Source organism: Pan paniscus, chromosome 9 (genome assembly GCF_029289425.2).
Source record: "Pan paniscus chromosome 9, NHGRI_mPanPan1-v2.0_pri, whole genome shotgun sequence".
Lineage (NCBI taxonomy): Eukaryota > Metazoa > Chordata > Mammalia > Primates > Hominidae > Pan > Pan paniscus.
Window position 1 is genome coordinate 59,427,223 of NC_073258.2, and position 51,053 is coordinate 59,478,275.

At 38.1% G+C, this 51,053-nt stretch overlaps 1 protein-coding gene across 1 annotated transcript; it reads right to left on the reverse strand.

The window, feature by feature from the left end:
• Positions 1-14,398: 14,398 nt before the first annotated feature.
• Positions 14,399-33,937, reverse strand: LOC100968198 (olfactory receptor 10Q1). The gene is given in 3 exon segments (XM_055095147.1): positions 14,399-14,940; positions 14,943-15,396; positions 33,932-33,937. Coding segments are annotated over 3 exon segments (1,002 nt in total).
• Between the last annotated feature and the right edge of the window lie 17,116 nt (positions 33,938-51,053).

Genomic DNA, 51,053 nt, shown 5'->3' on the forward strand with positions numbered 1-51,053 from the left:
GTGTGCAAGTGTCTTTATAGTAGAATGATTTATAATCCTTTGGGTATATACCCAGTAATGAGATTGCTGAGTCAAATGGTATTTCTGGTTATAGATCCTTGAGGAATCGCCACACTGTATTCCATAATGGTTGAACTAATTTACACTCCCTCCAACAGTATAAAAGTGTTCCTATTTCTCCACATCCTCTCCAGCATCTGTTGTTTCCCAACTTTTTAATGATCACCATTCTAACTGGCATGAGATAGTATCTCATTGTGGTTTTGATTTGCATTTCTCTAACGACCAGTGATGATGAGCTTTTTTCATATGTTTGTTGGCCACATAAATGTCTTCTTTTCAGAAGTATCTATTCATATCCTTTGCCCACATTTTGATGGGGTCATTTGTTTTTTTCTTGTAAACTTGTTTAAGTTCCTTGTATATTCTGGGTATTAGCCCTTTGTCAGATGGATAGATTGCAAAAATCTCCAATTCTGTAGGTTGCCTTTTCACTCTGATGATAGTTTCTTTTGCCATGTAGAAGCTCTTTAGTTTAATTAGATCCCATTTGTCAATTTTGGCTTTTGTTGCCATTGCTTTTGGTGTTTTAGTAATAAAGTCTCTGCCCATGCCTATGTCCTAAATGGTATTGCCTAGGTTTTCTTCTAGGTTTTTTTATGGTTTTAGTTTAAGTCTTTAATCCATCTTGAGTTAATTTTTGTATAAGGTTTAAGGAAGGGGTTCAGTTTCAGTTTTCTGCGTATGGCTAGCCAGTTTTCCCAACATCATTTATTAAACAGAGAATCCTTTCCCCATTGCTTTTGTCAGGTTTGTCAAAGATCAGATGGTTGTAGATGTGTGGTGTTATTTCTGAGGTCTCTGTTCTGTTCCATTGGTCTATATATCTGTGTAGGTATCAGTACCATGCTGTTTTGGTTACTGTAGCCTTGTAGTGTAGTTTGAAGTCAGGTAGCATGATGTCTCTAGCTTTGTTCTTTTGCTTAGGATTGTCTTGGCTATACAGGCTCTTATTTGAAATTTCCATATGAAATTTAAAGTAGTTTATTTCTAATTCTGTGAAGAAAGTCAATGGCAGATTAATGGGAATAGTATTGAATCTGTAAATTACTTTGGGCAGTATGGCCATTTTTTTGATATTGATTATTCCTATCCATGAGCATGGAATGTTTTCCATTTGTTTGCGTCCTTAGTTCCTTGAGCAGTGGTTTCTAGTTCTCCTTGAAGAGGTCCTTCACATCCCTTGTTAGTTGCATTCCCAGGTATTTTATTCTCTTTGTGAATGGGAGTTCACTCATGATTTGGTACTCTGTTAGTCCATTATTGGTGTATATAAATGCATGTGATTTTTGCACATTGATTTTGTATCCTGAGACTTTGCTGAAGTTGCTTATCAGCTTAAGGAGTTTTTGGGCTTAGACAATGGGGTTTTCTAAATATACAATTGTGTCATCTGCAAACAGTGACAATTTGACTTCCTCTCTTTTTATTTGAATACCCTTTATTGCTTTCTCTTGCCTGAATGCCCTGGTCAGAACTTCCAATACTATGTTGAATAGGAGTGGTGAGAGAGGGCATCCTTGTCTTGTGCTGGTTTTCAAAGGGAATGCTTCCAGCTTTTGCCCATTTAGTATGATATTGGCTGTGAGTTTGTCATAAATAGCTCTTATTATTTTGAGATATGTTCCAGCAATACCTAGATTATTGAGTGTTTTTAGCATGAAGGTGTGTTAAATTTTATCAAAGGCCTTTTTTGCATTTATTGAGATAATCATGTGGTTTTTGTCATTGGTTATGTTTATGCAATGGACTATGTTTATTGATTTGTGTATGTCGAACCAGACTTGCATCCCAGAGATGAAGCTGGCTTGATCATGGTGGATAAGGCTTTTGATGTGCTGCTGGATTTGTTTTGCCAGTATTTTATTGAGGGTTTTCACATAGATGTTCATCAGGGATATTGGCCTGAAATTTGTTTTCAAATTTCAACAACAAGATTGAAATCTTGTTGTGTCTCTGATAGGTTTTGGTATCACAATGATGCTGTCCTCATAAAATAAGTTAGGGAGGAGTCCCTGTTTTTCTATTGCTTGGAATAGTTTAAGAAGGAATGGTACCAGCTCCTCTTTGTACCTCTGGTAGAATTTGGCTGTGAATCTGTTTGGTCTTGGGCTTTTTTTGTTTGGTAGGCTGTTAATTAATGCCTCAATTTCAAAACTTGTTACTGGTCTATTCAGAGATCCAACTTCTTCCTGGTTTAGTCTTGGGAGGGTATATGTGTCCAGGAATTTATCCATTTCTTCTAGATTTTCTAGTTTACTTGCAAATATGTGTTTATAGTATTCTCTGATAGTAGTTTGTATTTCTGTGGGATCAGTGGTAATATCCCCTTTATCATTTTTTTTGTGTCTATTTGATTCTTCTCTCTTTTCTTCTTTATTAGCCTGGCTATTGGTCTATTTTGTTGATCTTTTCAAAAAACCAGCTCCTGGATTTATTGATTTTTTTTGAAGGGTCTTTTGTGTGTCTCTATTTCCTTCTGTTTTGCTCTGATCTTAGTTATTTCTTGCCTTCTGCTAGCTTTTGAATGTGTTTGCTCTTGCTTCTCTAGTTCTTTTAATTGTGATGTTAGGGTGTCAATTTTAGATCTTTCTCACTGTCTCATGTAAGCATTTAGTGCTATAAATTTCCCTGTAACCATTGCTTTAGCTGTGTCCCAGCGATTCTAGTACCATGTGTCTTTGTTCTCATTGGTTTCAAAGAACTTATTTATTTCTGCCTTAACTTCGTTATTTACCCAGTAGTCATTCAGGAGCAAGTTCAGTTTCCATGAAGTTGTGCGGTTTTGAGTGAGTGTCTTAATCCTGAGTTCCAATTTGATTGCACTGTGGTCTGAGAGACTGTTTGTTATGATTTCTGTTCTTTTACATTTGCTGAGGAGTGTTTTACTTCCAATTATGAGGGAGGTCAATTTTAGAATAAGTGCTATGTGGTGCTAAGAAGAATGTATATTGTGTTGATTTAGGGTAGAGTGTTCTGTAGATGTCTATTAGGTCCACTTGGTCCAGGCTGAGTTCAAGCCTGAATATCCTTGTTAATTTTCTGTCTTGTTAATCTGTCTAATATTGACAGTGGGGTGTTAAAGTGGGAGCAATAATAGTGGGAGCACTATTATTGTGTGGGAGTCTAAGTCTCTTTGTATGTCTCTAAGAACTTGCTTTATGAATCTGGGTGCTCCTGTATTGGGTGCATATATGGGTGCATATATATTTAGGATAGTTAGCTCTTCTTGTTGCATTGATCCCTTTACCATTATGTAATGCCCTTCTTTGTCTTTTTTGATCTCGGTTGGTTTAAAGTCTGTTTTACCAGAGACTAGGATTGCAACCCCTGCTTTTTTTTGCTTTCCATTTGCTTGGTAAATGTTCCTCCATCCCTTTATTTTGAGCCTATGTGTGTCTCTGCATGTGAGATAGGTCTCCTGAATACAACAAACCAATGGGTCTTGACTCTTTATCCAATTTGCCAGTCTGTGCCTTTTAATTGGGGCATTTAGCTCCTTTTCATTTAAGGTTAGTATTGTTATGTGTGAATTTGATCCTGTCATCATGATGCTAACTGGTTATTTTGCACATAAGTTGATGTAGTTCCTTCACATATGTTTTTGCAGTGGCTGGTATCAGTTTTTCCTTTCCATATTTAGTGCTTCCTTCAGAAGCTCTTGTAAGGCAGGCCTGGTGGTGACAAAATCCCTCAGCATTTGCTTGTCTGTAAAGGATTTTATTTTTCCTTCACTTATGAAGCTTAGTTTGGCTGGATATGAAATTCTGGGTTGAATTTTTTTTTTCTTTAAGAATGTTGAATATTGGCCCCCTACTCTCTTCTTTGTAAGGTTTCTGCAGAAAGACCCACTGTTAGTTTGATGGGCTTCCCTTTGTGGGTAACCTGACCTTTCTCTCTGGCTGCCCTTAACATTTTTTCCTTCATTTCAACCTTGGTGATTATGTGTCTTGGGGTTGCTCTTCTCTTGGATTACCTTAGTGGTATTCTCTGTATTTCCTGAATTTGAATGTTTGCCTGTCTTGCTAGGTTGGGGAAGTTCTCCTGGATAATATCCTGAAATATGTTTCCCAACTTGGTTCCATTCTCCCCGTCACTTTCAGTCACACCTATCAATCATAGGTTTTGTCTTTTCGCATAGTCCCATATTTCTTGGTGGCTTTGTTCATTCCTTTTTATTCTTTTATCTCTAATCTTGTCTTCATGCTTTATTTCATTAAGTTGATCTTCAATCTCTGATATTCTTCTTTCTGCTTGATTGATTTGGCTATTTTTACTAGTGTATGCTTCATGAAGTTCTCTTGCTGTGTTTTTCAGCTCCATCAGGTCATTTATGTTCTTCTCTAAACTGATTATTCTATTTAGCAGTTCCTGTAACCTTTTATCAAGGTTCTTAGCTTCCTTGCATTGGGTTAGAACATGCTCCTTCAGCTTGGAGTAGTTTGTTATTACTCACCTTCTGAAGCCTACTTCTGTGAGTTCATCAAACTCATTCTATGTCCAGTTTTGTTTCCTTGCTGGTGAGGAATTGTGATCCTTTGAAGGAGAAGAGGCATTCTGGTTTTCGGAATTTTCAGCATTTATGCACTGGTTTTTCCTCATCTTCCTTGATTTATCTACCTTTGACCTTTGATGCTAATGACTTTTGGATGGGGTTTTTGCATGAGCATCCTTTTAGTTGATGTTGATATTATTAGTTTTTGTTTGTTAGTTTTTTTCTCACTGTCAGGCCCCTTTACTGCAGGTCTGCTGGAGTTTCCTGGAGGTCCACTCCAAACCTGTTTGCCTGGGTATCACAAGTAGAGGCTGCAAAACAGCAAAAATAGCTGCCTGCTCTTTCCTCTGGAAGCTTCATCCCAGAGGGGCACCTGCCAGATGCCAGCTGAAGCTCTCCTGTATGAGGTGTCTGTCAACCTCTGCTGGAAAGTGTCTCTCAGTCAGGAGGTATGGGGGTCAGGGACCCACCTGAGGAGGCAGTCTGTCCCTTGGCAGAGTTTGAGCACTGTGCTGGGAGATCCACTGCTCTCTTCAGAGCTGGCAGGCAAGAATGTTTAAGTCTGCTGATGCTGCACCCACAGCTGCCCCTTTCCCCAAGTGCTCTGTCCCAGGGAGATGGAAGTTTTATCTATAAGCCCCTCACTGGGTCTGCTGCCTTTCTTTCAGAGATGCCCTTCCCAGAGAGGAGGAATCTAGAGAGGTAGTCTGGCAACAGACACTTTGCTGTGCTGTGATGGGCTTTGCCCAGTTTGAACTTCCTGGTGGCTTTTTTTGCACTGTGCAGGGAAAACTGCCTACTCAAGACTCAGTAAGCTCGAGCATTCCAGGTTGACTTTAGACTGCAGTGCTGGCAGTGGGAATTTCCAGCCAGTGGATCTGAGCTTGCTGGGCTTTGTGGGGGTGGGACCCACTGAGCAAGACCACTTGGCTACCTGGCTTCAGTTGCCTTTCCAGGGGAGTGAACGGTTCTGTATCTCTAGTGTTCCAGGCACCACTGGGGTATGCAAACGAAACAAAACAAAAAACTCTTTCAGCTAGCTCAGTGTCTGCTCAAATGGCTGCCCAGTTTTGTGCTTGAAACCCCAGGCCCTAAGGTGCCTGAAGGAATCTCCTGGTCTGTGGCTTGCAAAAACCATGGAAAAAGTGTAGTATCTGGGCCAGATAGTACCATCCCTTATGGCAAAGTCCATCATAGCTTCCCTTGGCTAGGGGAGGGAGTTCCCTGGTCCTTTGCAATTCCTGGGTGGGGTGACACTGAACCCTGCTTCACCCTTCGTGGGATGCACCCACTATCTAACCAATCCCAACGAGATGAACTGGGTACCTCCATTGGAAATGCAGAAATCATCCACCTTCTGTGTTGGTCTCATTGGAAGCTGCAGACTGTAGCTGTTCCTATTTGGCCATCTTGCCAGATCATCAAAGAGATTCTTTATGAAATAATTTCACTGGGAAAAACAGTCTAACCAGAAGATACTGGATTCACACTTTAGTGAGGGCTCTACATAATTTGCTGAAGAGCTATCTTATGCCTAATTAAAAATGGAAAAAATAATCCTAAAATTTCTATGGTACCACAAAACACCCAGAATAGCCAAAACCATCTGAGCAAAAAGAACAGAACTAGAATCATCACATTACCTGACTTCAAATTATACTACAGAGTTGCAGTAACAAAAACAGCATGGTACTGGCATAAAAACACATAGAACAATGGAACAGAATAGAGAACCTAGAACTCAATACATACATCTACAGTGAACTCATTTGCAATGAAGGTGCCAAGAATATACACTGGGGAAAGGACAAGTTTCTTCAACAAATGATGCTGGGAAAACTGAATTTGCAGAAGAGTGAAAGTAAACCCCTATCTCTCACATATACAAACAATAAATCAAAATGGATTAAAGGCTTAAATATAAGACCTCAAACTATAAAACTGCTATAAGAAAATATTGAAAAAACTCTCCAGGACATTGGTCTGGGCAAAGATTTCTTAAGTAATACTCTCAATCACATACAACCAAAGCAAAAATGGGCAAATGGGACAACATGAAGTTAAAAAGCTTCTGCGCAGCAAAGGAAACAGTCCACAAAGTGAAGAGAGAACCCACAGAATGGGAGAAAATATTTGCCAACTACCCCTCTGACAAAGGATTAATCACCAGAATATATAATGAATTCAAACAACACAATAGCAAAAAATCCAATAGTCTGAGTGAAAAAAGGCAAACTATAATTTGGAGATCATGGCAGATGGGAGGCAAGACTAGATTTCAGCTCCCACTCAGACAGACAGGACAGCGTGTGGAGTCTCGCATTGTGAACTTTTTCTCCAGAACGTCTGCAGGAATACACTAGGAAAGCCAAGAGAACCCACAGATCCTCTGAAGGAAGTGGATTGCTCCTGCAGGACCTGGGAGACACCCCAAATACTGTGAGTGCCCAAACTGTGGAAGTGGGAAAGGGAGATCATCTGCCCCTGAACACACACACCCCACTGGGGAATCTGAGGTCTAGATTATGTGAGAAGATTCTGACCTTACCGGGAACTGAGTCAATTTAGAGAGCCAAGCAAAATACAGGGGTAGAGGAAGCAGCAGGAAAATCCCTGTGAGCTTGCGGGTCCCCTAGCAAGCCATTTCTGCCTCACCTCTCAGGGGTCTTTGAGGAGGGCTGCCAGAGGCACTGGGAAGTGTCCTAGGGAGGAAGAAACCTCCAGCTGAACTTTGTAACAATTTGAACCCATAGAGAAGTCTCCTGGCCAGAACTTTGGGGAGGGCGTGAATCCAGCATGCAGACTCCATAGGCCAGAAAAGAAGGAAAGCCATATTTGCTTTCACAGCTGGGAGGTGGGTGGTCTGGGGCAAGTTATCAGCCCTGCTCACCCACTGCCTGGAAACAGACTCAGTGCTGTTGGCAGGGGCACGGTGGGAGTGACACAGGCCATTTGGGGTGCATGGGAGCTGGGTGAAGCCTGTGACTGCTGGCTTTCCCCCACTTCCCTGACAACCTGCAGGACACAGTAGAGGCAGCCATAATCCTCCTAGGAACACAACTCCATTGACCTGGGAAGCTTTCCCCTATCTCCCACAGCAGCCACAGCAAGACCCATCCAACTAGAGTCTGAGCTCAGACATGACTAACCCTGCCCCCACCTAATGGTCCTTCTCTACCCACCCTGGTAACTGAAGAAAAAGGTTATATAATCTAGGGAGTTCTAGGGCCCTGTCCACCGCCTGTTCCTCCCCATACTACTACAGCTGATGCTCTCTTGAAAGTGCCACCTCCTGGCAGGAAGCCAACCAGCACAAAATGTGCACTCATCAACCAAAGCTTAGAACCCTCACAGAGTCCACTTCACACCCTTGCTACCTCCACTGGAGCAAGTGTTGAAAGACCCGCAGGTGGTTCACATCACAGGACTCTAAAGACAACCCACAGTACCAGCCCAGAGCCTGGTAGACTTGCTGGGTGGCTAGATCCACAAGAGAGATAACAATCACTACAGCTCAGCTCTCAGGAAGTCACATACCTAGGAGAAGGAGGAGAGTACTACATCAAGGAAACGCCCCTTGGGACAAAAGAATCTGAACAACAGCGTTGAGCACTAGACCTTCCCTCTGACAGAACCTACCCAAATGAGAAGGAACCAGAAAGCCAACTCTGGAAATATGACAAAACAAGCTTCTTTAACACCCTCAAAACACCACACTAGCTCACTAGCAATGGATCTGAACAAAGAAGACATCCCTGATTTACCTGAAAAAGAATTTAGGTTAGTTATTAAGCTAATGAGGGAGGCAACAGAGAAAGGCAAAGCACAATGAAAGGGAATAAAAAAAAATGATATAAGAAGTGAAGGAAAAAACATTCAGCGAAATAGCATAAATAAAAAATCAAAACTTCAGAAAACAATGGGCACACTTACAGAAATGCAAAATGCTCTGGAAAATCTGAGCAAGATTTCAGGTCCAGGAAGACTGGTGAGCAGGTGCCAGAGAGACTTGGTGGGTTGTCATCAAGTAGGACTACCCTTGAACCTGTGCAAAAGAGACACTAACTTGGTGAGCTCCTTCTCAAAGGAACATATAGGGCCACAGCTGGCTCTTACTCATAAGCACCATCTACTGGTCTTTAGGCCAGACTGCACAGCCCAATATAAAACCTGCCTAGGAAAGTGCATAGCCTAAGACCCTATCCAGCATACTCTACAGTCACACACCCTAGGAAGGGGAGGAAATGTCAAGAAAAAAATATATAAAGAAACAAACAAAAAATCCTATCTGCATGAAAATAATTACGAATATTAGAAGTGTCAGTCTTTCCAGATGAGAGGGAAGAAGTGTAAGAATTCTGAGCTGTGAAAAATCCGAATGTGACGACACTACCAAAGGATCACACTAGCTCTCCAGCAATGGTCCCTACCCAAAATGGAAAGTCAGTAATGACAGATAAAGAATGCAAACAATGAGATATCATCTTACACCAGGCAGAATGGCTATTATTAAAAAGTCAATTTTGGTGAGGATGCAGAGAAAAAGAATGCTTATACACTGTTGGTGGGAATGTAAATTAGTACAACCTCTATGGAAAACAGTATGGAGATTTCTCAAAGAATTAAAAATAGAACTACTATTAGATCCAACAACCCCACTACTGGATATCTAGCCAAAAGAAAAGAAATCATCACATGAAAAAGATACCTGCACTCATATATTTATCACAGCACTATTATCAATAGCAAAGATTTGGAATCAACCTAAGTGTCCATCCACGGGTCAATGGATAAAGAAAATGTGGTATATATACACAATGGAATAATATTCAGCCATAAGAAAGGATGAAGTCATGTCTTTTGCAGAACATAGATGGAACTGGAGGCTATTACCTTAAGTGAAACAAATTAGACCCAGAAAGACAAATACCACATGTTCTCACTTATAAGTGGGAGAGAAATAATGTGTACAGTGGGCATACAGTGTTCAATAGCAGACACTGGAGACTTGGAAGGATGGGAGGCTGGAAAGGGGGTGAGGGATAGGAAACTACGTAATGGATAAAATATTATTTGGATGATGGTTACACTGACTGCTCAGACTTCACCACTGCACAACCTACCCATGTAACAAAACTACACTTCTACCTGTCGTATTTATACAAATAAAAAAGGAGAAAAAGATTATTTCTTAGTCAAATTACTTGTTTAGGGGCCTTTAAGGAAAACAACTTTGCATCCAACAGTTGGGCTGCACTGTGAAAAAAAAAATTATTCTTCAAGGACACAGTTTACAGAAGGCTACAACAAAAGACATTTAAAGGCTATTCTGCTATCTATATTATGATGGAGGTCTTTGCAATCTGTGTCATAATGATTAACTTCAAGAATTTTACTGTAGTCAGTGATATGGTTTGGATCTGTGTCTCATCGAAACTCATGTCAACTTGTAATTCCCAGTGTTGGAAATGGGGCCTGGTGGGAGGTGGTTTGATGATGGAGGGTGGATTTTTCATGAACGTTTAGCAACATCCCCTTGGTGCTGTTCTTGTGAAAGTGAGTGAGTTCCCATGAGACCTGGTTGTTTAAAACAGTGCAGCATCTCCAGTCAATGGAATATTGGAGTATACATGTCAAAATAAAGACCAGTATTACCCTTTAGGAATATTCTTGGTGCTCAAAATAATTTTCCAACAAATACAAAGTTCCCTAAACACCGTCCTCTGAGCCTCCTGTTTCAAGTTTATTCCCATTATATCTGTCATAGCAAGGTTCAGCCCAAGTCCCAAATTCTTACTGCCCTGGAAAACTGAGACTATATTTATATTTTATATGCAAAAAAGGAGGCTCTGATACCTTGGCTTGGATAAAGGAACAATGGAAGACATTTAATTTTCTTTTGTTACTTTCCTCTGTTACTTTAAAAATAACTCCCTTATTATGGTTTTCCAGAATTTGAAGAAAGCATACATATTCACTCAACATACCATAAAAATTTCATAGGTTTTGAGCATGTACCTTCACAGATATTATCTTGCCATATTAAAGTCTGCTAATTTAAAAAATGTTTGTTCTTATTATATTTATCTTTTTCTCATTTTCCTTGGTATAGTAGATCTTTACAATGGAACATATGTTTGATATGTACTCTTTGAGATGTGACTATGACTCTAGGTGATAATTACACAATCTTAAGGTTCACCTATTTAGAGTTTGGTTCACCGTTGACTGATGATTAAACATATTTATATGTAATATGATGTGTCCATCACTGTTCTAAGTTTTGGGGATACAAAGATGAATAAAACAGGCAAGATTCACATTATATCTAGTGAAACAGATGATCAACAGGTTAAATAAGTACATGAGATATTATCAGACAGTGATAAACTCCGTGGAGAAAATACAACAAGTTAATGGGATAGAGAATGATTAGAAGAAGAGGCCATGAAAAGCATCTTCTTTGAAGAGGTGACATTTGTGATGAAATCTGTAAATTAAGAAAAAAAATAGCTATGAAATTATGGAGAAAAGCAGTTCAAACAAAGGGGAAAGGGAATAGAACTTGTGAAGGACTTGAAGCTGGAAGAAAGCATGTCTGAAACAACAAGCTACTAAAATTTGATTATGCATATTTGATTATGAGGATTTTGGAAATCCTATTGTCAGATATCTTTATGAAGAAACTGAGATCCAGAGAAATTACTTGATTTGTGTGAAGTGCCCAAAAAGTCTGACAAAAATAGAACCAACTCTGTTCTTTATTCTGATTTTACTGCTGGATACTGACTATCCAGCAGTAAAATGCAGTGACTCTTTAGGACCTTAAAGAAAATGAGTGGAGAATTAGAAGATACTTAGGAGGACAAGTATCTATTCATTTAAACAATGTCACACTGCTTTCAATAACTTATTAGACTAAGGGTTTAACATTTTTCTAAAGATTAAAACTAACGAGAATGATCCCATTTCTTAGTATATATAAAAAGGAAATAAAATCAGCATGTTGAAGAGATGTCTGCAGGCCCTTGTTCATTGCAGCACTGTCCACAATAGCCAAGATATGGAATCAATATAAAAAAGGCAGTTACCAGAGTCTGGAAGCTGGGGAGGGATGGAGAAAAGGGAGATTTTGATCGAAGGGTATAAAGTTTCAGTTAGACTGGAAGAATAAGATTTAATGATCTATTGTACTATATGGTGACCACAATGAACGATAATGTACCATGTATTTCAAAATTGCTAAACGAATAGATTTTAAACATCCTCACCACAAAAAAAAATAAGTTGGTGAGATGATGGATATGTTAACTAGCTTGATTTAATCTTTCTACTGTATACAATAGTCTTCCCTTTTTCATGTTTTGCTATCTGAGGTTTTGGTTACCCATAGGCAACTGAGGTCTGAAAATATTAAATAGAAAATTCCAGAAATAACTCAAAAGTTTCAAATTGCATGTTGTTCTGAGTAGCATGATGAAATTCCCCAAACCAGGATGTCAATCATCCCTTTGTCCAGCATATCCACACCGTACGTGCTACCTTCTTGTTAGTCACTTGTTAGTTGTCTCATGTATAAGATCAACTGTTGCTGTAGCCCAGTGCTTGTGTTCAAGTGACCCTTATTTTACTTAACAATGGCCTCCAAAGTGCGAGAGTTGCAAAGCTAGCATATTGTCGTAATTGTTCTGTTTTGCTATTAGTTATTGTTGTTAACCTTTTTTGTGCCTAATTTAAAATTAAACTTCATTATAGGTATATATGTATGAAAGAAACATAGCATAGCATATATAGGGTTCTGTCTATCCATGGTTTTGTGCATTCGCTGGGGGTCTTGAAATGTATCCCCTTTAGATAAGGGGGGATTACCGTACACATATCTCAAAAGACCATGATGTATCCCATAAATATATGCAACTATTTATCAATAAAAAATTAAAACACAGTAAGAATGAGAATTTCTTGAAACTAAATATATATTGTATTTAAGACTCAGTTGATGGCTTTATGTTTCAAAGCAATATTTCACATGAGGAGTTTCTATTTCCCTTTTTTTTTTTTTTTTGAGATGCAGTCTTGCTCAGTTGCCTAGGCTGGAGTGCAATGGCACAATCTCAGCTCACTGCAACCTCCACCTCCTGGGTTCAAGCGATTCTCCTGCCTCTGCCTCCCAAGTAGCTGGGACCGCAGGCGCACGCCACTGTGACCGGCTAATTTTTGTATATTTAGTAGAGACGGGGTTTCACCATGTTGGCCAGGCTGGTCTTGAACTCCTGACCTCACGTGATACCCCTATCATGACCTCCCAAAATGCTGGGATTACAGGCATGAGCCACCGTGCCCAGCTGATGAGTTTCTATTTCTATAGTTAACTATTGTTACAAGCCTTTCCTTAGAGTTTTGTATAGAAGAAACATAATACCATTGAGATTTAAACTTATATCAGATTCTTTGTCATCTTCTGGGCTGTGATGGTTAGTTATATGTGTTATCTTTGCTAGTCTAGACATTCCTGTGAGATTATCTTTCAGATGAGATTAATATTTAAATCAGTAGATTTGGGTAAGCAAATTACCTTCCATAATGCTAAAGGTCCATGGTGTGATGTGGCAATAGGGATATGCAAAATATCACTATTGGATACATCCAATCAAATATTTATAAGAGGCAAAGTTCTGGGTGAACGTGCATATAATACTTTCACATACTATTGTCAAACTAATGAGTATAATGAAATTGACTGGCTGCTTCTATTACATAATTTCACTAGACCAAGTGGAAAAGAAAGGATGAGTTCAGGAGCTCAAATTCTAAGCTCAAGCACTGCATAAATGATGTGAAAACTTGTATGTCTGTCCTCAAAGTGACCCATATCTCCTGTAGTGGTAGAACTGAGGTTTCTGAAAACCAAATGCAGAATCTCATGCTGTGAACTGGTGATTTACAACGCATATCGAATTCCCATCCTTGCAAGATGTGTACTGTTAAAGTGGGGGCATGAACTGAGAAGAAATGGGCTCTAGAAAATTGAAATGGGGACATATGAGAGGATTCTGATGAAGCTGGGAATATAGAACCCCTGAATTCTGGTGAGTGTTTTGCCAGTAAAGCAGCCACTTCACCCTTGACTGAGATTAACTCTACTTTTTCTCTAATGGCATCCCCTGAGGTAACTGCCTTATAGGACAATAGGACCGACTCCCACAATTCCTCTTTGCTTTTATTTATTTACTTTAGAGAAGGTCTCACTCTGTTGCCCAGGCTGGAGTGCAGTAGTGTGATCCCAGCTCACTGCAGCCTCGACCTCCTAGGCTCAAGTGATCCTCCCACCTTAGCTTCCCAAGTAGCTGGGAATACAGGCATGTGCCACCATGCCCAGCTACTTTTTATATATTTTTTTGTAGAGATGGGGTTTCACCATGTTGCTCAGGCTGGTCTCAAACTCCTGGGCTCAAGTGATCCACCCACCTTGGCCTCCCAAAGTGCTGGGATTACATGTGTGAGCCACAACACCTGGCCTCTCTTTGCTTTCACCCCCACAGTCACATGAGCCAATTTCTTAAAATAAAATTTTCCCTTTATATTGCTTTAGAGGAAAGGTAAAATTATAAATTTGGAGTTAAATGAATGATAGCAGTCTACACTTTTTGGAGTTTTAAGGTTTTGGGAGACCTTTTTTAAAAATGAGAATGATCTGTAGCAACTAAGTACATCAGGCACAGAGAATTAATGAAAGTCCAAATTCCGATACAATAAAGGCAAATCTAGCATTTGGATGGAAGAGTTTTACCATTGTCCCATGCCCAGGTGCCCCTTTCAGTCTCTCGGAGCCTTCAGAAGGACTCAGGTGTCCCTTTGGTACTGAGCACTTTTTTCAAGGGCACCTTTGACATCCTTGTTCCTAAGGGTGTAAATCAAAGGGTTGAGTAATGGTGTGATAAAGGTGTAAACAAGGGTAAACTGGCGGTCCTCATCTGCAGAGGAGCTGGACTGGGGACGCAAGTATGCCAAGGCACAGCAGCCATACTGCAGCAGGACCACGGTGAGGTGGGAGGAGCAGGTGGAGAAGGCCTGGCGGCGGCCCTCAGCAGAATGGATGCTCAGGATGGCACAGGTGATGAACACGTAGGAGACGCAGATGAGTAAGAAGGGGACGGTCAGCACGAGGATGCTCACGACATAGAGGACAGCCTGGTGAACACGGATGGCAGCGCAGGCCAGGCGCTGGATGGGAGGTACATTGCAGAGGAAGTGGTTAATTTCCTGGCGGTGGCCGCAGAAGGGCAAGGTGAAGATTAAGGCGGTGAGCTGCAGGGAGAGGAAGAGGGCCAGGCCCACGGCGCCGCCCAGCATCTGCACGCACAGATTGCAGGTCATGATGAGGGGTAGTGCAAAGGGTGGCAGATGGCCACATAGCGGTCATAGGCCATGATCGCCAAGAGGAAACAGTCAGCACCACCAAGTGTGAGAAAGAAGAACATTTGGGCCCCACATCCAGCCAATGGAATGGGCTTCTGGGCCCCAAAAATGTTGGAAAGCATCAAGGGCACCACAACGGTGGTGTAGCAGATCTCTACAAAGGACAGGTTGGACAAGAAGAAATACACTGGGGTTCAGAGAACGCTGTGTGTGCACACAACCCAGATGATGGCTGTGTTGCCACAGAGGATCATCAAGTAGAAGAGGAGGAAGAGAAGGAAGAGAAGAACCTGAAATTCAGGGACTGTGGTGAACACACGGAACACAAACTCAGTGGGGCCAGACTGGTTGAAGACAGGTTACCACGCAAGCATGCCTTGTGCAAAAGCACTGAGCCGTCCTTGGCTGAGTTGCTTTATTGCCTGAGTAAAATAAAGAGGGAGGACTTTGTTTCTGAGGTGGGAATTACCTAATTGTCATTGAGATTCCCTTTTTTTTTTTTTTTTTTTTGAGACAGGGTTTCACATTGTTACCCAGGCTGGAGTGCAGTGGCGTGATCACAGTTCACTGCAGCCTCTACTTCCCAAGCTCAGGTGATTCCCCCACCTCAGCCTCCTGAGTAGCTAGAACTACAGGCCCACTCCACTATTCCAGTTAATGTTTATATTTTTTGTAGAGATGGAGTCTTTCTTTCTTGCTCAGGTTGGTCTCAAACCCCTGGGCTCAAGCTATCCTCCAGCCTCAGCCTCCTGGAGTGCAGGGATTACAGGTATGAGTCACTGCACCCAACCTGATACTCTAATTGTAATTAAACATAGGTAATTATTTTCCTCCAAAATCTTCATGTGTATTTTCTTGAAGAGAAGGAAACAGATTTCTAAAGTGTTTCTACATTACACTTTAAAATATAAGTTTACTTTAAAATATAAGTTTAAGATAGTAGAACAGTGGTTACTAGGGGAGAGAGGGAGAGGAGATAGGATAGGTAAGTCCAAAGGTATAAACTTGCAGCTGTGTAGGATGAATAAGTGCAGGATCTAATGCATATATAGCATGAGGATTATAGTTAATACTGTAGTATGCACTGAAAATTTGTGAAGAGAGTAGATTTTAGTTGCTCCTACCATAAAAAAGTGCCAACTATGTGAGGTGATAGATATGCTAATTTGCTTGAATATACTACATAATTCACTATGTATATGTATATCAAAATATCATGTTGTACACCTTAAATATACACAATAAAATATAAATGTAATAAACATAGATTTATGAGTTAGGTCTCTGTTTCTGCTACAGTTTCATAATTGTATAACGGTAAACGTCTATAGATAAAATATTAGATGATTCAATCATTCTTATTAATCCCAGTGTTTTGGTCTTATAGAGGACTGGGAATACAACTTTATTGCAATTTTATTCTGACGTATGTTATTTATGTTTATTTATTGAAGTATTTTCTGTAAGACTTCAACTGTGTTCGGAAATCAAATAGATTGACACGTAAAGGCATTTAGTTGCTTGATAGGCAGTCACGAGAGTGAAGCTAGCTGAAATAAGGAAAGATGATGAGGAAACTAAAAATTCCATAGCAGAAAAAAAAACTCTGCTTTCTAAAAAATTACTTTCAGGCAAATTTTTATCTAAAATATCTATTTTGTGGCATAAAAACCCAGGATGTGATGTTTTAAGAAAAACGCATTCTGATCAATGAATCCTATGCTCAATAAAATTGTCGGAATTTTTTAGATTTGCCAATGCTCTGGAATTCTGTCCTTCATATCTATGCTGAAAACAACTAAAAATTTTAGTTAGTTAAAAACATCAAAACTAAAAGTCAATATTGGGTATTTGTAATAGAAAAGTGGAGAGAATTAAAGCATAGTAAAACACAGTTATATCTAAGTAATTATTTCAAATATTGTTTTATAAAGAGCAAAAATTTCAAGTATAGTTCTTGAAAAATGCATTATGGGAAACAGTTTTTAAACCCCATCTCTACTAAAAATACAAAAATTAGCTGGATGTGGTGGCATGCGCCTGTAGTTCCAGCTACTTGGGAGGCTGAGGCAGAAGAATCACTTGACCTCGGGAGGCAGAGGTTCCAGTGAGTTGAGATCACGCCACTGCACTCCAGCCTGGCGACAGAGCCAGACTCCATCTCAAAAAAAAAAAAAAAAGTAATCTGGATCTAATATCTCAACTGATTTTGAAAAGTATGAAAAGCGGATAGGGGAGAAGATAGGTAATATTGTGCTAATTTCCTCAAACTGTTTAAGAAATGATTCAGTATAAACTATAATATCACTTAGATGTGAATAATTGTAGAAAAGTTTATTCTACTTATATTCTTTACCTTTTAATATTAATTACTCTAATAGTAAGTACAAATAGAATGTACTTTTTCAAATATGCATTGTGTCTATCATCTATCTTTTCCCTCAAAATAAGAAAAAAATGAAAGAATGAAACTATTGTTCAAAAGAAAAAAAGCAAACAAAAATAGGTAAGAAATTATATAGAACAAAAATATTTTTTAAAAAGTTTTTGGAAGCAGAATAAAACATATCAATTATTACAATAAATGTTGATAGGCATATATCTCCTATAAAAAGATGTTTAGATTGATTCAAGAAGCAAAAGAATGTTTTTAAGAAGCAAAAAATAGCACCATGGAAAACCTATTATTCTTTTATTCAACGTTTTTTCAGAAAGTTCTACAAAGTGAAATAAGCCATGTCCTCCAACCAATAAAGATGATAGATATCTGACTGTCCCTATGAAAACCTCAAGACAACTAAGAAATTGTTAGAACTAATATGGAAATTCCTTAAGATGACCAATAATTAACTAATTTCCATTTAGTCACTTTGTTCTCTTTCCCTCTATGGAGGGTATCCATAGGACACCCAGTTCTAAGCAAGATTTCACTCCAGTACATCTGAACACTTCTACTCCCACCATTTGAGGTTTTTGCTTGTGAAGTCAACTGTGTTTGTTTCCAACTGTCAATAAACCAAGTACACTTAATATTGCAAAAGTTAATAGTGCATGAAACGTTGTATACACTATTGAACCATGAATGTGAAAGAGGATTCTTTCAATGGATATCAATGTAAATATTTTGAAATTATTTGATAAAAATGAATTGCAAACAAACAATAACTTACTGATGAATTAGCTAAGATGGGCAGAGCTACTATATATGTTTGAGGGAAAAGATCATAAAAATCTTGGATAATGTAGCATGCATTTTGTTTCACAAGAATCCTTAAAGACACTGATATTGCAAATTGTAGACAATGATTTGGGAATGTGATTCACATAAGAAAACTTCAGTTTGCAATAATCATCCCACACAAAACACATACACAAAAAGGCTTGATCATACATCAGAGGGTTAGGGGTAAAAATGTTCATTTATATGTTTTAAGTTAAATTTTTATAATGTATACATTTAAAAAATTAATTTCCTTGCAACTGACTTTTCAATTAATTGATCAAACACTGGCTACTTTGGATAAAAGGGCTTTTACTATATGTAAAACACAATAGTTTTCCCCATATCGACAATAACTAGTTAGAAAATTATAATACCAAAAGTCATACAAATATAAAATATCAATAAATGTAACATGTAATAACTGATACAAATTTAAGGCAATTGTTAAAGCTTTTTGATGGTAAAACTTAATATTTTAAGAATATTATGTGTCTTCAAAATAACACACAATTTTGCTGAAAATCTGATAAGAATTTCAAGAGAATTTGTGTATGTGCATGCACATGTACTTTATAATGTGATTTTAAAGTTTATTTGGAAGAATAATCAATTGAGAATAAGTAGATGTTAAGAATATTTAGATATATTCTCATTTACATGCTATATGAGAATAAGATGTTAAAGTAGATGTTAAAAACCATTAAAATGCTAAGAAAGATGTTTAAAAGAGAACAAAAGTGAAACTTGTACTAAAAATTAAAATATTGCATAAATTATAATATTTCATAAATACATAATGTATTATAATTGCATCAGAAATGAAAAATAAGTGTAGGAATAGAGAGACAGTTCCATAAAACAAAAATACCCATGAATATATGAGTCTTAAATACACAGTAAAGTCAAGATAGCAAAACAGAGTGGTTCAGAGCTCTTTGCCATCAGACTACTTGTGTTCTAAGTAATCTTGGACACTTTACATAAAATCTTTATACTTCAATTTTTCTCACCTATAATATGGGAATAATAAATGTACTTGCCAATAGGGTTTCTGTGATGATATGATGAAAACAAATAAAAGGCACTTAAAGCTAGTGCCTATAAACATCCACTAAATGTCAGCTCTTACTGTTTTTCAAATAACCACGGCTTTGGAATAATGGGCTAATATTTGTTTTGACATCATTTTCCTGTTACTATAACTGAAGTTTATTTTGGATGATCAAAATTTATATTCTCAAAAAGAGAAATCATAAAGGTAATAGAAGACTTATGTATAGTTAAGGACAAAACTAAGACCTCATTCCAGCAAGCTTAATTATTAGAAGGTGGAATCCACCTTGCAATCTTTGGTTCTTGGATTTTGCACTTTTAATATATATCAATTGCTTTGCAATTTAGTCATAGACATTGCAAAAATATGCGCAGAAAAGACATATTAGTTGAACAATTCTGTTGCAGTGTCTGAAACAAATACCCAAACTTTGTCTGGGTCTAAATTTGTAGGAGAGGGAGGCAATCTCCTATGAACTGAGAGTTGAGAAGCCTCCAAAAATATCTCCTGCCTCAGTGTCCCTCTAAAGGCACTGGCACTGTGAAGGAATTTCTTGCTATGCATTCCAACAAGAAAACACACAGGCTTTAAAGTCTTCCCACCTGCGTTTAATCCTGACGCTGCCCCATGCCAGGTGTCTGACTTTGTGAAATTTACTTAGTAAATAAAGCTTACAAAGCAGTTTTCTTAGCTATCTTGCAGAACTAGTGTGAATATTAGTAAAAAAAACTATATACGGAAAGTGCCCTGTGCTGTGCCCAGCTTTTCTTTCCCAAAACGTTTTTTTATTGTTATTATTATTATACTTTAAGTTTTAGGGTACATGTGCACAATGTGCAGGTTAGTTACATATGTATACATGTGCCATGCTGGTGTGCTGCACCCATTAACTCGTCATTTAGCATTAGGTATATCTCCTAATGCTATCCCTCCCCACTCCCGCCACCCGACAACAGTCCCCAGAGTGTGATGTTCCCCTTCCTGTGTCCATGTGTTCTCATTGTTCAATTCCCATCTATGAGTGAGAACATGTTTTTTATTGCAAAACACACGTAACATAAAATTTACCATCTTAATCATTTTAAGTGCAGTTCAGCAGTGTTAAGTACATTTATATTCTTGTGCAACCATCACCTCACTACCGTCTGTCTCCAGAACTCTTTTCATCTTGCAAAACTGAATCTCTAAACTGTTAAACAACGACTACCATTTCTCCCTATCCCCAGCCTCTGGCAATCACTGTTCTACTCTCTGTCTCTATAATTTTGACTATTTTGGGGTCCTCATATAAGTGAAATAATACAGTTTTTATCTTTTTGTGACTGACTTATTTCGCTTAGTATGTTTAGATTTTAATAGGGGCTCACCCCTTCCCACTCCCTTACCCTCTCCAATCACTTGAATACTATCTTATCTCCTTGAAATCATGGAAACTCCCTCAGCCTGACAACCTTTTCATTCTTTCATTTTCTTAGCTAATTTCTGCAGCTTGCAGCTCAGGATTCAGCTCAAAAATCAGTTATCTAGAAAGCAACCCTAATTCTCATTTTCCTCTCACCTTCAGGATAAGGTGTTCCTCCTATGAACTACTGTAGAACTGTGCATGTTTCTCAATTACAAGATGGTTAGCCCTGCATCAGGCTAATTGCTGACATGTGAGCAAGCAGATAAGCAAGGAAGCTAGCCGGCCTTTATTGAGCATTTTACATGCTGAAATCATATTCTCAGCTCTGTGGGGGAATATGAAATAAAATTATATTAAAAAGAGTCTTTGTTGGCCAGGGATGATGGCTCACACCTGTAATCCCAGCACTTTGGGAGGCCGAGGCGGGCAGATCACAAGGTCAGGAGTTTGAGACCAGCCTGGCCAACATGGTAAAACCCCATATCTACTAAAAATACAAAAATTAGCTGGGTGTGGTGGTGGCATGTGCCTTTAATCCCAGCTACTCAGAAGGCTGAGGCATGAGAATCGCTTGAACCTGGGAGACAGAGGTTGCAGTGAGCCGATATTGTACCACTTCACTCCAACCTGGGTGACAGAGCGAGACTCTGTCTCAAAAAAAAAAAAAAAAAAAAAAAAAAAAAGGCCGTGTCCCCAATCATATAAAGGAGATCTGACATTTAATGAAATCTGGGAAAAAAATCTTCTAAATGAAGGTTTTTAAAATTATCTTTTTAGAAAAATAGATATAAAATACTCCTTCTCCCAAATACAACAATACATAGATAGATAGATAGATAGATAGATAGATAGATAGATAGATAGATACATAGATAGATACATAGATACATAGATAGACAGATAGATAGATAGATGAATGGATAGATCCATAGATAAACAGAGTAACGCATAAAAACATAAGTAGGTACAAAGATGCATATATCCATAGTCAAGCACATTTGGGAAACACTAAAAATTGTATCTCTTTGTGATCCACAATGATATTAGCATTAAAAGCCTCTGAGAATTATGTATTATACATGAGAAATATGTATAAATTTAACTCTTTTAAAAAAATTTATTTCTGTATGAAATGTTTTTTCACACAGTTCAACTAGCATTTCATAAAAGCCTCTTTAGATGCTGTAAAAAGCATTTCGAATATAATAATAAGTTACATCGTGATATTTAGGCAGTATCTAAGCTAACTTTATGTGTTAATTCAGTTACACTTCACAGCAACACCATGGGACAGGCAATATTTTAATGCCTTTCTTGCAAATAAAGAGCTGAGGTCCCAAAAGATTAGGTAACTAGTCCGAGATCAAGCAGCTGGTCAGTGGTGGAGTTGAGATTTAAGCTGAAGCATATTGAATCTAGCAAATGAAGACCTGAGTTTGGGCTCTGTTGGGTAAGCCACAATCAAAGCTTCATTTTCTTCATCTGGGAAGTGTAGATACCCAATCCATTATGTTATTTGAGTTATTCAATTCTTTTTCAACAGACCTTTATGTGCTCCCTACAGTTGAAAGCAGGGATTGGCAAACTTTTGTTATAAAGGGCCAGATTGTAAAATTTTAGGCATCATGGGCCAAATCAGTTGTTTGAACATAATTTGCCTGCCTCCCTTCCTCCCTCTCTTCTCTTCCTCCCTCCTGTCTCTCATTTTTTCTTAAAAATGTAAAACACATTCTTTGTTAAATGGCTGTAAAAAGGAGGCTGGATTTTAACTTTAGGTCTAACTTGCTTACCCTTGCTATAAAGTATTAAACAGTATAAGTTAATATCAGTCAGGAAATAGAAGAGCCAATTAGTTGTTAAACAGTAAAGCGTCTGAAGATGGTTCCTTACCTCTTTGCAATTCATTTCATTTCATCAGTCATCAAAGAAAATTTATACCAGCAAACTTTTTTTCAGAAATGCTAAAAGTTTCTGCCATAGATGATTAAGGGAACTCGTTCAGAATGCTTTCCTGCCCTATATATCATGTTCTTAAGGGACAAAATGCGATAAGAATACATGGACTCTTGAAGTGTAAAATCTTCTAGAAATATTTTAACAAGTGAACAGAAGGTAATGACCTTGAAACATCTACATAGGAATGAGAAAGACAGCCGGGCGCGGTGGCTCACGCCTGTATCCCAGCACTTTGGGAGGCTGAGGCAAGCGGATCACCTGAGGTCAGGAGTTTGATACCGGCCTGGCCAACATGGTGAAACCCCGTCTCTACTAAAAATACAAAAATTAGCCGGGCGTGGTGGCAGGTGCCTGTAATCCCAGCTACCTGGGAGACTGAGGCAGGAGAATCGCTTGAACTCAGGAGTAGGAGGCTGCAGTGAGGCGAGACTGGGCCAGTGCACTCCAGCGTGGGTGAACAGAGCAACAACAACAACAACAACAAAAGCCAGGCGCGGTGGCTCACGCCTGTAATCCCAGCACTTTGGGAGGCCGAGGCAAGAGGATCATGAGGTCAAGAAATCGAGACCATGCTGGCCAACATCGTGAAACCCCGTCTCTATTAAAAACACAAAACTTAGCTGGGCGTGGTGGCGCGCACCTGTAGTCCCAGCTACTCTGAGGCTGAGGCAGGAGAATCTCTTGAACCCCAGAGGCGGAGGTCGCAGTGAGCTGAGATTGTGCCACTGCACTTCGGCCTGGCAACAGAGCGAGACTTGGTTTCAAAAAAAAAAAAAAAGCAAACAAACAACAACAAACAAACAAACAACAAACAAAAAAGGAAAGAGTAGGCTGGTGTTCAGGAAAAGAGGGAAGTTTTTAGAAAGCTGTGCTTGGGATACAGCAAAAGAAAGAAGGATACCAAGAAAGTAAGAATACCCCTTCCTGTGTCCATGTGTTCTCATTGTTCAATTCCCACCTATGAGTGAGAATATGCAGTGTTTGGTTTTTTGTTCTTGAGATAGTTTACTGAGAATGATGATTTCCAATTTCATCCATGTCCCTACAAAGGACATGAACTCATCATTTTTTATGGCTGCATAGTATTCCATGGTGTATATGTGCACCAGCATGGCACATGTATACATATGTAACTAACCTGCACATTGTGCACAGGTACCCTAAAATTTAAAGTATAATAATAATAAAAAAGAGAGAGAGAGAGAAAAAAAGAATACCACGCAGTTATCCTAAACCAGTCTCCTGCATGGGAAGACCAGGCTCTGTGTCTGCATTCTTCTTTTTACTCAGAGGCGATTCTCTGATATAGCCTGATTTATCCACATAATTTTGTGCCCTATATGATGTCTCTTTTAACTAATGAGTCTCCAAAGGGAAGAAATTTCCCTAGTGGCTTTTCTCAAGCCAAATCCAACTAAAATCATATTTCAGAGAAATTTCCTGGGTTAATAAACTGGAACAAAGTTATGGGCAACTCTTCATGTGACAATCACAGACAACCACCATCTGGAGTCCACGGAGAGATCCCCTCCCTGTTATGTACTTTTGTATTAGGAGTCCTTGTTCTGATGGATATTATATTTATAATGTAATATTATGTTCCTATTTATAATTTAAGGTCCCACGAAGCGTATGGCTTGGCTTAATTATTATTCATTTGTGTGCATTTGCTTTGCTGCCTTTGCCATGAGCAAGCGCATTATTTCTGGATACATCCCAACTAAGTAGTCATGGTACTTTCAGCTTCTATCATCACCAGCTTCTACTAGCTTCTATCAGTCAGATTATAAGTATGTCTCTATTGCCTGTGGGGAACCTAGTTCCTGTCTCCTGTCCCTACTGGGCATGTTAACTCCTCATTCTTGACTGGGATTGAAATCCTTATCTCCACTGACTATTTCTGTTTTCAATATTCCATAGTCTTCTACATTTAGTCATCAGTAATCACTGTGGTTTCAATTCTATTTCTGGTTTTCAGGAATTTTAATATTATTTTTGACTCTGGTGGTTACATAAAGTTTAATTTTTTCCTGTTATTGGAACGTGTTTAGAGTAGAATTAGAAGGTTTCATGTACATTCATTTTATTTTCTCTATAAAAGAAACTGATCCTAGAATTTGTCCTAATAAGAATACCACAAAATTAAGCATTTTCCCCAAATAACATTGAGAAGTCTAACATATGCTTAAGCCTCCTCTTTTCTAAGAATATATTTTCTCCATTTACTTTCCAATGAGGATCTCAACTAAAACTCTGCTACTCAAAAGGTAGCATAAGGATCAGTGTAATCCGGGAAATGTTTGTTGCTGGTTTCACAAAAGATATGCATAAAAATTGAGAATAAGTTTCAAAACTTTTAGAGCCATTTGACATTGCCATACCACTGACCCAGCAATCTTCCCTCTCATGTTGTTGAATATAGACCAGTTCTGGTGTGGCCACACTTCTGTGTGATGAATCTCATCCAGCATGAATGGTATAGTGGAATGAACCATAGAACATGTTAACTTGTATGATATTTTAAGGTTAGCATGTCAAATGTAATCTAAAATAATACAAATATATGAGAAAATGAGAGCATTTTTTGCATGTGTGTATATAGCTTTTAATAAACAGCCTTGAAAAATGCTATATATAGATAGATAGCATTTTATTTTATTTTATTTTACGTTAAGTTCTGGGATACATGTGCTGATCATGTAGGTTTGTTACATAGGTATACATGTGCCATGCTGGTTTGCTGCACCTATCAACCTGTCGTCTAGGTTTTAAGCTCTGCATGCATTAGGTATTTATCCTAATGCTCTCCCTCTCCTTTCCCTCAACCCTTCGACAGGCCCCGGTTTGTGATGTTCACCTCCCTGTGTCCAAGTGTTCTCATTGTTCAACTCCCACCTATGAGTGAGAATATGAGGTGTTTGATTTTGTTCCTGTGTTAGTTTGCTGAGGATGATGGTTTCCAGCTTCATCCATGTCCCTTCAAAGGACATGAACTTATTCTTTTTCTATGGCTGCATAGTATTCCATGGTGTATATGTGCCACATTTTCTTTGTCTAGTCTATCATTGATGGGCATTTGGGTTGGTTCCAAGTCTTTGCTCTTGTAAATAGTGTTGCAATAAACATACATGTGCATGTGTCTCAGAAATACCATTTGACCCAGCAATCCCATTACTAGGTACATACACAAAGGAAAATGAAAACATTTAAAACAATTTTTTTAAGTGTTGCTTTTATAGTACTTAATTTTTAATGAAAAATTATAGCTAAATTAGAAAAACAAAGTCTATATACTTTTTAACTTAAAAAATTGAAGTGTAGTTTTCATACTGTGAAATGCAGTATACGTTTCATTTAGATTTGACAAATGCATGAATTCATGTAATCTACATCTTTACCAATATTTCATTGCCCCCAGAAAGTTTCCCTGTGTCCCTAGCTCGCAAATACCTGCCCTGAAACACAACACGTCTTTCTTTCTTTCTTTTCTTTGAAATTATAGGTTAGCTTTGATTGCTACTGAACTTCATGCAGATTGAGTCATACAGCATGCACTCCTTTGTTGTCTGGATTCTCTCATTAGATTTATCCACATTGTTGGGTGTATCTGTATTTCACTCTTTTCACTGCTGAACAGTATTTCATTGTATGAGTATACTGAAATTACTGATCTGTTCTGTTGAAAAACGTTTGTCCTGGCTAAATACTTAGGAGTCAAATTTCTGGATCATAGAATTGAAGGATTTTTAATTTTATAAGAACCATCATATTGCTTTCCACATTTATCATCAGTGTATTAGAGTTCATTTGCTCCACATTCTAGCCAGCATTTAGTGTTGGCAGTCCTTTAAATTTTAGACATTCTAAAATCACATTATCATTGTTGTTTTAATTTTTTTTTCCTTGGAGAATAATGTTGAAAACTTTTTTAATGGGAATATTGGGCATATGTATGTCTTTCTTTGCAAAGTATTTGGTCAATGTTTTGACATTTAAAAAATTATGCTGTTTATCTATTTTCATTAATTACTTATGACTTTTTATTCTCTATGTATTCTGGTATAAGTTCATTTTCAGAACTTATATTTCCCCCAGTGTTGATTTATGTATTTTTCTTTTTTTGATTTTTAAAAATTTTATTTTATTTTATTTTATTATACTTTAAGTTTTAGGGTACATGTGCACAAAGTGCAGGTTCGTTACATATGTATACATGTGCCATGTTGGTGTGCTGCACCCATTAACTCATCATTTAACATTAGGTATATCTCCTAATGCTATCCCTCCCCCTTCCCCCCACCCCACAACAGGCCCTGGTGTGTGATGTTCCCCTTCCTGTGTCCATGTGTTCTCATTGTTCAATTCCCACCTATGAGTGAGAACATGCAGTGTTCGGTTTTTTGTCCTTGTGATAGTTTGCTGAGAATGATGGTTTCCAGCTTCATCCAAGTCCCTACAAACGACATGAACTCATCATTTTTTTATGGCTGCATAGTATTCCATGGTGTATATGTGCCACATTTTCTTAATCCAGTCTATCATTGTTGGACATTTGGGTTGGTTCCAAGTCTTTGCTATTGTGAATAGTGCCACAATAAACATACGTGTGCATGCGTCTTTATAGCAGCATGATTTATAATCCTTTGGATATATACCCAGTAATGGGATGGCTGGGTCAAATGGTATTTCTAGTTCAGTGTCCCTGAGGAATAACCACACTGACTTCCACAATGGTTGAGCAAGTTTACAGTCCCACCAACAGTGTAAAAGTGTTCCTATTTCTCCACATCCTCTCCAGCACCTGTTGTTTCCTGACTTTTTAATGATCGCCATTCTAACTGGTGTGAGATGGTATCTCATTGTGGTTTTGATTTTTGCATTTCTCTGATGGCCAGTGATGATGAGCATTTTTTCAAGTGTGTCTTTTGGCTGCATAAATGTCTTCTATTGAGAAGTGTCTGTTCATATCCTTCACCCACTTTTTGATGGGATTGTTTGTTCTTTTCTTGTAAATTTGTTTGAGTTCATTGTAGATTCTGGATATTAGCCCTTTGTCAGATGAGTAGCTTGCAAAAATTTTCTCCCATTCTGTAGGTTGCCTGTTCACTCTGATGGTAGTTTCTTTTGCTGTGTGGAAGCTCTTTAGTTTAATTAGATCCCGTTTGTCAATTTTGGCTTTTGTTGCCATTGCTTTTGGTGTTTTAGACATGAAGTCCTTGCCCATGCCTGTGTCCTGAATGGTATTGCCTAGGTTTTCTTCTAGGGTTTTTATGGTTTTAGGTCTAACATGTAAGTCTTTAATCCATCTTGAATTAATTTTTGTATAAGGTGTAAGGAAGGGATCCAGTTTCAGCTTTCTACATATGGCTAGCCAGTTTTCCCAGCATCATTTATTAAATAGGGAATCCTTTCCCCATTGCCTGTTTTTCTCAGGTTTGTCAAAGATCAGATAGTTGTAGATATGCGGAATTATTTCTGAGGGCTTTGTTCTGTTCCATTGGTCTATATCTCTGTTTTGGTACCAGTACCATGATGTTTTGGTTACTGTAGCCTTGTAGTATAGTTTGAAGTCAGGTAGTGTGATGCCACCAGCTTTGTTCTTTTGGCTTAGGATTGACTTGGCAATGCGGGCTCTTTTTTGGTTCCATATGAACGTTAAAGTAGTTTTTTCCAATTCTGTGAAGAAAGTCATTGGTAGCTTGATGGGGATGGCATTGAATCTATAAATGACCTTGGGCAGTATGGCCATTTTCACAATATTGATTCTTCCTACCCATGAGCATGGAATGTTCTTCCATTTCTTTGTATCCTCTTTTATTTCATTGAGCAGTGGTTTGTAGTTCTCCTTGAAGAGGTCCTTCACATCCCTTGTAAGTTGGATTCCTAGGTATTTTATTCCCTTTGAAGCAATTGTGAATGGGAGTTTCTGTTTGTCTGTTATTGGTGTATAAGAATGCTTGTGATTTTTGCACATTGATTTTGTATGCTGAGCCTTTGCTGAAGTTGCTTATCAGCTTAAGGAGATTTGGGGCTGAGACGATGAGGTTTTCTAGATATACAATCATGTCATCTGCAAATAGGGACAATTTGACTTCCTCTTTTCCTAATTGCATACCCTTTATTTCCTTCTCCTGCCTGATTGCCCTGGCCAGAACTTCCAACACTATGTTGAATAGGAGTGGTGAGAGAGGGCATCACTGTCTTGTGCTAGCTTTCAAAGGGAATGCTTCCAGTTTTTGTCCATTCAGTATGATATTGTCTGTGGGTTTGTCATAGATAGCTCTTATTATTTTGAGATACATCCCATCAATACCTAATTTATTTAGAGTTTTTAGCATGAAGGGTTGTTGAATTTTGTCAATGGCCTTTTCTGCATCTATTGAGATAATCATGTGGTTTTTGTTTTTGGTTCTGTTTATATGCTGGATTACGTTTATTGATTTTCATATGTTGAAGCAGCCTTGCATCCCAGGGATGAAGCTCACTTGATCATGGTGAGTAAGCTTTTTGATGTGCTGCTGGATTTGGTTTGCCAGTATTTTATTGAGGATTTTTGCATCAATGTTTATCAAGGATATTGGTCTAAAATTATCTTTTTTGGTTGTGTCTCTGCCAGGCTTTGATATCAGGATGATTCTGGCCTCATAAAATGAGTTAGGGAGGATTCCCTCTTTTTCTATTGATTGGAATAGTTTCAGAAGGAATGGTACCAGCTCCTCTTTGTACCTCTGATAGAATTCGGCTGTGAATCCATCTGGTCCTGGACTTTTTTTGGTTGGTAAGCTATTAATTATTGCCTCAATTTCAGAGCCTGTTATTGGTCTATTCAGAGATTCAACTTCTTCCTGGTTTAGTCTTGGGAGGGTGTATGTGTCGAGGAATTTATCCATTTCTTCTAGATTTTCTAGTTTATTTGCATAGAGGTGTTTATAGTATTCTCTGATGGTAGTTTGTATTTCTGTGGGATCAGTGGTAATGTCCCCTTTGTCATTTTTTATTGCATCTATTTGATTCTTCTCTCTTTTCTTCTTTATTAGTCCTGCTAGCGGTCTATCAATTTTGTTGATCTTTTCAAAAAACCAGCTCCTGTATTCACTGATTTTTTGAAAGGTGTTTTTTGTCTCTATTTCCTTCAGTTCTGCTCTGATCTTAGTTATTTCTTGCCTTCTGCTAGCTTTTGAATGTGTTTGCTCTTGCTTCTCTAGTTCTTTTCATTGTGATGTTAGGGTGTCAGTTTTAGATCTTTCCTGCTTTCTCTTGTGGGCAGTTAGTGCCATAAATTTCCCTGTACACACTGCTTTGAATGTGTCCCAGAGATTCTGATATGTTGTGTCTCTGTTCTCATTGGTTTCAAAGAACATCTTTACTTCTGCCTTCATTTTGTTATGTACCCAGTAGTCATTCAGGAGCAGGTTGTTCTGTTTCCATGTAGTTGAGTGGTTTTGAGTGTGTTTCTTAATCCTGAGTTCTAGTTTGATTGCACTGTGGTCTGAGAGACAGTTTGTTACAATTTCTGTTCTTTTAGATTTGCTGAGGAGAGCTTTACTTCCAACTATGTGGTCAATTTTGGAATAAGTGTGGTGTGCTGCTAAGGAGAATGTATATTCTGTTGATTTGTGGTGGAGAGTTCTGTAGATGTCTATTAGGTCCACTTGGTGCAGAGCTGAGTTCAATTCCTGGATATCCTTGTTAACTTTCTGTCTTGCTGATCTGTCTAATGTTGACAGTGGGGTGTTAAAGTCTCCCATTATTATTGTGTGGGAGTCTAAGTCTCTTTGTAGGTCTCTAAGGACTTGCTTTATGAATCTGGGTGCTCCTGTATTGGGTGCATATATATTTAGGATAGTTAGCTCTTCTTGTTGAGTTGATCCCTTTACCATTATGTAATGGCCTTCTTTGTCTCTTTTGATCTTTGTTGGTTTAAAGTCTGTTTTATCAGAGACTAGGATTGCAACCCCTGCCTTTTTTTGTTTTCCATTTGCTTGGTAGATCTTCCTCCATCCTTTTATTTTGAATCTATGTGTGTCTCTGCACGTGAGACGGGTTTCCTGAATACAGCACACTGATGGGTCTTGACTCTTTATCCAATTTGCCAGTCTGTGTCTTTTAATTGGAGCATTTAGCCCATTTATATTTAAGGTTAATATTGTTATGTTTGAATTTTTTCCTGTCATTATGATGTTAGCTGGTTATTTTGCTTGTTAGTTGATGCAGTTTCTCCCTAGCCTCATTGGGCTTTACAATTTGGCATGTTTTTGCAGTGGCTGGTACCGGTTGTTCCTTTCCATGTTTAGTGCTTCCTTCAGGAGCTCTTTTAGGGCAGGCCTGGTGGTGACAAAATCTCTCAGCATTTGCTTGTCTGTAAAGGATTTTATTTCCCCTTCACTTATGAAGCTTAGTTTGGCCGGATATGAAATTCTGGTTTGAAAAGTCTTTTCTTTAAGATTGTTGAATATTGGCCCCCACTCTCTTCTGGCTTGTAGAGTTTCTGCCGAGATATCAGCTGTTAGTCTGATGGGCTTCCCTTTGTGGGTAACCCGACCTTTCTCTCTGGCTGCCCTTAACATTTTTTCCTTCATTTCATCTTTGGTGAATCTGACAATTATGTGTTTTGGAGTGGCTCTTCTCAAGGAGTATCTTTGTGGCATTCTCTGTATTTCCTGAATTTGAAGGTTGGCCTGCCTTGCTAGACTGGGGAAGTTCTCCTGGATAATATCCTGCAGAGTGTTTTCCAACTTGGCTCCATTCTCCCCATCACTTTCAGGAACACCAATCAGATGTAGATTTGGTCTTTTCACATAGCCCCATATTTCTTGGAGGCTTTGTTCATTTCTGTTTATTCTTTTTTCTCTAAACTTCCCTTCTCACTTCATTTCATTCATTTCATCTGCCATCACTGATACCCTTTTTTCCAGTTGATCAAATCAGCTTCTGAGGCTTGTGCATTGATCACGTAGTTCTTGTGCCTTGGTTTTCAGCTCCATCAGGTCCTTTAAGAACTTCTCTGCTTTGGTTATTCTAGTTAGCCATTCGTCTAATTTTTTTTCAAGGTTTCAACTTCTTTGCCATGCATTCGAACTTCCTCCTTTAGCTTGGAGTAGTTTGATCGTCTGAAGCCTTCTTCTCTCAACTCGTCAAAGTCGTTCTCCGTCCAGCTTTGTTCCATTGCTGGTGAGGAGCTGCATTCCTTTGGAGGAGGAGAGGCACTCAGATTTTTAGAGTTTCCAGTTTTTCTGCTCTGTTTTTTCCCCATCTTTGTGATTTTATCCACCTTTGGTCTTTGATGATGGTGACATACAGATGGGTTTTTGGTGTGGATGTCCTTTCTGTTTGTTAGTTTTCCTTCTAACAGTCAGGACCCTCAGCTGCAGGTCTGTTGGAGTTTGCTGGAGGTCCACTCCAGACCCTGTTTGCCTGGGTATCAGCAGCAGAGGCTGCAGAACAGCGGATATTGGTGAACAGCAGATGTTGCTGCCTGATCGTTCCTCTGGAAGTTTTGTCTCAGAGGAGTACCCAGCCGTGTGAGGTGTCAGTCTGCCCCTACTGGAGGGTGCCTCCCAGTTAGGCTACTTGGGGGTCAGGGACCCACTTGAGGAGGCAGTCTGTCCATTCTCAGATGTCCAGCTGTGTGCCGGGAGAACCACTCCTCTCTTCAAGGCTCAGTTGGAAATGCAAAAATCAGCCATCTTCTGTGTCGCTCATGCTGGGAGCTGTAGACTGGAGCTGTTCCTATTCAGCCATCTTGGCTCCACTCCCATCACCCCATGGCTGTGGCCTTTCTCTGATCTCACTTTTCCTTTTTGGTTTGTTCCTCTTGGTCCCTATTATAGAATACCGAGGTTGTCAGGCTTAATAATGCCTCCAGATTTTGTTCAGGGCCCAGAGCTCACTTTTGGAGCTTCCTCCTGATATCTGAGGCTGACTGGGTAATAAACTTATCTTTTAGGATCAATTGACACTCAAGGGAGTTGGGTGACAGGGGAGTATATTTTCTTAAGCCCTCCCATAGCTACTTGAGGAAGGCAGAAGGATTTTCTTCCTTTCCCTGAGTCATGGTGGACATCATTGAATAATTCATGGGCTTTTTCCTAATTCTTCTTAGTCCTTCTAGAACACAGGTCAACAGATGTTTGTGACTCCAGTCCCCATGATCTGAGTCAAGGTACCAGTGAGGATCCATACTGGGACGGCTTGCTGACCAGTAGGGAATTTGTCCCTTTTTTCAGCTGTCATTCTATCATTTACTTGACTAAGATACCAGGTATGTCCAAACTCTTGGGCTGCAGCTAAAGCCACATTCTTTTCATTAAAGGCCAGGGTTTTACCTAATAATAGCATGACATCTCTCCCAGTGAGGTCAAAGATTTGCCCTAGACCCTGTAGGATATCTATGTACCTATCAGGATCATCTGAAACTTTTCCCAGGTCTACCCTGATCTGTTTTAAATCAGAGAGGGAGAAGGGGACATGTACCCGGGTTGGGCCAAATTGCCCTCCCCCTACAGTTTGAAGGGGACACAACCAATAGCCCTGGGGGTTTTGTGGTCCTTTGGAGATTTCTTTGCTTGTTTCCTTCTGTGTGGGGGGGATTAGAGGAGTCTTATCAATAGGGAGGGGAGCTGTAGGGAGGCTAGGATATGGAGGTAAGTTGAGAGGTTCTCTTGTGGGATGTAAATTACAAGCTTTGCATAGTTATGGATTATCCTTCAATGAAAAGAAAGCTTGAACATAAGGTATTTCACTCCATTTGCCTTCCGTCTTACAGAAAAGGTCAAGCTGCAGGATAGTATTGTAATTTATACTTCCCTTTGGTGGCTATTTTTTCCCATTAGAGAGAGAATATTGGGGCCAGGCCATAGTGCAGAAAAAAATGAGCTGCCTCTTTTTCAGGGTTTGCAGGTCACATTGGTCCCAATGGCTTAGAATGCATTTCAAGGGTGAGCCTGTTTTTGCCTGAGCGTTTCTCATCTGAAAGAAAAAAACTACCCGTGGTTTTGGTTTGTTTTTTCCCCGCCCTGCCCAAGAACCTGCAACGGTCCCTGGACCCTGCTGATCAGAATAGTTGTACTCACTGACACGGCAGCAGATCCCTCTCTTGTCCAAGAACCCGCCACGGTCCCTGGACCCTGCTGATCAGAATAGTTGCGTTCACCGATGCAGCAGCAGAAACACTAGTTTTCCTCCTAGACCACAAAGAGGACTGAGAAAAGTCGGATTTAGTGGCCCTTACCAATGCATTCTCAAAAACCTGCACCCTTGCCTTTCCTCTTAGACCACAAAGAGGACTGACTGAGAAAAATCGGATTTAGTGGCCCTTACCAACATATTCGCGAAAACCTGTTAGAGTCCTAAGTGTTTTCTCCTGTTAGTATTGGGACCTTACTCCTGTCCTACAAAGATGATATGCTTCAAAATGGAGTGGAGGGCCATACCCTGAGGGAGGGAAGGGATCTCCAGGGTTGGAAGAGTGACACCTTTTGTCCTTACTTCTCTTCATATGGATAGGAAGGATATCATTTCTGAGACTCCCCATATCCTAGCTTCGGGAATAATCTTTGTTAGGCCTGCTAGTCTGAGGAGGGATCCTAAAATTCCAGATAGTCTCCCCATCTGACAGGGCTTTGGGCAAAAATTATGTCTTTCTGATTGGTGAGACTGAGTGCCTAAAGAAAGGAACGGGGTCCTGAAATTTATACTAGAAGTCATTCTTATAGGAGAAACTAGAAGAGCACCAGAGACAGGGAGTGGTGTTTAGAAGTGGGACTAGCCTCAGAGAAGAAAGGCAGGAGGAAATATGTCTGACAGGCATTACGACCCAGGACGCAAGGGTCAGGATAGATAGGATAGATGGACAAGTCTCACTTGGGTGATGTGACTTTGAGAGTTCTGCTCATGGCTGCAGGGTCAACCAATGTTTTGTTAGGACCCTGGAGCTGAATGGCTTTCCTCTGTCGACCCTTGGCTCAGTCTGGGAATACAGGAAAAGTGGAAGCCAGTTCCAGGCAAATCAAAGCTCCCAACTCTAAAGAGTCAGGGGTTGTTAGAGAGCCCTTTCCCAGAAAGCCTGACACCTGTGTCTTTAGTCTGGTGGCCACGTTAGTCTCTTTTAAATGGCCAACAGGTGTCCAGTGTTTAGCCCCCGAATTCTAAGGAAAAATAGGACAGAATAGCAAGTGAAAGGGGTCCAATGCTACTCATCACTTGGTGATAGTCCCTTCATGGTCACCAAGATGTGTCCAGAGTTGGTTCCTTCCAGTGGGTTCATGGTCTCACTGACTTCAAGAATGAAGCTGTGGACCTTCATGGTGTTACATCTCTTAAAGGTGACACAGATCCAAAGAGTGAGCAGCAACAAGATTTACTGTGAAGAGGGAAAGAACAAAGCTTCCACCCTGTAGAAGGGGACCCAAGTGGGTTGCCACTGCTGGCTGGGATAACCAGCTTTTATTCCCTTATTTGACCCTTCCCATGTCCTGCTGATTGGTCCATTTTACAGAGTGCTGATTGGTCTATTTTGCAAACCTCTAGCTAGCCACAGAGTGCTGATTAGTGCATTTTTACAGAGCACCGATTGGCACATTTTACAAAGCTCTAGCTAGCCACAGAGCGCTGATTGGTGCATTTTACAACCCTAGCTACAGAGTGCTGATTGATGCATTTTACATTCCTCTTGTGAGACAGAAAAATTCTCCAAGTCCCCACTTGACCCAGAAGTCCAGCTGGCTTCACCTCTCACATTCTCACACTGCTAATAAAGACATACCCAAGACTGGGTAATTTATAAAGAAAAAGAGGTTTAATGGACTCACAGTTGCACATGGCTGGGGAGGCCTCACAATCATGGCAGAAGGTGAAGGAGGATCAAAGGCACATCTTACATGGTGGCAGGCAAGAGAGCGTGTGCGGGGGAACTCGCATTTATAAACCCATCAGATCTTGTGAGATTTATTCACTATCATGAGAACAGCACAAAAAAATCTCCCACCCCCATGATTCAATTACCTCCCACCTGGTCCCTCCCATGACACGTGGGAATTATGGGAGCTACAATTCAAGGTTAAATTTGGATGAGAACACAGCCAAACCATATCAAGAAGTTTCCCTTGCTGAGATAGGGAGAGCAAAAAGAGAGAGAAACATATGAACCAGGAAGCCTTCATTCTTTCTTCCCAAATCCCCAATCAGATAAATTGCCTTTCTTCACCCTTGCTGAAATACCCTCTTTGTACTTCAGCACTTGTGAATAGTAAAGTAACTTTCGATCTTTGTACATCTGAAGATATCCTCATTTTGTCATCACACAGGAATGATACTTTATCTGAGTATAAAAATCTGGAGTGGTATTAAACTTTCCTCAACCCTTGAAAAATATTAATCCACTGTCTGCTGGCTTTTATGGTTTTTATGAGAAGTCTGTTTTTACTCTGATTATTAATGCTTTGTATGTTTCTCTCCCTGGCATCTAAAAATGTTTTCTTCTTGATTTTCCAATTTCACAACAATATGATCAGATAAAGGTTTAAAAAATGTATCCCTTTCAGAAATTGGTGCGACTTATAAATTTCCTCAATTTACCAACTTCTTAATAATTTTCTATTTTGATGTTGATTTTCTCCTGTTTATTTTGTTTTTTCTTTCTGAAATTCCTAGTAGATGTTGGTATAATACAGATTTTATTAGATGTATCCACACAGATATCATTTTGTTCAACCAGAGTGCAGCTCCAGTCAGAGACCTGCAATTTTCTCCATTCATAGCTGATATCCACTGAGGGTCCCAAGTTGGGAAAGGGAAAATGAGAGGGAAGAGAGTTTCCAGTTTCTCAACGTAGCTTGTGTATCTCTTAAACCAACTCTTATATTTTTCATCTTTTTTCTTTCTAAGTGGTATTTTGAACATTTTTAAAGTTCTAACATCTATATGCTAATTCCGAATTCAGTTTTGTCTATGTTTGTATATATGCCATTCATTGAAGAATTTTGCAACATTTTTGATAAAGTAAATTTTATTTTCAAGTCTTCTTATTTGTTTCCTCTTCATTTTTCCTGTGCAGATTAGTAGCCACTTATGTTTTGTTTTATTTGTTTCTTGCTCTGATTTTATGGATGTACTTACTTAATAACTAGTGGGTATTTTAAGCATGCTTATTTTAAAGTTTATGTCTTACACTATGATTTATTTTCCCTTTGCACACAATATTTTTTTTGTGGGTCTTATCTTTTATGTTTATTGAGTCTCTTGACTGTGTTTTATTATTGAGATTCGGATTCCCCTACATTTAATATACCCCTATTTATTTAAGAGCTCATTTCATATTGGTGTACTTTGTTTTCTCTTTATTGAATAAGCCCTCTCTCTGTGTCAATTGGTTTTGTAGTTTCAATGGCCAAAATTCCTAATATTCACAGATCTTACATTAGTGTATCAGAGTTTTGGCACTGATGGTTTGATCCTGTTTTTCATCAAGCAAATGAGGAAGGCATGAGGACTGGTTATGGAGATAAACCAAGATGGTATTAAGAGATTTAACTTAGCTTCCAGTTATGGGAAGGAATCACATATAGATTTCCTATTTTTCAAAGGTAATCTGTTACTGACACTTACTGAACATGTTTGTTCATTATTCCCCAGGGATGTTTCTATCAAGGGCTCAACATTTTGTTCCATTCCCAGAGCTTAGTAGATCACAGGCTCATATCTCACTCATCATTGAAGTTTCCTGTGCTTTCTGGTCTACAGATATTTGTATACATGGTGTTGAGCCAAAGTATTTATTTTTAAATACATGGTATATAATTTCTATGTGTTTAGAGTAGTGGAAGAAGACATTTTTCCCTTACTTTCTTTTCAGTTGCTTAATGGGCTACTTACTGATGAAATTTAAATTGGTCCTTATAGAAAATATTGATATATTACACAGCAGGTTACCTTTATTGGGTTTAAAATGTTCCAACCTTCCAATCTATAAAGTTTAACCCAATCAATAAGTTCAGGAATGTTTGCCCATATAATGATGCTGACACATACACTCATGATTGAATTTGAAATTGGAATAAACTTTACTTGATGGAGTCATCAACAACTTTATGGAAATGGATTTTGTATTATAAAAGAAGGAAATCCTCTCATGATACGACATTATGATATTCTCTTATACCTACATGTACTCAATATCTTTGCTATACTATGCTTCCTCTGCTTTTACCCTTCGCTCAGTTTCTTAACAAATAACACTGTCTTAAGAAAGCCACTAATAAAATGTACATATGTTATTGCAAAGTAAATCTGACTCCTAGAACATTAGAAAGGACTAAAGAGGTAAAGAGGCTATATGGTATGTGCATGCGTTTCAGGGACAGATGTCCCAAGAATATAATGAATCTCATTATTTGAATTTTTTTATTTTTTATTTTTTATTTATTTTTATTTTTATTTTTATTTTTGTGAGACAGAATCTCGCTCTGTCACCAGGCTGGAGTGCAGTGGTGCGATCTCGGCTCACTGCAACCTCCGCCTCCCAGGTTCAAGCGATTCTCCTGCCTCAGCCTCCCTAGTAGCTGAGACTACAGGTGCGCATCACCATGCCCAGCTAATTTTTGTATTTTTAGTAGATACGCGGTTTCATCATGTTGGCCAGGATGATCTCAATCTTCTGACCTCGTGATCTGCCCACCTCAGCCTCCCAAAGTGCTGGGATTACAGGCGTGAGCCACCGCACCCGGCCTGAAGTTTTTTAAATTGTCATTTGCATTTTAGTGCCTCTGTTGAGAAGGACATGAAAGTCTTCCATATTTAACACATTTCCTGGACAACTTAAGCAGAGAAGAATGAGAGGAATCTGCAGCAGAGGTCACAATGTTAAACATTGCTTTACTGATCAGATTAAACAAAGCCCGAAAGGGAAATCTGTCCTCGTTATGGTTTATCTGTAAGGTCCTTGGCTTCAGAAAAATGTCTCTAGGTGGAGGTTGAATATGAGCACAGGTTAAGAATCCAAAGAAATAGAGAAAAAAGTGAGGCAGTTCTGTAATGGGAGAGGAACAGAGAGGTGGGATGATCTGGTTCTCTATTGCTTTTGCTAAAAGTATAATAAAAATATGTTGCATTTATTTCTTTACAATAAAGTGACTAAAATGTACTATCTCATTAAATATCACCCCAATCCTATGAAGTAGGTACTATTGCTATGCACATTTTACTGACACGGTAACTGAAGCACAGAAAGATTCCTACAATTTGAACATATTTGTGATCTGAGAGGTGTCCTCTCTCTGGCTACATAGAATGAGTAGCTCTTGAATCCTGTGATTAGCTATTAGGGATCCAGTTTGCTGCTGACTCATTCTTTTCCATCTCAGTTCCACTTCCTCTCACTCACATACTCATTCATTTACTCACCCATATTATCATCCACTCATATATTCCCTCATTCATTTATGTAATTATTTAATAATTTCGATTTATTTTATTTTTTCATTGAGTGGGCATTTAATGACTTCGATAGTATAAAAAACCAAGCTTGGTGAAGAATGAGAGGGCTGATATATGAGTTGATGCCAGTCCTTAAGAGTGCACAACTCCCTCTAGTTACCAGTTCTAGAGATCATTTTTTAACTTACAGATGACTCCATCTTGGCTGTGAGTTTGACTGTGCCTGATTGAACCCCTCTTGGTGACTAATGATATTATTTCATTTCCCTGTATCTCACCTGAAAAGATGTCCCCTCACCGTTGATCTTGACTTCAGTGTCTTGTTAGATGTCAAAGTCACAGTTAATAGTTTGGGGAAAAACTTGAGTTCATTTTTCTCTTCTCAATGCTTCCATTCACAGAAATAATCCACACACAAATTTCGAGTTTTAGAAATTCATTTTCTATTTTTATTAAAAATTTACAGAAGCATATATGACAGGAAATGTTGCTGTCCAAGTGTTAGACATCATTAAACTTCTGTCTAGAATTCAGATAAGAAAGAGATACAGATATGTTTTTGGACTGATTCTTGCCCTCTGAACTCTGTTTTTGATCTTTGAAATTCAGGAACGAAATACATTTAGATTATACAGTATTCCTAATTATCCAAATTCGCCACTGGAAGCCTCACAGTTTTTAAGCTCAGGATCCAGATAGATGTGGATAGTGAAAGATACTGCAAAGGATTTCTGGATTCACCACAGATGTACTAAAAGAGATTATCTTGGATTAGATCCTAGGATTCTGCCTTTTGAGAATCTCTCAGGGTGATTCACAGCTGCACTAATTTCTAAGAACGATGGCTCCTTGCTGTGTACAAGAACCATGGATTTGTTTTGAATTCTAGGAATTGAGAATATCATTCCGGTATTATACACCTATGAGGCTTACCTGCAAAGCACTTTACACTAATAGTATGATGTAGTGTGAAATTCTATACTATCTAGGATTATAATTTTGATAGTAAAATAGAAGTGGCATTTTATTTCTGGTAAAAGACATCCAAAATTTTCTCTAACCTAATCATATTCCCAAAATATGAATAGAACAGATCTCATGTGTGAAGGAAGTGCTCAGAGAAATTAAAGACAAGAAATAATTAAAATAAAACAAATTATTAGACACTGGAGATCCAGTGAAATTTCAACATGTTTGCAACCAATTTATAAATAGTAGGCTAAGCCCAATGAAGACTTTGCTTTTCCAATAACCACCTTGAATGCACTCTGGACTTCTTTGTTCCTCAGGCTATAGACTAGAGGGTTAAGCATGGGGATGACCATGGTGTAGAACACAGATGAGATTTTGTCTGTGTCCATGGAATGACCAGAACTTGGCTGAAAGTACATAAAGGTGATTGTCCCATAGAAGACAGAAACAGTAGTGAGGTGATAGGCACAGGTGGAAAAGGCCTTCTTTTGTCCCTCAGCTGAATGCATCCTCAGGATAGCAATAAAAATAAAAACATAAGAGTTCAAGATAAGAGAGTGAAAAAGACATTAAATGCTGCCAATATGAAGAGCACAAACTCATTTGCGTAAATATCAGAGCAAGAAAGAGCTAAGAGTGGTGGAATATCACAGAAAAAGTGATTAACCACATTAGAATGACAGAAGGAGAGATGGAAAGTAAAAGCAACATGGATGGAGGATTGAAAGAGTCCACAGATGTAGGAGCCAGTGACAAGCAGGACAAACACTGTCCACCAGAGAGAGGTTGCCAAGGAAAAAGTACATGGGAATGTGGAGCCGGGAGTCCAACAGAATCAACATGATCATCGCAAAGTTCCCAACCAGAGTGGTGAGATAAATGAGAGTAAAGATGATAAATAAAGGGACCTGAAGCTCTAGGACATCTGTTAACCCCACGAGAACGAATTCTGTCACTTCTGAAATGTTATCCATCAAAGTCATTTGGGAATTATCCTGAGAGTTACCTATGATGAAAAAACACAAAATTATGCTAACTGAACACTATCATGGGAGCTAAAGTGTGGCCAGGTCTCTTGCTCACATCTCAGCTTCCTGTCCAGTGCAGGAGTCTGTGTGCAAGATGTTGGACCAGATTCTGGGTAGGGGTGGGTTGAGTGAGGCCATTAATGCTGAAGCAGTGTGGATACTGGAATGTCTCTGCTGACCATGACTGGCTCAGTGGTCTGTATTATATCTCTGGGGCACATTTCAGCTTTCCTAGTGTATGATATACTCTATTACACTAAATCACACAGCACCCTTTTTCACTACTTGCCATATCTTTGAAGCCCTCTTATTTACATAAAAATCTTACTCAACAGAAAGTGAAATACAGGAAATATTTGATCATTCTTTGGTATATGATGCTGACAAGTCCTGTCACATGCAGTTCCCATCTCTCATAGACACCTTAACAATCTGTTCTTAATAGCTGAAAACATGCAAAAATTCAGGGCCCTTCTCTAGGGACACCCACACTTTTCTGCCTAATTTATCAGGGCTTTTAATTGGGTGCTTCACTGGCCACTAAAGGAAACTGCAAGATCTGTGATGCACATTCGTACTGATGTGTTGGTGTCACTCAGTAACTAAAAAACCAAAGGATCAGTTTTCAAAAGGTTGAAGCAAAGCTTTAGGTGTTTTCTCTTCATCTCACAATCTTTTTTTTTTCTTATGGGCTGATGTTTTCATCTCCCACCATCACCCATGTCTTTGCATTATTTGTGGGGAGGGAGAATAGGGGAAGATTGAGAAAGTCACTTTTGTTCTCCTATAGAAACTCTGTGCCCTTAATCAAGTCACAGACCTCCTGCTGTATTACATAGTGTATCTGGTGATACTTACTTCCAGTGGTGGATCAGGTGACATCTTACTCTGTTGCCATGTTTATGGTACTGAGAAGCCCTTTCAATTCAAGGGACCTTCTGAATCTGCAGTCTTGAGTCACAGTTGTTTCTTTTGGTTTAATAATCTTTCATATTCAAGGCAGGTGATGATATAGCCCTTATTGAGACTAGCCAAGGTGAAAGTCATTCTCGAACTGTCTTGTATGCTTTTCTGCTCTTATGTGACAATGAATTTGAAGGTTCTTTGAAAATTATAAAAGATACTAACAATTTTAATTAGGCAATCTGAGCCATTACTTTTTATAGCTCATTGCATCTCTTCTTGGTTACTGCAGTATAAGCAGCCAATATTGAGTTTCCAAACTTTAATGTTTCTAAAGTAAATAACCTAATATTTGATATCCCCAAATAGATGTTGAAAGTGTTACAACTCCTGAAATTCAGAAAGGGAGGTAAGACCTTTGCACTGCTATGTGTATAGCACATTCTAAATAAAAGCAAATTAGGAAGTATGGTCTCCCTTTTGAGTACAACCGTCACCCCAACCATTTATACAAGTCATCAGAGGGTAATGAGTGTGGAAATCTGGGTGCTGTAGAGCAGCTTAGTAGAGTGGAAGGAGCAGTGGACAAGGAGTCAGAAGACAGGTAGCCAGCAGGGTGTCTATCGTAGACTCTAACTGCTGAAGCCTTTATTTTCCTTTTGTGTATTTGTTCGTAAAGAAAAATGATTAGACCTTCTAGCACCCCTTGCAATTCTAACTGGCTATGATTGTGAGGGTTTTGTTTTGTTTTTGATACTTACTTTTGTCCTAGGAACAGACAAATTGAAGATACAAAGAAGAGGGTATGGAAAACCTTCAAGTCCAGACCATTGACTGGAAATCCACATCCAGAAAAGCATCATGCTAGAGAAACTCCCCACCTGTGGAACTCTATGTTGTGGAACATAATCTAGGCTGTGCTTTTACAAATATCAAGGCAGTGGCAGAGACCAGTCTCAGGAGAAACATTTAGCATCCTGCCAGTGGATATCTCAGGAGGTTCCTGATCCCAGGTTGGCCCTCCCCATCTGACCTTGACTGAAGACAGCAAAGGATAGTTTGCATTTGGGCTGGGAATGCTTATGAAGACATGGAGAAATGGAAGCTTAGAGGGAAGAGCCTCCAATCATCAAATCATCAGTGCCATAGCCATGTTAAGGAGCAAAAATAAAAGCCTCACTAAAATATCTAGCTAAGGTAATGTCAGGACCTCATGCAAACTTTCTCATATCTAGCTTTTTCTCAAATGTCTAGTGATCTCCCCAGGATTTTCTTTCATTTTTGTTTTCTATTTTTTAAAAACAAAATACCTATTTGTCTTACAACTAGAGTGGTCTAGGGGTCTTTTTCCTTACTTTTCAACCTAAGGAAATGAATCCATTCTTTCTTCTGCATAGTTGCCTCTGATCCCACCAACTACAAGGCAGAATTATCTCTCTTTTATCAATGCAGTCAAGTGTAGTTATTATAAATGTGAGCTGTGTGGTCATGTGGCTTAGCTTCAATCCTAGTCCTGCCACCTTTTGCAATTGACCTTGGCCAAATTATTTAATCTCTCCAAACTTCAGTATGTCACCTATATAAAGGAGATAATAAGATAATTATCCTATGTATCTCATAGGAGAATCATAAAGATGAAATGAGATGATATATATACAAAGCAGGTCATGATATCTGGAACATATCAAGAGATCAATGCATTTAAGTACCACTATTTCATCATAAATTAAAAATTACTATCTCATGTGGAACAAAAATTGTGGTGCTCAAACATTACACCTGCTCCTCATATTTCCCTGTCCCTTTGCAACTAGGTAGAACCATGAACTAGCTCTATAAAATGGACTGGAGAAGAAGCAGTATGAGTTATTTTGGGGTTGAAGTATAGAAAAGCCCAAGCAAAACCATCCATTTGCCTCTCCCTCTGCTATGGTAACTGGGGAGTCTGCATCTTCCAGAGAATGTGGCTACAGAGGGCAAAACTTCCATTGGCCTGGGTATTTGAGTAAACATGTGGAGAGAGACTGCCCCTTTCCTAGACAAACTGTGATGCACATATATTAGCAGAAGTAATAAATAAATATTTGTAGTTTTAAATTATTGGACTTTTGAGTTTATTTGTTATGGTGGTGTAACTTAGTCTCCCCAGTCTATTACGTATAATAAACTAAGTACATTTTGTTGTCTATGTATTTTATTTTTTTGAACAAATGACATGCTCTTGGGAACCACTCTCCTTATCATTCATTTCTTGTTTCTTTATATAATAGGCTTATTGTGATATAATTAACTGACCATACAATTTATCCATTTAAAATATAAAATTCAATGATTTTTTTGTATACTTTGGGTTATGCATCTATCACCACAATCAATTTCAGAACATTTTTAAAACCTGAAAAAAAAATCTTGTACTGATTAGCAGTCACTCCCATTTTCTTCCACCCCCCCACCCACCTCAAGCTTTAGAAAACCACTTACCTAATTTCTGTCTCTATATATTTGTTTAACATGAACATTGCAGCTAACTAGAATCATACAATATGTCGTCATTTGCGACTGTCTTCTTTTACTTAGAATAATGTTTTTAAGGTTTATCCATTTTGTAGCATTTATCATTACTTCATTTCTTTTTATTGCTGAATAATATTACGTTGTAAGGACATATCATATTTTATCCATTCTTTAGTTGATGGACATTTTTGTTGTTTCTACTTTTGGCAATTTTGAACTATGCAATTTGTATGATTTTTTTTGTGTAGACATATGCTTTCATTTCTTTAGGGTGCATACCTGAGCTAAATTTCTGGATCATGTGATAACTCTTATGTTTAAACTTTTGAGGAGCTGTTTTTCAAACATGTTTTTCAGACTGTTTTTCAAACAAGCTACACTATTTTACATTTCCAACAGTGATGTTTTAGGGTTACTATTTTTCTACACCCTTTCCAACACTTACTACTGTCCATCCTTTTTATTTTAGCCATTCTACTGGAAAGTGATATTCATCGTGGTTCCGATTTGTATTTCCCAATTGGCTAATGATGTTGAGCATCTTTTCATGTGCTAATTGGACATTTGTATATGTACTTTAGAAAAATGCCTATTCATATATTTGCCCATTTATTGTTTATCTTTTTATTATTGATATAAGAATTTTTAATATATTCTAAATACAAGAACTTCATAAGATTTGAAAATATTTTCTCCTGCTCTGTGGGTAGATACTACCCACAGATCTGTTCTTGATGTTGCCCTCCAGAACAAAAAATATACTAATTTTGATGAAATCTAATGTACCTATTTTTTCTTTTGCTGTTCTGCTTTTAGTGTTGTATGTAAAAAGTCTTTTCCCAACTAAAGTTCACAAAGATTTACTTCTCTATTTTCTCCTAAGAGTATTACAGATGTAGCTCTTAACATTTATGCCTATAGTTTAAGTTAATTTTTGCACGTGGTGTGAAGACAGGATTCAACTTCATATGTTTTCCTTGCAATATTTTTATTGAGATATTATTCACAATCTAAAATTCATCATTTTAAAGTGCACAATCTGTTTTTTCATGTTCATAATGTTTTGTACCCACCACAAATATCTTATTTCATAACATTTCTATCACCACAAAAAATAATTCCATATATGTTAGTTGTTACCCCCATTCCTCTTATCCCCAAATCCGCTGTCAATGAGTAATCGAATTTCTGTTTCTATTGATTTGCCTATTGTAGATATTGAATATAAGTGGAATTATATAATATTTGTCTTTTGGTATCTGGATTCTTTTACTTGGCATAATATCTTTAAAGTTCTTCCATGTTGTAACACATGTCAGTACTTTGTTCTTTTTTATGACTGAATAATATTACATTTTATGAATATACCACATTTAATTCATGTATTCATCGGGTGATGAATATTTAGGTTCTTTTCACCTTTTGGCAATTTTGAATATGCTGCTATGAACATTCATATGCAAATTTTGCCTGATCATATGTTTTCATTTCTCTTCGATATATACCTAGAAGCAAAATCATCGGGTCATATATGGTAACTCTGTTTAACATTTTGCGGACTGCCAAACCATAGCTGCTGGACTGCTTTACATCCCCCTCCCCTGCAAGATATTAGGGTTCCTATTTCTCCATAATAACTCAAAAATTTGTTGTGTCCATTTCCTTCATTACTGCCATCCTAGCAGGTATAAAGTGGTATCTTACTGTGGATTTTTTTTTTTTCTTACAGAGTCTCACTCTTTCACTCAGGCTGAAGTGCAATAGTGCAATCACTGTTCACTGCAGCCTTAAACTTTTGGGCTCAAGCACTTCTCCTACCTCAGCCTCCAGAGTAGCTGAGACTACAGACACGCACCACTACAATTGGCAAATTTTTTGATTTTTTTGTAGAGATGAGATATCACTATGTTGCCCAGGCTGGTCTTGAATTTCCGGTCCCAAGCGGTCCTCCCACCTAGGCCTCCCAAAGTGCTGGGATTGCAAGCATGAACCACCATACTGCCTTACTATGGATTTGATATGCTTTTACTAAAGAAACCGAACATCTTTTTCTGTGTTTATTGGACATTGGTATGTCTTCTTTGGAGCAATATACATTCAAATATACTGCCCATTCTAAAATTTGGCTACTTATCTTTCTAATGCTAAGTTGTAAGCATTCTATGTGTATGCTGGATACTAGCTCCTTATCAAAATGCTGTATTCGATTACTGGTAAGAGAAGCCTTTATCTTAGATATGGTTATAAATGAAATTGCTTTCTTAATCTCATTTTCAAATTGTTCATTGCTAGTGTATAAAAACCCAAGTGATTTTTTTCATGTTGCTTTTGTACCTTGCAAACTTAGTTAAATTCATTTATTAGCTTCTTGCTTCTTGGTCCTCATCTCAGGGAGAAAGCTTTCAGTTCTTCCATCATTGAATATGAGGTTAGCCTTGAATTTTTTATAAATACCCTTGAAAAGTTGAGGAGGTTCTATTTATTCCTAGATTTCGTTTGTTTGTTTTTTTTTTTTTAGTTCTTAACAGGGTGTTAGATTTTGTTAAATGCAATTTTGCATCAATTGTGATGATCATGTGATTTTTTTCCTTCTTCAAATAATGTAGTGTATTACATTGATTGACTTTCTCATGTTGAGGCACCCTTGCATTCCTGGGATAAATATTTCTTGGTTATAGTACATAATCATTTTAATATACTGTTTGATTTGGTTTGCTAATGTTTTGTTAAAAAAAATTCATTTATATTAGTAAGGGATATTTCTTCATAATTTTCTTTTCTTGTGATGTCTTTATTTGGCTTTGATGTCAGGGCAAAGCTTTCCTCAGATAATAAGTTGGAATGTGTTCCCTTCTCTGTATTTTGGAATTTTAGAAGGATTGATGTTATTTTTTTTTAAATGTGTAGTGGAATTCACTAGGGAAGCCATCTGGTCCTGGATTTTTCTTTTATGGATGGTTTTTTATTACTGATTTAATCTCTTTACTTGAGACACGTCCATTTGATAAGATTTTGTATCTCTTCCTGAGTCATTTCAGGTAATTTTTGTGTTTCTAGAAATTTATTTTAATTACTGCCTAATATATTTGTACACAATTGTTAGTCGAATCTCTTATAATCCTTTAAATTTTTATAAGGTCAGTAGTAATATCACCACTTTTATTTTGGGTGTTAGTTATTTGTGTCTTCTTTTTTTCTTTGTCAATAAAATAAAAATTTTTCATTTTTTAAGTTTTTCAAATAACCGACTTTTGGTTTCAATGATTCTTTTACTTGTTTTTCTGTTCTCAGTTTTATTTATCTCTGTGCTAATCTTTGTTATTTCCTGCCTTTTGCTAGCTTTGGGTTTAGCTTTCTCTTCTTTTTCTAGTTTCTCATGGTGCAAAATTAGTTTAATGATTTTAGACTTATTTCTTTTTAATGTAGGCATTTACAGCTTTAAATTTCCTGCTGACCACTGGTTTTGCTACATGCTACATGCTTTGTTATACTGTTTTTATTTTAATAATTACTAAGAATTTTATAATTTTTCTTAAGGTCTATTTTTGAGCCATTGATTGTTTTTTAAATTTAACTTTTATTTTAAGTTCAGGGGTACATGTGCAGGCTTGTTATACAGGTAAACTTGTGTCATGAGGGTTTGCTGTATAGAATATTTTGTCACCAAGGTATTAAACTTAGTACTCACTAGTTATTTTTTTCTGATTTTCTCCCTCCTCCCAGCGTTCACCTTTCGATAGGCCCCAGTGTGGGTTGTTTACCTCTTTGTGTCCATGTTTTCTCATCATTTAGCTCCTACTTATAAGTGAGAACATGCTATATTTGGTTTTCTCTTCCTGTGTTAGTTTGCTGAGGATAATGACTTCCAGCTCCATCTTGTTCCTGCAAAGGACATGATCTCATTCTTTTTCATGGCTTCATAGTATTCCATGGTATATATGTACTACATTTTCTTTATCCAGTCTATGAGTCTACCATTGAGGGGCATTTAGGTTGATTCAATGTCTTTGCTATTGTGAATAGTGCTGCAATGAACATATGCACATATATGTCTTTATAATAGAACACTGTATATTTCTTTGAATATATACCCAGTAATGGGATCACTGGGTTGAATGGTATTTCTGTTTTTAGGTCTTTGAGGAATTGCCACACTGCCTTCCACAATGGTTACACTAATATGCACTCCCACCAAGAGTGCATAAATATTCCTTTTTCTCCCACAACCCCACCAGCATCTTTTTTTTTTTTTTTTTACTTTTTAATAATAGGCATTCTGACTGGTGTGAGATGGTATCTCATTGTGGTTTTCCTTTGCATTTCTCTAATAAGTAATGATGAGCTTTTTTTTCATATGATTGTGGGTCACATGTATGTCTTCTTTTGAAAAGTGCCTGTTTTTTTTTTGTTTGTTTGTTTGTTTTTGTAAATTTAAGTTCTTTATGGATGCTGGATAGTGCTTAGTTTGCAAAAAATTTCTCCCATTCTGTAGGTTATCTGTTCACTTTGTTGATAGATGTCTTTGCTGTGTATAACCTCTTTAGTTTAATTAAATTCCATTTGTCAATTTTTGCTTTTGTTGTGATTGCTTTTGCAATCCTTGTCATGAAATCTTTGCTTCTATGTCCAAATTGCTGTTGCCTAGGTTGTCTTCCAGGGTTTTTACAGTTTCAGGTTTCACATTTAAGTCTTTAATCCATCTTGAGTTAATTTTTGTATATGGTGTAAGGAAGGGGTCCAGTTTCAATCTTCTGCATATGGCTGGCTAGCCAGTTATCGTGGCAACATTTATTGAATAGGCAATGCTTTCCCATTGCTTGTTTTTGTCAGGTTTGCTGAAGATCAGGTATATATAGGTGTGTGGCCTTATTTCTGGGTTCTTTCTGTTCCATAGGTCTATGTGTCTGTTTTTGTACTAGTACCATGCTGTTTTGGCTACTGTAGCCTTGTAGTATAGTTTGAAGTCGGGTAATGTGATGCCTCTGGTTTTGTTATTTTTCCTTAGGATTACATTTTTTTCATATGCTTGTTGGCCATATGTATGTCTTCTTTGTACTTTGTACTTTGCTCACTTTTTAATAAGGTTGTTTGTTTTTTGCTTGTTCATTTGTTTAAATTTCTTATAGATTCTGGATATTAGACCTTTATTGGATGCATAGTTTGCAAGAATTTTCTTCTGTTCTGTGAGTTGTCTTCTTACTCTGTTGATAGTTTTTTTTCCTGTGCAGAAGCTCTAGTTTAATTAGGTCTTATTTTTAAATTTTTGTTTTTATTGCAATTGTTTTTGGCATCTTCATCATGAAACACTAGTTAAGGCCTATGTCCATAATGGTATTTCCTAGGTTTTGTTTTAGGTGTTACATTTACATCTTTAATTGATTTTTGTATATGGTGTAAGGAAGGGGTCCAGTTCCAATCTTCTGCATATAGCTAGTCAGTTATCCCTGCACTATTTATTGAATAGGGAGTCCTTTCCCATTGCTTGTTTTTGTCAGCTTGGTCAAAGATCAGATAGTTGTAGGTGTATGGCTTTACTTCTGGGCTCTCTACTCTGTTTCATTGGTGTGTGTGTCCTTTTTTTGTGTGTGTGTGTCAGTACCATGCTGTCTTGACTACCACAGTCTTGTAGGATAGTTTGAAATTGGGTAATATGATGCCTCCATCTTTATTCTTTCTTCTTGGGATTGCTTTGGATATTCGGGCTTTTTTGGGGGTTCCATATGAATTGTGAACAGTTTTTCCTAATTCTGTGAAGTATTTCATTAATTGATTGACAGGAATAGCATTAAATCTATAAATTGCTTTGGGAAGTATGGCCATTTTAACAATATTGATTCTTTGTATCCATGAGCATGAAATGTTTTTCAATTTGTTTGTTATCAATAACATCTTTTAGCAGTGTCTTGTAACTCATTGTAGAGATCTCTCCCCACCCTGGCTAGCTGTATTCCTAGCTACTTTATTCTTTTTGTGGCTATTGCAAACATGATTGCATTCTTGATTTCACTCTCAGCTCGGACATTGTTGGTATGTAGTCCTAATTACATTGATTTTGTATCCTAAAAATTTTCTAAAATTGTTTATGAGATCTAGGAGCTTTTAGACAGATACTATGGGGTTTTCTCAGTATAGAATCATATTGTCTGCCAACAGGGTTACTTTGGCCTCCTCTCTTTCTATTTGAATGCCTTTTATTTCTTTTTCTTGCCTAGTTGCTGTGGCTAGGACTTCCAGTACTATGTTGAACAGGAGTAGTGAGAGTGGACATCCTTGTCTTGCTCCAGTTCTCAAGGGAAATGCTTCCAACTTTTGCCGGTACAGTATGATGTTAGCTGTGGCTGTGTCATAAATGGCTCTTATTATTTTGAAGTATGTTCTTTTAATGACTATTTTTGAGAGTTTTTAACATGAAGTGTTGAATTTTATCAAAACCATTTTCTACAACACTTGAGAGGATTATGAGGTTTTGTTTTAATTCTCTATATGTGATGAATCATATTTATTGATTTGCCAACCAACCTTACATCCCAGGGGTAAAGCCTACTTTATCATTGTAGATTAGCTTTGTGATGTGCTCTTGGATTTGGTTTGCT